This window comes from Ambystoma mexicanum, chromosome 3q, assembly GCF_040938575.1.
Source record: "Ambystoma mexicanum isolate Mex_15411 chromosome 3q, UKY_AmexF1_1, whole genome shotgun sequence".
NCBI lineage: Eukaryota > Metazoa > Chordata > Amphibia > Caudata > Ambystomatidae > Ambystoma > Ambystoma mexicanum.
Window position 1 is genome coordinate 650,654,227 of NC_090926.1, and position 71,446 is coordinate 650,725,672.

A 71,446-nucleotide genomic window follows, 5' to 3' on the forward strand; every position below is an offset into this window, starting at 1 on the left:
TTTTATTTCTGATTTGTCTTATTGTTATAGTTTATTGGGGAGGGGCAGGCAATGGCGTGGATGGGGAGGGGCAGAAACATTATTTGTGGGCTTTCCGGCCTCTGTTCTGTACCTCCCTACTTGTTGTGTTGCTTTTATCTACTGTGTTACCATATCACTCTTCTTCAATACATAGATTTCCATAACAAAAAAGAAACAACAAGGTTTCCGGCTGCTTTGTAAGGGAGGCCATTAGGTAAGTAGACCAGTAGCCATCGCTACAAAAGGTACATCTGTATTCTTTGGTTATTGCGGCAGGTACAGTACAGGCCCCAGCAAGGGGGTGTGGGGGGGCTTATTCACATGAACAAGGGGCGCACACATAGCACCACAACATCAAGCAAAGGCAAGCAGGCAGGACCATGTGACTCATTCACAAAGCATAATCCCTCAGAAGCAAGCGGAATGCAAAACAGTCTCAAGTTTCCCCTAACTAAGATCCCCGGGGTCCCTAGCCAGTACATTCACGGAGATGGGACTGTTAACGGAGGGGGAGTGTGTAACCCCCAGGCCAAAAGGGGCTCTTCAGGTAGGGGGTTGTAGATAGGCATATGACATAGGTAGTGGGGTTTTAACGGGGAGTATAGGATAGATACAAGAAGACAGAGACACCGTGAAGGGATTTAAACAATTCTTGATTATAGCTTCCCAAACATGGGGGACAGACACCTGGACCCTTTAGGCAGATGACAATGGGCTGGAGTCGCCTGCCAAGAATAACGGATTTACCTTGGTAGAGATTGCAGGAAAAGAGTTGAAATACAGGATGGTTGTAAAGTGACTTCAGTAAATCAGAAAAAGACAGAGAAAGTAAAGTGCATGCTCTCTAGGGAGTCGTGGTCTCGAGAAGCCCCATACCCCCAGGGATCATACTGGCCAGGCTGATTAGTCCAGCTTCATGCCGGCGGTGTATGGAGCCCGGGCAGTGTGTCAGGAGCAGCCAAAGTGAGCCCCGATCTAGGGGTGTGTGCACAGGGTGACTCCAGAACTGGGGCACGGCTTGAGGCCCGCTCGGCCTGCCAGGGGACCAGAAAGTGTGGACCAGTGAAGATGAAAGCTCCAGGTCACTTGAGGAGTGCGGCCCAAACGAAGAGGTGCTTCAGACAAGGGCTGCGTGAACGGGAAGACCTCCGGTAGCCTGTGCGGCCTGAGGGCGTACAGTTTGCATGGGGGCCAGAATGGCCAGACCGGTGCAGATCAAAGTCCCGGGATGCATAGCATGTGGGAGTCCAGGTGAAGATCTCGTACCTGCTGTGGGCTAAGACCTCCCTCCACGGGGCCAGAGAGGTAGGGTGGCGGGGTGGCGGGGAGACGTATCTGGAGCCCTGGTCACTGTGTTCCACGATGCTCGGACCCAACGGAGGACTGCGGTGGCTCGTAGTCGGCTCTGCCCACGTAGGCCGGTATTTGGGTGGAGCCAAGCGGAGGACTCACTCGCTCAAGCTCGCCCACGGGGCAGGCCCATGAACAAGAAATAAACCTCTAAGGAAAATAACAAATGCCCTGCCAAGGAGAAACCCTGGGCTGCTTTAGCCCCAACAATATTAACGACACTGCCACAGAGATAAATGGCATCCTGATGACGGCCATGCTTTGCTTCTGAGTGGCATGCTAGCTATCCCATGGCAGTCACCCGCGCAAGAGTGGGGATTTTACAGGCGCAGTGAAAGTGTATGACAGCAGACTTTGGAAGTGCTGTAGTTTGAATAGTTGTAGACAGACACCGACTACGCCACTAGGACTTCGATTAACACTTAGGGCAGACTACAGCTGCCACTGTTACTTAATAGAATGTGTTATAAGAGAAAAGGGGAGATAGTAACAGGAAGGAGGGGAGCCCAGGGGCTGGGGTGATTAGGGACCGGCCCGAGGTTCTTTTGGGTTGGAGGTTTGTCTGCAAGGGGTATCCTTTTCCCTCGTGAATGATGGTCAGCGTGCGGGAAAATGAAGGGGGTAGGCTGCGCTATGAAGAATGTTTTATAGTATTCTGTTGGGTTGTTTTTATAATGTACCTGCCCGCGAGGGTTAAACAACTCCATCACCATGTTCTCCCCTCCCCGGTGTACTATTATTATTATTATTGTTAATATTGTGGTATTTATTGAGCGTGGACATACCTTCGAGAAGCAACGGAGCGCTCTACAGAGCTATAGAGCAGTACAGATTAACCAAAAACTGGGTGTAACCACTCAGTAGACCAGACGCTCGCAAACTGCTCTTGTATGAAAGCTGTGGTACTTGTTTGAAATGTACCGCAGCTTTCATACAGGAGCAGTTTGCGAGCGTCTGGTCTACTAAGTGGTTACACCCAGTTTTTGCTTTATTTGGAATTTGGATCCCTGTGTCACAGGATCTTTATTATCAGACACAGCTCATCTATACACTTCAATGCTTTCCATTGGAATTGAATATCAATTGAACTTATTTACTCTCTGGTTGTGCCCACCTGGCTCTCTCATACAACAATTCAGAAACATAACAGAGCGCTCTACGGAGGTATACAATAGTACAGATGCATAACAGAGCGCTTTTCAGAGGTAACAACAGAATAGATATACAGTCGGGGTTGGATACAGAGGAGCACAGAGGAGGGGTACAGCTGTACCGGGTGGCGGGGAGGAGAGGGGTGCGCAGCGTCTTGCAAGTCAGGTGGTGCGAGGGACGACGTGATGAGTAAGGCACTTGATGTGCCTTATTTGTTGTCGGGAACTCAGGTTTGTGTGCCGTCCCCTGTCCTAATATTTTTTAGGTTACTCAGCACCCCTTCCTCTCCAGCTGGTCTGGGACAGTGGGGTAGTTCCAGTGTGGTCCGTTTCTGGGCTGTGGAAAATAAATGAATTCTTATTATAATTGTCCTTTTATAACACGCTTAATAATAGAGACTGGTTTCTAAGGGCGAGACCGGGATTCAAAGTTGTGTTGCTATGCGTTCTCTTGCTTCCAAGAAAAACACGTTGCCCCTGTGCCCTGAGCGCTTGCTCGGGCCAGGGCCAGAAAACGAAGGGGCTACACATACATCAGGTAACAGAACATCCACCAGCCCATCCTCTCACCAGCCATCCTCTTACATACCAGCACACCCTCATTTCACACTCCTGATATCATACATGCAGGCAGGGAAGAATTAAAAGATAGGAAACACATCACAACACTTCTCTTCTGAAGCATTGCTCTTCTATGCTTTATACAAAACAGAACTGGCATTCCGAGGATTATGATCCTGCTGGTAGAATCATCCACCTTGCAGCAGAGTGAGAGTCTAAAATAACCATTCATTATGCCCGAAAATGATGTGAGTGAATCTCGCCTCTAATGCCCTCAAAATAATCTTCAAAATAAAAGTGTGGTGTATTGGCAATAGAAAATCTCTCTGGAATAGATTTCTAACCATACTGGCTTGGGCTCTTCCATTTTCTGAACTGCATACAGGAATGAGATACCTGATACTCTTATAAGAGTGATTGTATATTGATTGGTCTATGCTTTGGGGATCTAAAACGTTATATAACCAGAATTCATGTTAACTGAACATCCTCTGGACCGCTCTCGTTTTCTACTCGAGTTTCTGAAGAAATACATACACCTGCAGCTAAATGTAAATCCGCCATTTGCCCGGGCTAGGTTCCTGAAAGACATTGCGGTTATTAAAACTGCGGATTTTAAATGATTAGCTAATTCCTCTATAGCCTCTGGTGGGGCGGCATGCAATGGAACGAGTACCGTTCCTCTTCTGCATCGCAATCAAGCAGGATTACGCCCTGGTCTGGGCACTAGGCCTGGCTTGGTGAGCACACTTCATGAGGCCTACCCATGGCCTTGATCCTATTAGATCTAGTGGCCAGGTTTTGACACCGCCATCCATCAGCTGCTTGTTACATGCCCTAATAGTCACAAGAATCAATTCCTCATTGGAATGGATCCGTTCATCACTTACTGATCACGTGCCTGCCTCCTTTCTTTTCAGAATAGAGTCCTCTTTGTTGTGACTTACTCAGGGATCTGTTTTGCATCCTCTAATTTGTAATAGCTACGTGCCACCCCGCCCCCACTGGCACACTTAGTGGTCTATATTTTTTGGTACACCCGATATACCCAGATCATACTCTCCCAGGATGGACATTTTAGGGTACGACATTTCGAGTGTAGTTCAGTTGTGACATTTCCACTTTTGTCTTCTCAGTTGAATACTGCATTGTGTTTGCATCTGGCCCAGGTTCCGTGGTGAGTGCATCTATATCCAGTAGACTTGACTCTTCCTGCCTATTTAATTGCTTGTCTTCAATCAGTGCAGAATGCAGCTGTGAGATTAAGACTTAAAGCCTCTAGAGCAGTGCAGTGTCTCCAAGCAGCCAAGTCAATGAAGTGTAAGGCCTTATGCTATGCCTTTAAAACTCTTCACTCAAGCCGTCCTCTCGTCCTGGTGTCCACATTCTGCCGATGTAACGCTAACCGTTCTTTCTGCTCCGCTTCTGCTAAGCAACTCTTTGCTCCTCCTTTTGAGTGGGGGTGCTCCTTTTCTGCCCTATGTCCCTGTCTCTGCAATTCCTTGCTTTACACTCTACATTCCCCTCCACATCTTTATCACTTTATGAAAAAGCTTAAAACCGGGTGATGTAAAGTTGATTCTATTGTATTTAGCCTCTCCTTATTTATTTAAAATGTTGGTGGTGCACACTCTTCCTTATATTGCTAAGATACTAGTAATGACAAAAGTGTACTTTACAAATGACCACATCGGAATAGAAGTAGAGTATTCCTAGTACACTAGGAGGAGCAGAATAGGGAATTGCATTTGACAAGCACAGGCATAGCTGGTGTACGCTTCAGCAGACAATGGATGTTACAGGGGGCCCATCATACGTTTTTTCTTCTATTCACATGTACGCAGCCAACTGTTTGGTTGGGGATGAGGGGCTACAACTGAACTCTATCTAAGCCATTAGCCTTCCTCCATCACTCGCTGCTCCTCTTCAGCTGGGATACGGATCACGCTTGCGCTCTTCACGGACCTGGCCTGGGCTCTTAAACATCTCTTATGAACACTCTTTCCGCCCTGGTCAATCATCCAAGGTATTGCACCAGGGACTGGGTTCTGCTGGTGTGGCATCCTTGCACGTGCTGGTAGCGTTGGGATATTCCGGACCGGAAACTAAAAAGAAATCTCCCCAAGTGTGGAATGCGCATGTGGAGGACGTTGGCCAGAGGGAGATTTGCTGCGCAGTGACGTGCTACCAATGCAAACTGTCCCGCAGTTGGAAAGCACGTGCACAGGTAGAGTCAGCGCTCAGTGGAATGCACATAATTAAAAGATCAACAAAAGCCCTCGGGACCATGCACTCTCTTCATGCACGTTCAAGTGTCTTGAAAAACACACCTGGAAACAAGCCACTTGTAGTGTTGTGTTGTGGTTCCTTGTGCACACAGTGCCAACCGGCTCGGCACCTCGGGCCCCTGGCAAGCTCAGTGATACAAGGGATTATCAGGGAAAGGCCAACTGTGCACCTGCGAGCTAAACATCAGTGCATTTGGTAGCCGGGAGAGAAGACTGTATCATCGTTGCAACGTCCCCACGACTGTCCTATAATGTACCAAAGGGGTTAAGGGCTAAACAGCTGAGCAGGAGGAGAGGAATGCTTGCTAATGAGGACATTTTTTTTTAAAGCTTCTACGTTTGTTCCCAGCCATTTTTACGTTTTAATTTTCAGACCTGGGGATCCAGCCATTCTGTGAAGGAAATTGAGAGATTATTTGGGCATAATGCGGCACCCTAAAGGAGGCTTAATTGTTGCGGTCAGAAATCATTTAGAGACAGGGAAGCTTAGCTAGGAAATCAGAAGTAATTATATTCCAGGGGAAGTATTGACTTGGAAAGGAGCGCCCAAACCGGATCCATCTTTAATAATACATGTTTACACGACTCTGGGTGACACCGAATTGGCACAAATGATAAAGATCTGTCGCGCCGCTTGGAATTTTGGCCAGAGTTCCACTCTTTAGAAGGCATTGTTTTATCCTAAGAGCTGAATGTGAACTAGCCAGGCTTGTGTAATTCTGATGTTTTTGAAGATGTGGGCAATGATAGTGATATTCCAAATGTGGTCATTACACAGACTGTGACAAACGAGTCAGGTCGTACTTGGGCAGAATTTTCAAGAGAACGGGGTCTAATTATGCTACATCGGAGATACCCCACGAGATATTTTGGGAGACTTTACTTGGTCGAACAGGAATGTACGCTCTGCTAGTTCTTTCTTCTTTTCAGTGATATTGAGAAGTGTTGAGCTCATAGTCCGTGCGGAACTAGGTGAGCAACCATTTATTTATGGCCCTTACTTGCTCTCGGGATAAGACACTGGAGTCTAGATTTTAACAAGAGGGGGAAGGGCGGGGAACTAATGCTGGGAAAAGAGTACTATTATGGTCTGAGCAATGAAGGATAATATCACCACATGCATGGGTCTATTCATGATCCGGAGCGAGATACGATGACTATGACAAATGCATTCTTGGATGTATATTAAGGCAATGAGTGGAACCAATTGCCCTTCATTACAGGAAATGCAAACCCAGGTTAAACGGGGATGGGGCCATAGGATCCGATCTGCGCACAGCTCAAAGGAAGAAAGAAATGCATAAATGAGAGCGGTTGGCTCTGCCCTCAGTCACTCGACTTGATTGTTGATCTTCTCCATGTCACATCCAGCTTGCTCTGATTTCCCCCGTATCAGTCTCGTCCCCAGAACTGCCCCATCTCTTGTCCCATGTCACTTCCCCAGAAGGGCCAATCTCATGCAAAACTGGCCCCTATTTTGCCCAATGACTCACCGCTTCCAGCACAACCACGTTGCCCCTATTTTGCCCCACATCACTCATTGTCCCATGATCTACCTGATTTCCCCATTTCACCTGAGTTTGCCAGATGTCACTCGGTGACTAGTGAATTGTCTCGTGTCACAGCCCACTGCCCTGATTGTCCCCATGTACTCTTATTTCCCCCCAGAACTACTCAATTGCCCCTGTGTGGCCCCTTTTCACTCTCATTGCCCCGCAATTACTCCATATGTCCCTATGCAACTTTCATTGCTCACGGAACGACCCCCTGATTAGCCCCATGTCACATTCCAGTGGCCACCTGTTTGCCCCTGTCAGTCTTGTTGCCCCCAGAACTGACCCATTTCCCCCCGCGTTGTCCTATGACACTACATCTATAAAGGCCAGTATCATGCCCCATGGTCCCCATATTTCTGTATCATTAATTTCTCCCACACCAATAACTGTATCCCCCGAGCTGCCCCCACATCAATGTCATTGCCCCATGAACTGCTCAATTGCCCAATGAACCTCAATGTGCCAGCTTTCACTCTCATTGCCAAGTGACTTGTCCCACTGCCCATGATTTGCTTGTGTAATTCTCATTGCCCCCAGAAGCGCCCCGGTTTTGCTCCTTGCTATCTCTCTATCTTCCAAACCCAGAACCTTCCAGCGCTCTGAGGGCAAGGAGTAAGGAAGCTTTGGTGCACTCTGGTGCACACTGTGTGTAAAGCACAGACAGCAAAGGGGGAGGGGCACTAATTCACCGATAAGGTGCTTTTGATTACTTTAAATAGAACACAACATCTACAAAAACAGCCCTCGGGTCCCACATATGAACATATCTAATCCCAATTACACACAGCTAAAGTAACCAGATGAAATCAGAACCACACATGACACCTTACTAAGCCCTGGGCTTATGTTTTATTATATTCAAACGTAATCTATTGAAGTGATGCAAGACTACAACTTCCAGAATGCAATCGATGGAGAAGTGTGAGCCCAGGGCTGGGGCTTGATGTCCTTGGTGCCATGCAGTAAGACCTATGATGATGGTAAGCGGAAAGAGCTGACTGTTGGGTTTGATCCATGCAATAGGCCAGGGTTAACAAAGAATGTGAACAGGAAGTTGCCCTCTGGCACTTGGTGCAGGCTGATCTCTGCTGTGCAGCGCCTCCTTTGCCCAGCACCCATAAAGCGAGGCTCTTTCTCTTTCGGTGTGCACTTTGACAAATCATTAGTATTGTGAAAAACCCATGGTGACAAAAGTAAGACAGACACAAATGATCACAGTTCAAGGGTGTTTATTGAACAATGAAAGTTGAATGCAGGTTGGACAAATGCCTAATCTAAACCTAAATCTAAGATGGGGATTTGTGTTGACCATCAAATGATAAATAAGGCAGTCCTAGTGATTTCAAGTCAAATATTAAAGGGCCTATACTAAGAAACCTATTACCAAACCTTACAACTAATACAGAAAAAGGGTGTGGGATAGTTCTCAAGAAAAGAAAGATGTGGTGGCTTGGATAACCCTTGCCCACGTTTTAGCCACAGGATAAGATGGGAGCTTGGAGCACAGTATAATCTCGGGCTTCTTTAACATGAGATGAAAGTTCCATTGGAAGTTCTCAGGACCGTTGATGGCCAAGTCTCATTTCCTCTGAAAGTCTCTTGCCTTTGGGGCCTGATGTGTTCCATAACAAAAACAAAGGTTCCTTTAACAAATAATAAGTGTGTTCCCAAAGTTCAATGTGGGTGATGGCTTCCGCTCTGGGTCCCCCTCTTCTGGGATGACCCTACTTGCATCGTATTTCACAATTCTTATAGGGTGACAACTTCACCCTCGGGTGCCCCCCTTCTTGGCTGACCCTTCTCAATTGTATTCCAAAGTTCAAAATAGAGTGATGGTTTTCACCCTTGGGTCCCCCTCTTCTGGACTGACCCTTTTATGCCATGTTCTTTCTCTTAAAGTTTGGATGATAGCTTCATCTCTTGGATCTCCATCTGCCGACCTCTCTTGACTGCCAGTACTCAGGTGATGCCTTCACCCTTGGATCTCCCTCCGCCGGGCTCGGCCCCCGCTTTACTGCTAGTACTTGGATGATAGCTTTGTCTCTGGCATCCCTCCTTCGGGTTCACTCTTGCCGCATCTTTAACTTCTGCTTTCAGTTTTCTTAATGTGAGGCTAACAGCTTTTCACCCTTGGATCGCCCTATGCCGAGCTCTGACCCTTCTCGATTGTTAGCCTCTCCTCACCAGATTTTCTGTGGCTCTTGAGCAGGGCGATAGTGGTTCACCCCCTCCCTTTACTTTTTACCCACTTCAATATGTACGGGATTCACTTCCCTTGTCTCCAACCAATTCATGGATCAAGTCTTTTTATTGTACAGGGATTTAGCTGGACGCTCACCTATGACCACTTTGAGTTCCTTTGGCGGCCTTCCTATGGCCTTCTGGTTTCTGTAGTTTCTCAATATGGGCTCGACCAGAGTTATTCGAATTAGCACCCACGTGATGCCACTTTCCCTCCATAGCTGGTCTCCCCTTCACAATTTTAACAGTTCAATTAAAGTTCATCAACTTGGGATTCAAAACTTGTCACCTTGCGATTCTCACTCAACACAGTCTGGAGCATATCGATCCTCCTCTAAACTCACCGGCTGTGATGAACCGCTTGGCTTTCTGCTTCTTTGAATTCAAGGCCGGCACCACGGGTGCAGGCATCTCCTCTGCTCCGCTCTTGTCAACGGTACCCGGGGCAAGCCTATGTTGATATCTGCAGAAGGACACATGTGCTATTGTTTGTGGTCTTAAATTCCTCTCCACAAAGGTTTTGCGGGCGGGGGACGAAAAGGGCAAGGTCACTTCTCTCCGTGCCTCCTTCTCGCTTCCTGCCGTCTTTCTCCTTCTCTTGAACTGCCATTTGGTAGCTGTCTCATTGTGATGTCTGCTACTCTCGCCTTCCTCGCTTTGCTCAAACTGTGCTCTTTGGGTCCACCTTTTATCCCTATGGGGAAAGGAAAGGGACGTCAGGTGTATGTGATTCAGATTAATTGCCTGATCTTGTCGGACGCTGGGGTTGGGATGTGTCAAGTAAACGGTCTAGGATTAGTATGTTGTCTGTTGTTTGTGTAGGAAAAGGGGAGAGGTAGACTTTACAGACTTCTTACCAGGGCAGAAGGGCAAGAGGTGTTATATGGAATAAAGGTCTTCGTATTCGGGCTTATGGGGATCTCGGAAGGGTAGGTTGCATTTGACCAAGAGTTTAGAAATTGATATTCCGAGAAAAGGGATTGTAGGGGTTTGTGAAATGAAAACAGAGAACTCTGGGGCCGAAAGTGGGTTGTCAGGCAGATGGAGTGTTTTTAAAAGAAGAATCCAAAGGATGTGGAGAAAAATGGTTCAGCTTCTCAGGTAGGAAATGGGGAGGCAAGGTTTCTGGGAAATGTGATTTTCCACTTTAATAGGGTTTGTGCGCATAGAGGATTTCCGGTATGGAGGGGAAGGGGTTGGTAAATTCTGATATGGGAGACTTTATGGGTGAAAGGGGGCCAGATGAATTGAAGCCCAAAAAAGTCTCTAGGACCTCACCCTCCTCGTCCTCTTCATCTGCAGCATACCGGGTCTCACCTGGGGCATTCCCCTGAGAACAACCCCGGGTTCCCTTACCCAGGTGATCCTCCCCCACTGGTTGACCCCCAGGAACTGGATCCAACAGCGATGGCCGTGTCCTGGCCACCTGAATAAGGGATTCTCAGGGTTGTACAGGGAGAATACCCTCAGATTTCTCACAGTATAGAGTGCTTAAGTGCAATTTCTTCAAATGAAATTAACCATGACGAATACAAAGGTTTGTTAAATGAAATCCCAAGACTGGATAACTGGTATTCGAGTGACACAAAGCCAGCTCTGCTAACTTGAATCAGTGAGACACCTGCTCTGTGTAGTGATTCTAGTCCAGATGCCAATCTGCAGCACCCCCTCTTTGCATTACTCTTCTATGGAGCCCGACTTTTCATAGACTATCTGCAGCACTCCCTCTTTGCATTACACTTCTATGGAGCCCCTCTCATTCCATAGCCCAACTGCAGCACCCCCTCTTTGCATTACGCTTCTATGGTCTATCCATAGCCCATCTGCAGCACCCCCTCTCTACATTACTCTTCTGTGGAGCCCCTCTTTCCACAGACCATTTCCAGCCCCCCTCTTTGCATTACTCGTCTATGGTGCCCCTCTCATTCCATAGCCCATCTGCAGCACCCCCTCTTTGCATTAGTCTTCTATGAAGCCCCTATTCTTCCATAGCCCATCTGCAGCCCCCCCTCTTTGCATTACTCTTCTATGGTCTATCCAGAGCCCATCTGCAGCCCCCCCCCTCTTTGCATTACTCTTCTATGGAGCCCCTCTCATTCCATAACCCATCTGCAGCCCCCCCCCTTTGCATTACTCTTCTATGGAGCCCCTCTCATTGCGTAGCCCATCTGCAGCACCCCCTCTTTGCATTACTCTTCTATGGAGCCCCCTCTCATTCCATAGCCCATCTGCAGCACCCCCTCTTTGCATTACTCTTCTATGGAGCCCCTCTCATTCCATAGCCCATCTGCAGCACCCCCTCTTTGCATCCATGGAGCCCCTCTCATTACGTAGCCCATCTGCAGCACCCCCTCTTTGCATCTATGGAGCCCCTCTCATTCCATAGCCCATCTGCAGCACCCCCTCTTTGCATTACTCTTCTATGGCCTATCCATAGCCCATCCACAGCACCCCCTCTTTGCATCTATGGAGCCCCTCTCATTGCGTAGCCCATCTGCAGCACCCCCTCTTTGCATCTATGGAGCCCCTCTCATTCCATAGCCCATCTGCAGCACCCCCTCTTTGCATTACTCTTCTATGGCCTATCCATAGCCCATCCGCAGCACCCCCTCTTTGCATCTATGGAGCCCCTCTCATTGCGTAGCCCATCTGCAGCACCCCCTCTTTGCATCTATGGAGCTCCTCCCATTCCATAGCCCATCTGCAGCACCCCCTCTTTGCATTACTCTTCTATGGAGCCCCTCTCATTCCATAGCCCATCCGCAGCCCCCCCTCTTTGCATTACTCTTCTATGGACCCCCTCTCATTCCATAGCCCATCCGCAGCCCCCCTCTTTGCATTACTCTTCTATGGAGCCCCTCTCATTCCATAGCCCATCCGCTGGAGCCCCTCTCATTCCATAGCCCATCTGCAGCACCCCCTCTTTGCATTACTCTTCTATGGAGCCCCTCTCATTCCATAGCCCATCTGCAGCACCCCCTCTTTGCATTACTCTTCTATGGAGCCCCTCTCATTCCATAGCCCATCTGCAGCCCCCCTCTTTTTATTACTCTTCTATGGAGCCCCTCTCATTCCATAGCCCATCTGCAACACCCCCTCTTTGCATTACTCTTCTATGGAGCTCCCCCCATTCCATAGCCCATCTGCAGCTCCCCCTCTTTGCATTACTCTTCTATGGAGCCCCTCTCATTCCATAGCCCATCTGCAGCCCCCCCCCTCTTTGCATTACTCTTCTATGGAGCCCCTCTCATTCCATAGCCCATCTGCAGCCCCCCCTCTTTGCATTACTGTTCTATGGAGCCCCTCTCATTCCATAGCCCATCTGCAGCACCCCCTCTTTGCATTACTCTTCTATGGAGCCCCTCTCATTCCATAGCCCATCTGCAGCCCCCCTCTTTGCAATACTCTTCTATGGAGCCCCTCTCATTCCATAGCCCATCTGCAGCCCCCCCCCCCCCCCCTCTGTCAGGGTGAGGTTTGGGAGAGAAAAAAGTGGCGCAGGCTGCAGGCAATGGAAGGAAAGCGGCCCTTACTTGGGAATTACAGTTGGTGACTAAGACAAAATGTGTAGCAAAGGGTGCTTTTTGCGGGAAATAAATAGCGCATTGTTAAAAACAATATTAACAGTCAAAACTATCCTGAGCTCAATTCACTAGGTAAGCAAAGTGACCAACCCCATTATAATAGCAGCGGGTGCTGTAGGATGGTGCCATGCCTGGGGGTGGGGTGCTCAACTCGTGAGCTAGTCACGGATCTAGAAGCATTGCCCTGTTGGCCAGCAAGAGGCTGGCAGCGCGGAACTGCGTGTGCTGCACTCACTGTCCCGCACAGCGAGCGCTGCCAACACATCCAGGCGCTCCGCCTTCAGCCCGATTCACCCGTCAGGGCTGGGACGGTGACGGGCGGGGGGTGGAGGCGTGGCCGCCGCTGCGGAGGGGGTGTTGCTCGGGAAGCAGTGGGCGTGGCCAGGCTCCAGCCGCTCTCCGTGTCAGCGCTGGAGGCTCAGAGTACGCAGTGCGCTTCAGTTGTACGTCGAGGCGCGGGGACGCGGACTGGAACCTTGAGATCTAGAGCGGAACCTTCAGTCCTACAGTGATGTGGACCCTCCCGCAAGCGAACGCGAGGTCCCATTGGTGATTTAGAGTGGAACGTTGGGACTTTAGAGTGGATATTTGGTTGTTGCTGGAACGCTGAACTTTTGACCGGAACGCTGAAGACGGGAGCTGGCGCTTCAGTGATGGGCAGCGCAGGGGGCTGCCCGGCTGCCTGTGCACGGGGCCCCTGGGGCGGCTGGCCCCGCGGAGCGTGACGGCCGTGCAAGCACTCCGCCTCCCGGTGGCAGAAGATGTGCGGCGCCGTGCTGCTGTGCGCGCTGACCCTGCGGCTCATGCTGGGCACCGCCGGCCAGCACTCCAGCGATATGTGCAACTGGAAGGGCAGGTGAGTCCGCCGGCCGAAGTGTGCGGCATGGGGGCGCTGGGCTACGTGCATCGACCCATCCCCTCAACTTTTAGTGAAGTTCAGGGCAACACATGCGGTATGTTTAAGCGCCCTACACTGTGCACATGTGTGGGGCTCAATTGATTAAGACTGACCCCGCGCGTAGAGAAGTGATTGCAATACACGTTATTCATCCTCCTGGAGGAACATAGGGGTGGGAGTTATTTGGGGCTGGGGCGGCAAGCTGCGCCTTGCTGTTTATAATGGGGTGGGGGCATGGCCCAGCTCTGATCTCTCTGTGTGCGGTGATGTGGCTACCCCTCGACATTTAGCCCAGGAGGGCGGTTAATAGAGAGGGTCCCCTCTCTCCTGCTAAGTGCCCACTCCCTTAAGCGGGATCCCTTTAGAGCAGGCACGTCTGTGTTTTCTGGCCCATGGGGGGGGAGGGGGGAGCGGTAGGTCATTGGCCGCACTGCCCTTCAGTGTCTGGTGTGCGCCCAACTCTCGCGACTTTTCCTTGTCTTTCTTGCGGCTTCTGTGTGCTTCTTGGCCGGCTAGTGCTGCGAGCAGGAAGAGTGGTGTCTTGGCGTTGCCCTTCGTAGAGTAACCTTGCTGACAGTGTTGGGGCGGACATGGCATCTAAATGAAAGGGGCCCCTGCCAAATGAGTGGGGGAAAATGGTGTGCGCAAAAGTTGGGGGCTGAAGGGGTAGACCCCCTTTCCCCCCTAAAATGACGCCCACGGTTGCGCAGCCGAGCTTGAGCTGCTGGGGGTGCTCACTCCGACGGTGTCGCTGCTCGTGCGACGCTCGCAGCCTCGAAGCGCTGTTCCTTTCCTTTGCGCACTCCCAAGGCTGGCTATGGTTGGGGCTTTTTTTTCCAAATGCAGAGAGATCCCAATACTAGCCCCACAAGCAGGCGGTAAAGGTGGCATTTCGCCACACGCATGCAATGTTGAACTGCCGCGTGCGGTGCACAGAAGTAAGCCCCCTTTTTTATTGTATTAAAACGGGGGAAGGGGCTGCGCCTGTAAAGCTGCCTCGAACAGTTGGTCCCCAGCCAACAGCCTCGGGTGTGTGCGAAGACTTTAACCACGCGATTTTTTATGGTATCGGGTTGAATGGATTTTAAGCTAGTTTACTTTATGGCGCGTGCATTCTTACGTCATTCTGTTGGCAAGAGGCACAGAGGTAAGGAGGGGGGGCATGCACCCGAGCCACGGGGATGTATTGATTATCCGACTGCTCTGTGTCCGTGCCCGGCGCAGGGGGTCGAGTGCTGGCATTCCAATGGGGTCTGTCAGCTGCACCCTCTCCCCCACTGCAACCCCTCCTCCTTCCAGAGGGCGATCCACGGTGGACCCGCGGCTTAGCCCCCCAACATAGCACCTTTATGCCATTATGGAGCCCGGTCTGTAAGACGGGGCGAGTCAGGGGGGGCGTATTCCAAAGTCTCGAGAGGACATCGGAGGGGGGTGGGGGAGCCGTGGACATGTGAGGGTTTCAAGAAAATGAACGTGAAAGGTCCCCGCTGTCTCTAGTCCAAAAATCTCAAAGCAGAGCTGGCGTGGCCGAGGTTTGCGTGTACAGTGAGCGGGAGGGGGCGGCGTGCCCCCCCCCCCCCCGTGTGCTGGGGCCACGGGTCAGGATGCTATTGTGTAACGCGATCCACCTGCAGGCCGAGTCTCCTCCTTCCTGTCAACAAGTCAGGGTTTTGGAGGGAATATCTAGAGTGTGGGCTCCAAGGGGATATTTCCTTAAACACATCTGATTACCCAAAAGTATTGAACCGACCTTTTGCCAGTGAAGTACCCCCCAGCCCCTCGGCTATTCGGGCATGCATGCAAACAGCTACTGGAGCCTGTCTGTCCTTTTAATCTTCTCATCCTTCCATGCAACATGCTTATTTATTTAGCGCACTAAACGATGGGGTGGGTTCATGTTGTATATTGTAGAACCTTCTTTTTGTATTTCCAGTTACTATATCTGGTCACCAAACATGATGGCACATTATCTTTCCCGATGGCGATACCACGTTGGGGTTTGGCTGCCCTCTGCGGTTTCCAGCATTCCCCCGGGCGCTGCAGTCCTGTTCGTCCGCATTGCTTGGAACTTATTGCAATGTGGGTTCCAGCCGTTTCACGTTAAATAGGACTTCCCTTTTAACCGCACACGCCTCTGAGTGGCAAACAATCCCGAGCAGGTTGGGCACTGGTTTGCTTGCTTTTCAGCGGTGTCGTTGACCTGCATCGAGAACAGCGCAGCTCCCGTGGCTTAGCGTGATTTGCGTAGAGGAACGCCCCCTTTATTAATATTCAGCAGCACATGAGTGCCCTTAACGCATGACTTTGTTACCACGTGAAGCCCACTTCTCTCAAAGTTGCTCGAGGATCACGGACGCGGCGAGTCCCGTGTGGGGACATCGCTCCTCGCGTCATCACGTTCCTGTGTAATCCTCGCAGCCGGCCTGCTCCCCGTCACGCGCCTGTCTGCGGGCGGATGTTTATATTCGGGCGATGCATTTGCGAAGGTCGGGATGTCTCCCTGTGACCCTCTGGCGGCAGTGCTGCGGGGTCGCTGCTCCAGTTCAGCCTTTTAGCGTGCGCGGCGCTCACCCCCTAACACAGTAACTCCCCACACCGTGCTCAGAGAGGTTGTTAGGGGGGAGGTGTGTGTAGGAGGGGATCATGTGCTAAAGCCCTCCATTGCCAGGCTACACCCTATGCATGCCTGAGCTGCAGACCACGGGTTCCAGCAATATTCTGCCTTTCTTTCAGCCGCTGAGGGCTGATGAAAGGAGTGCCAGCTATGTGGGCACTACGATCTCCTCTTGGGACAAGTCGACATGCAGTTGTGTAGTGTTGATTTGTCATCCCATCGCTGTGTGGGTGTTACTGGACTCCATGGTGTTTCGGGTCTGATTGCCCCCCTTTCCAATTTTTGTGAGCGGGGTTCCGGGGGTGGGTGGGGGGACGCTATCCCTGTCTGTGTTCATAACCTGCCTTTTGTGCTTCCCTGTTGGACCTGCAAGAGGCTCTCCCCCGCTATTTAATGAGTCCGTCCTGAGCTTGCACCTACTCGCAGGGTCGGACTGGGCCGTACAATTGTCTCGGGCGCCAAGGAAAAAGTGGCCCGCAGTTGCAAATGGCAATTCATTCCTTTTGTGACACGGTTTGAATAGTAACCAAGGTTTTTTTTTTTTTTTAGAACGTGTGATGCATATTGTGCATTAAAAAAAGTATGTATTCAGCAACACTGGTCAAAACTACTAGCCGCAGTGTGAATTAGCTCATCAAATTGGCCGTAGAAGTGTCCCACTTTGACCCACAGCACTGCCCCAAATCAGCATTTTGTGTCTTTGGTTTGGCCATGGGCCTATGTCCCTATAGGCCAGCCCGAGCCTGCCTACTCACACACTACTCAGAGCTGGACTGGCAGGGTGGCTGCCCAGGGCGCCGAGTGGGGAGTGACACTGCCAAGGAAGGCGTGAATCAGAGCCCAAATACCCAATTTCCATATGATAGTATCGGGCAGAAGCGTTCTCTGGCCTTCCATTGCCCCCAACCATAAGGGCCCCAGAGCCCTCCTTCCTGGGGACGTCGTTTCACCACAATGCCTGGGGTAGCGGAAGTGACATCACACAACCCTTGACCTCTGACATCACAGGATGTGATGTCATTTGATCACACCCCGGAGTGGCATCACGGGAAGCGATGTAACACGACCCTTCACCCCTAGATAAAACAGTAAATGGCATCACATAGCATTGTTCCTAAGTAGACAACGAAACATATGGCTACGATATTGCTGTGAATTGATCACCCTATGTATCGTTCATATCAGCGCGTATAGGCCCATATTACCAAATCACTGTGAGTGCAAGCAGACGACCAAGCTCAAACGATAATGATGTGTTCTTGTATAGTACTTGCGCTTAAGCGCTTTCGATAGAACAAATGTACATACAATATCACCCAACCAGTGTTGGTACTCCTTTATCGACCTCAGAAGGATGAAAGACTTGAGTTGGCCTTGCCTGGGATTTGAACCTGCAGATCACAGCAGCAAGTGCTCAATCCACCGAGCTATTTTACCAGCTATAGCTGCCTTACCGGCTATAGTAAAATGAGCAATTACATGTCTGAATGTTCTCAAAGTCAGAAAGCACATTACACCAGTAATCACACTTGGTAGTGGATACCATTAAACTGGTAACTGATATTTAACAGCAGGCCATTTCATCAGCAGGTCTGGTGCAAAGTTGGCCACATGTCAAGCTTGCGTGGATCTACTTTTCAGGCTTCAGAGGTTGGCAAAATACATAGCATTGTGAGGGTTCATAAATGTCTCTATTAAAGAATGTAAAATTGCGCAGGGAAAGAGGCGCACTCATGCAGCATCCCATACTCTGAGCACTCATTACCTCATACATACAAACAAACATCCTGATAGCATGCCAGGGAGATAGGAAAGATGGACACATTACAACAAAGCATTGATTGCGGCACAATTAAATCAAGGCCCCCTCTATGTGCTATTTCTACACTGTACACAAGGATTTTGTCAAGTGGCCGAGGACACCCAATTCGAATGTCTTGTGATGATCGAAACAGAGACAACTGTCGAAAGTACCTGCTATAACTGCAACTTCTGAAAAGCAAAATGAATAGTCCAAAATTAATGCTTATTCTACTCTAAATTCTTTTTTGACGTTTTTTGTCTGCATTGTGAATTTGAGGTGTTTATAACTCAGTGGCTCACACCCTGAAATGTGCTTGAAATAAACCTTTGAGTCCTGTAATCATTGTATAGAATTCCTGAAAGACAAATTATTTGTTATTCCAAGTTTAAGACTTGTGGAACTCCGTTTTTTAAGATGCCTGAACTAGAAATCCAGCCACTCCAGAAACAAAGAGCCACATGACGCTTATTTGTAAAAAGAAAAACATATATTTGTTGAGGGGGTAGCAAGGGAGACCCCACGGGTCGCAGCTCCCTCCCCCCCCCCAATGATGTCTCTGCCTCCTTCATGGAGAGGCCCACACATTACCTCAAGTTGGATGGGGCCTTGAAGGCAAAGGGGCCTTTAGCTCACATGGGGGGAGATACGTCAATGGGGGTGGGGGGTAAAGGCAACATAAGCCAAACTTGGAAATCAACGTGTAAAGGGAGGGGCAGGAGGGGGTTAGTGGCGAGAAGGGGGGGGGCTCAAACAAAGAGATGAGGTTAGTGGAGAAGGAAAGGCAAACAGCATTGAAAAAGAACGAAAAGGGAGGCTCACAGAACAGAGCAATAAAGGAAAAAGGGATGGAAATAAAGATCAACAACGAGAGGGAGAAGTTAGAAATGAAGGTAAGGAAATGTTAAACAAAGGGAAGAGAGTGGAATAAAGAGAAAGAAATGGCGGGGAAAGGGGCTGCAGAGAGTGGGAACGTAGGTCACCAGGAAACGGCAGTCGCTAGACGTGAGAGCGAGATGGAAGGAAGGCGGTATGGACAGCATGGGGGTTGGGGGGGGGGGGCAGTGGGATGGCCTGACGCACAACACGGCGATGTGGCGTGAGGGACGAGGAAACGGAAGGGAGTGAGACGGGGAGAGTGGTGGACCACAGAAGCTATGTTAAGGGGCGCCTGGGCGGAGTTTCGATGTGTGCTGCACACACGTGGGGCAGGCAGATGGGTGCATTTTAGTGGTTTGCCGCTGGCACGATATTGCCTAGAACCTGCACTGCTCCTGAGTCTCGCTAGGGCCCACACTGGCATTCTGGGTTCTCCACCTGAAGGCAAGCCCGAGCACACACAGTAACATGACCCGCGCACACAGTAATGCGATCTGCAAGCTATTAAGTCCAGCCGGACTCGGGGAGGGCGGGTCAGAGGTCAATAAACAAACTCGCTCGCTTTGCAGCTCATGCTTGTCCCCCGCCCCGATTTCGCGTGCAGTGGGTCAAGCGGTGGGTGGGGGGGGGGGCGACGTCTAGGCGACTCGGGGCCATGCTCTATGACACCAAGTTATGGCCTGCTGATTTGATGACAGAATGGTTCTCCCAGGTCTTGCGAAAACGGAGGTTTAGCCACGAGGCCTGCGACTAAAAGCGACGGGTGTTCATTAGGCCGCAACCCGTCTGTGTCCCCGACCTTCTTCATTCGGTGGTTAGATTGCCAGATAGCGCAGCAGGTTCATGTGCCTGCGGCTGAGATCAATTTGTACTCTGGGTGCTTCACCCTTTCAGACACTGATACAGGGAGGGCCCTTTATGTGGATTGGAAACTCGGTGCTCGTGGCATCATGGTCGGACTGGGCCTGTCTATTCCTCTGAAACTGTAATTGCACTGGAGGTAGGACATTACAGGCACAACGTTGCAAACGGCTTTTTATTACTTTGGTGACACTGCTTGAATAGTGCCCAAGGGGGAGTTTTTAGATAGAATATGATGCAAATTGTGCATTTTTAAAGAATATTTATTCCGCAAAACTAATAGCCGTATGGTGAAGTAACTAATCAAACTGGACCACATTGGCCAAAAAACAGGTCCACACCAGTACTTTGGCGTTTATGGTTCGGCCAGTGGGCCACCCCGAGGCTGCTTTGTGGCGGTTGTGGTAGTTGTCGCGTTGGCAGTGCGCGTGAGATGGATGTCCTGTGGCTGGTGACGGCGGCGGATCTGCCCAGCCTGGTGCTGCCCTTCGTGCTGTGGTCCTTTGCCACAACACAAGGACCACTGCGTGTGGGGGTTACTGCTGCAAACGTCCTTCTTCCCGCTCGTCGCCTGAAGGTTTTCATAGGCTCTGCGTCATGGGCTGCGCGTTCGTGTGTACGTCGCGTGGCTGGCGGTGCGCACGCGACCTTCCATCATTTGCCGAAAGCCGAGTCTGCTGGGTTCTGTGCGCCACGCGGCCACTGCGCATCTGGGCGAAGAAGCCACTTCGCGCTCTATGATTGGGTCGACCACTGGCAGCGACTTAACCTTTCACACGATGGGAGGTTTTGGGACTCTGGCCCGTTCGTGTGGCTGGATTTCATTGAACCGCGTAACCTTCCTTTGGGGACGTCAGCTTTAGCTTTCCCAACCCCCGTAATGAGGCACGGCACGCTTTTAGGGCACAATAGCTCAGTGTGTCAATGTGTCTGCTGCACAAGGTCGTGTATAGCCCGTGGGCCGTAGCTTGGAATCGGGCAAGGATTGCCATAACCATTCCTATCAAAGTGCTTTCCCTTTGCTTGGACAATAGTGACATCTGGCAGCAATTAAGGTGATATGATAGGTTATTTATAACGCGCTTAATACAAAGAGGTTTCTAAGCGCGGACCCGGGGATCGAACATGTGTTGCTGTGTGTCGTTTTATTTATTTATTTTGAATTTGTAGAGCGCACTACAGCCCTCCAGGCAACGAGGCGCTATAAGTAAACTTAAAGGAGGCTTGCTTGTGGGTTACAATAAGCGGCCCAAGGTGTGAAGCTTAAACATAGTTACTTATACAGTTGTGTTACGGAGTACAATGTTCTACATTACAGAGTATGTCGAGTTCAAGGTTATAGCATAAGTGTCGACATTATACATGAAGATTGACTCTTTAGACAAAGAGCCTTGTTTTTAGGGCCTTGCGGAAGGCGGCATAGGACTCGATAGATCTAATCTGGTCTGGGAGTTTGCTTCCAAGGCGAGCACCCCTGAGCTATCCTCCTGAGGTGGGAGCAGATGTAAGAGTTAGGTGGGTGCACCACCCCTTCGCAAGAAATGGCATCATGCTTCAACAACTCGAAAAGCTGCCAAACCAAGGCGAGGTCATTAAAATGGAGGAGTGGCCAGCAGCCCTTTTTTGGGTGGGGGGTGGAGGGGTGGGGAGGGAAGAGCAGAGCGAAGTGGACACTTGATTTAAACACTTCCGTCTGCTATTTCATGAACTAAATGCCAACTCTAGTTGTCTGTGTTTATAAAGTCTCTCTGTTGTCAATCAGCTCAGCACTCGACACAGACCAGCTGTGAAGACTCGGATTGGTCCAGGCAGAGCTTTATTATTTTATTATTTTTATTTTTATTTGTGTTTAATCCTAAAAGGATTTTTACAAAAGAGAAGAAATAACGTATCGTGTCTGTTTCTAAAATAATCAAATCGTCCAATTTGTGTTGACATGTAACATTTCTTTATTTTTTTTTTCTCGTGGTATTAAGAGACCATCCATCCATTCAAGTGTTTCGTAGCTGAAGTTGCTAGGGCGAGGTATGCGATGGAAGCATCACTTTGACAATGTGTTGCATGATGTTCACAGTGGCTAATAACCAGGCAGGTCTGTCGCATCCACTCAGTTTTTGCCAACGGTTCTCCTGATCCATAAGGGTGTAGTTAGAGATGGTGCCATTCAGATATAAGAAGTGATTCTCATGCGTCACCGGACAAACCAAAAGTAGATGGCGGATGGTTTCCTTCTCCGTAGCGGATTTGCAAAGGCGACAAGTATTCATGAGTGCTAAGCCTCTGATGGCCAGTATTTCAATCGTTTCGAGCAGATTCCAACAAATTTTCATAAGAAGTTGCGCGCTGCTCTATTCTGAAATAGATTAATATAGGTTAGAAGAATGTCTAATTTCTTAAAGATTTGGGGAAGGTGCGTCGTAAGTTTGTTTTTATTTGCCGTTTCTAATGTCTTTATCCAGTCCAGTTCTCTGGTCTTTTTTTAGGACTTTTACTTGGTTGTTCACAAGCTCATCGTCGCAGCTTTCCACCGAAAGCAAGAGAGACGCATTTTCTGTTTTCCATTTGGTCAGCATGGTGCAGGAACTAGCCAGCAGTTCTTGATTTATCAATCAGTATACGGATGGCTTGTCTTTCAGTATACATTTCCTGTATATCATTATACTGTTACAATCTACTGATGTTTTTAACGATGAAAGACTAAGTTCACGTCTAATCAGTGATACTGAAGTAGACTTCGGTAAGCCTAGGACCGATCTCCAGAATATTGCTTCCAATAGCTCAGGAGGAATATTGGGCATGGCGTCTGACCCGTTAGTTAGGGATGGTATGACCTTCTTTTTATAGAATTCTCTGACCGGGATAGTCGAGAAGCAACCATATTTAGTGCCAATTGCTTTCCCCTGGGCTGCAAGTTTCTTAGTTTTATCATAAAGAACCTCTTGCATAGCTTTTTCTTTCCCAGTGCTGTCCAGGGTGACACCTAAGTACTTAAAGTCACAGACTCTTTCAACTATTGCAGTACCCAGACGAAGAGTGATCTTTTCGTTCTTCTTAGTTGTTTTTTCGATTACCATCATTTTCGTTTTCTCTTCGTTGATATCCAAGTTGTTTTCTGCCATGTATTGCTGTAGGTTATTTAGTTGGCGTTGCAAGCCTATTGGAGTGTGATATAGGAGGATCAAGTCGTCTGCGTACAGCAGACGTCTGATCTGTTCACCACCAATGTTTGGTGGAAAGGATCATATTAGCTTTTCTGACTCTTGAAAATCGCCTAGGTAGGCCCAAAACAATGCCGGGGCCAAAAGGGCAGCCCTGTTTCACATTTCTGGCTGTGTTGATCTCTGCTGAGAGTGTCCCTTGCTGGTTCAGGCGAACTCGTATTGGAGAACAGGGCTTTGATTGGCTCCAGTATTTCGATTGGGGCAGAAACTCTCCTTCTGGAAGTGCCCAATCTGGAACGATCAACTCGGTCGATCGCCTGGGTAAGGTCGATGAAGGCGATGAATATTGTAGGGCTTCCCTCAAGGACCTTACTTTTCAAAGTAGTCAAGCTGAGTATATTTGCGTTCGTACCCATGTTCTTTTTAAACCCTGTTTGAAGATGATCTTGATAGGGGGCATTGGTGGCCCATGATGTGAAATGTTGGGGAAGCAGCGATCCAAAGACTTTGCCTATCGGATCCAAAAGGGAAATTGGGCGATAAGCCCTGTTTCCCTAGGAACTATCTTTGCTGAATTCCATTATGGCGGGATAGTTTTTAGATCCGCGCAATGTTTGAAGATCGTACTTAGAAGAGATGACCAGGCTTCAGGATGGGTTTTCAAATCTAGGTTTGTTATACCGTCCGGTCCAGGAGCACGTGAGACTTTCAATTTTCTTACTAAATCAAAGAGATCATCTTTGTTGTCCATCCGCATCCATGGGGAATCACGCCTGACTTTGTCCTCTTGAGAACATTTTTGAAGTTGGAAGAGGATCTTAAAGTAGGTCTCCCATGTCGATTCACCTATTCCATTATGCTGAGATGGTAACACTCCAGCCAATGTTGAATGGAGTAGGGACCAAAAGTCTCTGGCATGGTTGCCATTAATGGCTTCGAGTATGTTTTCAGTGTCTTGGTATAATATGGCCCGGTGGGCCCTCAACCATGCTCTGTAGGCTCTTTGTGCCTCAGAAATGGTACTTGAGGCGGTCCTAGGATCAAATTTTTTTGCCCGTCTTCTGATCTTCCTTAAGTCACACCTTATCTGCCACCAGCTTGTCGAAGACATGTTTTTGTTAGGAGAGGAACGGGGCTAGGTACTTGACACCACATACAGAGGAGTAGACCCACCGGCCATCCTATCATCCCAGCTCAGGCCCCCAACTGACACTCTCAGAACCTTCACTGACAGACCCAGATAACATCCTCCTGAGCTGCTCACTCGTACATCAACATTCTGATAGCAAGCACTCCAGGCCAGTGACAGCACAAGACTTGGAATACAACGCTCTGTCTTAAAAAGTTGTCAAGTGTGAGAAAGCGCTGCTCCCCTTTTGTGTTGGGTGTGCCACCCCCTTTCGTGCCCCTTTGAATCAACTACCCCTTTACACGGTTAAGTCTGTCCTGTGTGCGGTATAAAAGCTCAAATCAAAGTAACGTATAAATCCTGCCCAAATATATATGTCGGCAGTGCCACTGTAAAACATGTTCATTCTGCTCGTGCAAACATATTGTGGGCCTTGCCTCCACAATGTATGCCACATATGTTCCTGCTGCTTAGAGCATTAGATGCAGAGTGGAGCGAGTGGTACAGATGGAGAGTGGGAGTGAGTGATGGAGAGTGATGAATATACAGTCATTCATGGTGACCGATTGGTAGACTGACCTAGAGAACGCGAGCACGACAATGCAGGGTTTGTTCTATTTTTGGAAAAATATGACAAGCCACAAAATGCAAACAATCAGAGGAAAAAAAAAACGAGTATGCACAACAGTCTAGGAATGCATTCATCTTGCCACGATTAGGGCAGTGCATTTGTCTCTGTAGGCGAGGGCGGGGCTGGGGATGAGCCTCTCGGAAGGGTGTCATCAGAAAACCCCTAGACAGTTAAGGGACCGCAATGGGGTGAGCGCGATGGTCTGGAGACTGGACCGTGAGTGACTGACATGTTTGAGGTGGGACGGGGAGGGCAAGGTTGGACTGGCCTATAGGGAACTCTGGAGATTTCCTGGTGGGCCTCTTCACCCTGGGCCTCCTTTGTGTGGTATTTCCTCCTTTTCTCATAGGAAAAGGGTTGGGCTTGATGAAAACGTGTCATATGGGGCCACTTTGAACATTATTTCCAGGGTCTCTTTTGGCCCCCAGTAATTATTTCCAGGGCCTCTTTTAGTTCCCAGTCCACCCCTGGGGGAGGGGGGTAGTCTGGGGAGCATTCGGAAGTGGCCGCCATTTTTTGCGCGTGATGTTTCTCTGGTACAATGAACGCATGCAATAACAGGCTGGGCTCTCATCCATTCAGACTTCTTTGCGCAAGAAAGCCAAACGTCCCACGAGGACAGCCTGCTCCAGGAAGCAGTCGGCCCTGCGCCATCTGTAATGTGAGCAACAGTGGAGCCATGGCAGGCGAGAGCTGCTGGTTGTTGGCTAGTGCCGGAGAAGATCGGTCCCATTGCCAGGCCCCACCCGACCCAGAAAGGCTTACGTTGCCTTCAGCTCAGCATTTCCCCAAAAATGCCCCTTTTATATTTGGTACCATGTGAACAATTGGGGCGGGTGGCAAACGTTCACCCTACCCATGGCCTCAGAATGCGTGTGCCTTGAGGTCAAAGGGCCCAGCCAGGAAGCAGATATCCGCCCCATTTTATCATGGCGCCAGCGTTAGCCAAAGGCGTTACAGGAAATTGACTAATGCCCGATATAGTTCCAGTAACACCATCTTAACTTCCTGGCGCGTGCAGTAATGTTAAAACAATTCAAGACCTCGAGTCTGCTTACGCGCCTCTGGGCTCATTGGGGGCCGAGTACAGACCAGAATCCGCAAACAGTGGCCACTCATTTCCTGACCATTCGTGGTTTCACCCTATTGCCGCCTTCTATCATTCAGTCTCCATTCATAGCCAGTTTGTCTTTGCTGCCTTCATTTGGTCTGCCCTGTTATCGGGTTTTATTTGGGGCAGCGCCTGCCGTTTTCAGTTCTCTTGGTGCTTTGCCTCCTTCATGTCCTGTTTGCTCTCATCGTTCCTTCCTGTTTTATTTCTTGTATCTTTCCATAATCATGTATGCATCCAATTCCTGTATTTCTTCTATCCTTTCATAAACCCTTGAAGTATATCCCCACGTTTTGCCCTTTTCTCCTTCGTCCATCATTTATCTCCCTTTCTGTCTCCCTGTTTTTTTTCTTTCTATTCGCCCTTTTTCTGTTTACATCGTCCATTTACGTTTGTCCCCAATCTGTTCAATTTCGTCTTTTCTTTCTTCATCCTCTTCCTATGTTGCTCTTTCATTCTGAAGTCTTCTTTTTCCTCACTATTTCTTCTGTCTTGTCTTCCTTTGCTCCTATTTCTTTCTCCTTCCCCAATATTTTATGTTCACTTCTTGTCCTGTTTTTTTCCTTCCATCTCCTGAATATTACCCCTGTATTGTCGTGTTTTTCTTCTGTCCACCATCACCTCACTGTCTTTGTGGTGTTCTGCCACACCAAAGGCTACATTTGTCTTCATGTTGTTAACCCCCGTCTTCTCTCTTTTCACAGTGGCCTGACGCACGAGGCTCACAAGAAGGACGTGGAGCAGGTCTACCTCCGCTGCTCATCCGGGTCTGTCCGCTGGATGTATCCAACCGGCGCGCTCATCGTCAACCTGCGACCCAACACCCAGGCCTTGGCCTCCAAACACACGACTGTGTGCATCAAACTCAGCACAGACTCCCGTGGAGCAAATATTTATTTGGAAAAAACTGGAGAACTGAACTTGCTGGTCCGAGATGGGGAGAGTGGACCCAACAAAGTGCACTGCTTCAGCTCTGAAAAAGGGGCGCTATTTATTGAGGCTATGCCTCAACTGGACATAAGCCGGAAGATAACGAGCTTCCAGTACGAACTTCTGGACCAGAGGATGGCGGCGGACTTGCACACGCTGTCGGGTAAGGAATGCCTGGATTACTTCCTCGTACTCTTCTTTACTCCAAGTCATTTTCTTCCATCCCAGTCCTTGCCAGGACACGATGTGGGGGTGAAACGTCTTCCATGCAACTACTCCGGTGACTTCCAGAGTTTTTCCTAGCGTCTCTTTTGGATAGTACTGCTGAACACCGATTGGGGCGTTATCTGTTTGCTGCACATGCCTTCCCGTTGCTGGTTTCATTTTTGTTATGGTGTCCCGAAGTTTAGACACATTATATCTTGCACGGCAGATGGGGACTGGCTTGATGTTAAATTTGTGCTAGTGTTGTAATGTGGAGTTATTTTTCAGAGCTCTTATAGCGTGTCCTGTTCCACACATTTGTGCAACCACAGGCCAGAAGCGCAGGGGTGTTGCTAGGTCTTGAAAAGATCCGGGGCTACGCTAATGTCAGGACTCGGAGGCTAGCTATCCTTCTGGTTGTAGCCCCTGAGCTTCTATCCGGGGCTATAACCAAAAGACCCGGGGCTATAGCCCCCTCGGCCCCCACCAAACCCCCTAGCAACGCCTCTGCCAGAAGGTAGTCACACATGCTCACTGCAGATCTGTGGAAGTGTGTACTCGGTTGGTCGTGTTTTGTTGTGGCCACGTTCTTAACAGTGGCACAAAGACCTGGATTCTCTTCCTGGCTTCCCAACTTAATTAACTGTGAGAAGCTGAGCCAAAAAGGTCTGTGTTAGTTCACTTACCTGCCAGAAAAAGAAAGGTGTTTAGTAGCAGCTTAAACCTAGCACTAGGCGCAGTAGAAACCAGAAGCTGGTCATTCACTAGTGCTTTTTTGCACGTGCCCAATGCAGAGCTGTGTGTGTACAAAGCACAGGTACAACAAATAGCTGCCCTATCGAGTGGAGAGCCTTCCAAATGAAGCACTTTAATCACTTAAGCGACACTTTGGTGTTTGGCTGCAACCGTCCGTTTTGCATTGAGGCGGTCCTGATTGACTTGAGTAAAAATCCCTGCAGTGGAGATGTGTATTCCGGCTTGCGTGGTAGTACCATGTCCAGCAGGTAGATGGCGCTTTTGCTACTATGACTAGGATCCCGGCTTGATGATTCTGTAGGTGTGAGCGGCATTGAGCCCCTTACTCGGGTTACGGGAGAGAGCGCTTTAAGACTGTTGAGAATTGATTTAAGAGTTTGTATGACGCACGCTAGGTGCCGTATTGCCCAATGGACTCTCAATACCTATGTACTCAACCACAAAGCGGTTGGTGCATTAAACGGTGTATTTGCGCATTATAAAGGCCCCGTAAATGGAATCAGTAGCCCTATAAATGCATAAGCTTAGAGTGCACGTTGTTTATGTTTACAACCAGCCTAGCTAACTGTCCCGTTTTTTAAAATGTATTTTGTATATTTTCTTTTAACCCCAATGCGTTGCATGCTCTGACGTGTGTAGACCCACGTACGTCCAGTAGAAAGAGGGGGCACTGAGAGGCCCCGGAGGCAAAGTGCTGTTCAGCAACGATTGAAGAGACTGGGTGTCCTGGGGCCGGCTGGCAGCGTTGGGCTTTTTAAATCTCTCATGCACCGCTGCGTGTGTATTTTTTTTTTTATATATATTTGTGGAGGTGGGACACTGGTGGCAGTGGTAGACGACACCCACACAGGGCAAGGGAGATGGTGTGGGCTGATAAACGGGCGCCTTGGGCAGATTGGGTTTCTTTCCTGCTGCCGCGCGCTGTTTGGACAAACATGTGTATTCTGTTCCTCACAAAGTCCCACTTGTCGGGTGTGCTGGAGGCCGGTGTGCGTTTTGTACACACTGCGTAAGACGCTTCCTGAGGCTCTGCCCAGCTGCCTTGGTTTCTTAAGCCGACACGTGATTGCGCGGGCTCGCCTTTCTGTAATTTTGTGACGGAGCGGTGCCCACTGCAGGAAGGTGGCGATTAGGGCAAAACCTCGCAAACAGGGCAATTTATCTAGCTGGATAAGGGTTCGCTTTCAACATTCCAGAGCCGGGGAGTTCTACGGGGCATTTTTATAATCTATAATGGGCACCTTTTTATTGGGTAAGGATATCATCACGTGTAACCATTAATATTGACTATTCGTATAGGACCTGCCACAAACGGAATGTTCTCTCTGCCTTTCAGTAATTTACTGAAGTCAATGGTACGCCTTTGTGATCCCCCTTGAAAGGTGGTGTGTGTGTGTGTGTATGTGGTGGGGGGTGGAGGTAGGGGGGGGGGTAGTCTGCCTGAAGGCTTTGGTGACCACTGGTGCAGTCGCAGGATTCAGTGGCCTTGTCAATGGACCTGAAGGCTGTGACTGAGGAGGTGGCAGTCTGTTGCTGCATCCCCGGCTGCTGTGTGGTTGCTGTGCCATACGGATCACGGTGCTGTTCACCCCTTTCTGTTTTGCAGCACACATCTTGAAATGCCAGGAGAATGGATTCAGGATCAGGGGGTGGTTACATGGTTTCTTCCAGGGCCTTAAGTCGACAGATGCAACCCGTCTTGGGAGCAAGTGATCTTGGACCCCTTTCCCTTAAACTTCAAGAAGAACCTGAAGACCCTAGTCCACAGCTTGCCAATCTCTGATCGCACTGCCCCACTTCTCTGCCTGCGAACCTTCATCTTGAACCTCCATCTAGCCAATCTCTGATCGCTCCGCCCCACTTCTCTGCCTGCGAACCTTCATCTTGAACCTCCATCTAGCCAATCTCTGATCGCTCCGCCCCACTTCTCTGCCTGCGAACCTTCATCTTGAACCTCCATCTAGCCAATCTCTGATCGCTCCGCCCCACTTCTCTGCCTGCGAACCTTCATCTTGAACCTCCATCTAGCCAATCTCTGATCGCTCCGCCCCACTTCTCTGCCTGCGAACCTTCATCTTGCCAACCTCTGCCTGAGAGCCTCCATCTTGCCAATCTCTGATCACTCCGCTCAGCCCCACTTCTCTGCCTGAGAACCTCCCCACCTGTGCTGACCCACCAATCCCACCTGCTCCTCTTTACCCCTGCATTCCACTTGTCAGCCCTGGGTGCACCCACTATGTGCAGGACTCCATTGCTTATGAGCTGGGTTCATACTTTATACATGCATATTCATATCTGCGCTCTGGCGGATGAGTGTATCAAAGGTGGCTTTTGATAATACCTAATGGAGACGAGGGGTCGCCACTTGTGACACGTGCAGGAATTCCCCCGGCACTAACATGTTCCTATCTGAAAAGCAAGTGGAGGAAGTGTCTGGGATATTTAAAGGAAGGTAAATGGCTACTCCAGTCCAGGCACTTCCAATTTTTTCATTATTTATACGAGTCGTCTTCCTTGCAGTTTTTTTTAAACTTTTCATTCGGTCTGAGACGTGCATTCACTTAGGTCGTAGAGAGCTGAACTGGCCCACTCTTCTGAAGGGCTGGTTATGATGGAGTAGCGTCGTCTACATCTCAGGTCTGCGCTGCTGATATGCCCTGGGGTCATCTGTCCATCAACGTGTTGTGTGCTTAAGTTATGCTGTGTACTCGACTTAGAGAAAAGTACGAGAAGCTATCAGAAAGAGTCCACCCCCAGCCACAAGTAAGCCAATGGCTGGTTGACCTGTTTCAGCATCTTTTGGAGTACCAGAACCCTGGCCCCAGTCGTGGTAACCTCGTCAGGATAGCCAGAGGCGTAGCCAGGATTGTCTAACTAGTGGGTCCTGAAGCTAATGTAGTCGGGCCCACCGCAGTGGCAATAACCACTGTAAACGGCCGCCCAGCACTGCTGAGTGGGCATTTACAGGTTGTGGGTGGACCTTGCCCTGTCTACGCCTCTGAGTATAGCTGAAGCATACTGCAAGGAAGCCGGCCTCGCCTATGCACTTCCCACCCGCCTATTCCCTCTAGGGGCCAGGCCCACCAGAAAGGTTCCTGGGCGCGTGCACATTTGTACTGAATTAGGCTCCCAATTTCACATCAAATGTGTCGCTGGAGGATGACGCAAGGTTGGCGAGTTTCAATATTCTGTGGATTCTCAGAGCCCATGGATTCTCCTTGCATCCAGAGTTTGAGAGCGGGGGCCCTTTGTCGCATCTACGCTATTTCTGAGTGCAGGTGGAGATTGAACCATTTCATCCTGATATAAAAACACCGCCATTGGCTCAATACTTGACTCGGCTTTGGATAAAGGGATTACGCAAGTTGTTTTTCAGCTTGGTTGTGCATCCAAAGCCTTATCCCAAATATTCCTACCAATGGAGAAGAGCGCATCAACGTGAAGCCTTTGCGAAGCTGAACTTTTCTCAATGAGGCGTTCTTTCTGGTGGCAGAGAAAGAGCCACGATAGGTCCAGCCTTAACGGGGTCCCATGTGCTCTCTGAAGTCCCCCGCCCCATTGTCGTCTGCCCAATCTCTGTCCTTGTACTTGATAATCGGTTACCCTCTGTTTCTCAAGGGCAACAACCCCAGCCACCTCTTAATCCCAGTAGCCCAGATGGTACCTGGTTGCATTCCCATTCCCTTTGCAGCAAGAGTGGCGCTGCCCCAGCAGACCCCAAGGCTGACCTCCCCGTACCCCGTGTAATTGACCCAGGTGTGTGGGGGCAGAGTAAGAATATTTCTTTGCAAGTCTATTGTTTTTACCATGACCCCCACCGTTGCCTGTGAAATGAGCTGGTTTCCTGAATCTTGTGGTGCTGCCTCAGTGGGGGGTGTAAACAGGGGGGGGGGGGGGGTGAGGGGGTTGGTTTTGAGCAGAGCATATTCAGACCAGGAAGGCTTTGGGGCCAGATCATCAGTGTTAATAAAGCAGGTGTTGACTTGTAGCATCTTGATTTTAGAGTTGGTAGCCCACGGGCCATGCTATGATGGCCACTCCTGTCCAGGGCTCACGTATCCTTGCTTCCACATCCCGAATTTCTTTCGAAGCGTAGCCGTTTAAGTCCAGTTGACATTTGGCACGATTGCTCCAGAGGTAGGCTGCTTTTTTTTTTTTTCCCTCAAGACCCCCAGCGGCGTCACTTATCGGCAGAGATGACCTACGCCGACGATGGTGAGTTCGTGTTCGTCTTGAATCCCGTTCGCCCAGGAATCACTGAGCTCTAGAGAGCCATGGAGGACTCATGCATCAAGGATACGAGCTAGCCTTGAGAAAGGGCCCGTTTGCCAGAAACATGGTGATTTTGGTTGGGTATTCTTGGGTGCGCAGGACATGGAATTCTCTATGCAGCGACAAGTTCAACTCCTCCTCTGGACTTGTAAACCGATTTGCTGCAAATGCAGTATTTTATTGTCCTCAAATGTGTATTACCCGTACATGTTGCCTTATTTACTATGGAAGGCGTGGCTTGGAAGGAACTTCTTAGCGTTGCTGGTGTAGTGCCCCGGGTCCCCAATATTATTTCCAGGCACCCATGAGTTTTCAACTTGTGGTCTATACAGAATTGAGAGCAATGGAAATTGAAGAGCCAGTGCACACGTGTGACTGAATCCCTGCTACATGCCTGGCCCCCTATGGACTCGCTGGTGGCCCATTCTCTTCACAGGTAGTTCTGGGGATGGGGGCTCGAGTGCCGGGCCAGAGGGCCCGCCCTGGGTCCCATTCCGTGAGCAGTCTTTGGAGCGGGCCAATTCTTACCTGACGGTGCAGGGTGTGGCCACCAGCCTGGTCCTGATTTCGCTAGGAATCCCTCCCAATAGCCACTGTATCCATCACTCAATATTGGAAACCATAGAAACGTGCTGGTGGATTCAATTCGGATGCTGTCATCTCTAGCATCATCCTGAAGTCCTTGCTTGTTACATCACAATAATGTAATCGGGTGAATTGTCTCAATAGTGGACACTAATGTTCTTTTCTGGTGTGCATTTATGCAGTACAATAACGCGGATGAGTCCAGCGCCAAGTGTTGGACAGGCCCACGTGTTGCACAAGGCGCTTTTTAAATGTCAGCTACGCTTGCAGGAGTGCGGAGAACATTATATCCATATTAGTTGAGACCGTAGTGAAATTTTGCCATTTTGCACCCCCTGCCAACTATGTGTGACTTCTCTCGGGGCCTGGCATAGAATAACCCATCTGCCCCGTTTCCATGTGTCTGTGGCTGCTCCCTGACGTGGATCACAGTGATTTGCCCATGATATCATGTACAGGGCACGCAGTGGGTAGCCAAAGCTGTTCTACTGTGATGGATTTACAACATTCCTAGACTGTTCCCTCAAGAAAGACCCCATGTTCAAAGCAAAGCGCTCCATAAAGGCCCAGTCCTGTGGCTTCTGAGAGGTGCGCATGCGCTGTAATGCTCTGTTCAGTGTAAAACGTAATCTTAATGTCCCAGTGCCAATATTACCCAATTTAACGATTCTCATTCTATCGATATAGACCGGTGAATGTTTGAGTCGGGCCCTACTTGATGCCAACCCGTCACCTATAGGTGGGTGCTCAACTCAATAATCTGGCTAAACAGCCTGTGATTCCTGAATCATGCCAATATAGTACATCCTACTGGATGCATAGCGTGTAGACTGCATTTCCTCTGAGTGAATTGCAAGCCTCTCTAAGGAATGCATTACCCTTGGCTGTTAAGTGGCGTTGTAAGTGCTGCCTATAAGCTGACATTATTGGCATGGGGAGTGAAGTTATGCGAGAGCTGGGCTGTCTGCCTGCCCCTCCCCACCCAAAGCACCACTGCTCTCCCACCTCACTTGCGGGGATCTCTGATATAGCTCTGTGCTTTTAAGGGGATGCCAATGTTATTTCTAAGCAGTCTTCTGAAAGGTCTGGACTTAGTTGCAAGTGTAAAGTAGCTACTGGTGTAATCAAAATCTCTTAAACAAATGAGCCTTCATCCACTTGATTTATAAGCACTGTGTGTGTCCTTGCATCAGTTTCTTGCACTGAACTGCTGTTAAGAACAAGCATTGGTGAAGCCAAAAGTTAGGGCTCTTTTTATAAGTATTTGGCAGGCAAGTAGTAATACCATTTGCCAGCTGCTGCCCTCTAATGGCAAGGTGGCACCATTATGGCAGTGCCTGGGGAAATGCCCTTGAAAAAGAATAACACTTGGCAGTATCTGTTCCTATATGCGAAGATAAATGTACAGACAGAAGTAATTAATATTAGCTACTAAATGGACAGCTAGACCCTTGCGTTACCCCTCACCTCATCGCACTGCCCTTCACCTCACCGTCTTTTATTTTAACTTTACCCGTGTGAAGCTGGAGGCCTTGCGCATTATTTTCAGAGGTGGTACTAAATGGAGCGATGTCATGTTTTGTTCAAGGAGGGTAGAATATAACAGCTAGGGTAGGAAAGCAGCGAGGCAGTGATGTTGGGGTAGATTTGTGCAGGCTGCTTGCAGCAATCTGCTGCGGAGGCGCGAGGTATTGCAGAGTTGATCGCACCACGGTGCACTGTGATGGGAGGTGGACGGATTAGGAGCTGCACTTCTGTAGTGATACACACACTAGTGAAGACTGGGGGGGGTACAAAGTGGTCCCAATCAGCTATAAGGCTCCTAAATGAGTGGCTACACAATGCGACGTAGAAGTCATGCATGGATGAGTGTGTGTGTGGGTGGGTCCTCTGAAAATGGAGTCGTGTGTTATTCAGTAGCGGTAGATTGCAATTGGACAGCAGCTCTCAATGGTGGGCCGTGTTGAGCGGCGGCGATTGGTATCCACATTCGGTCACACTGGGCTCTGGTGTCTGCAGTTGAGGCAGCATGGCGGAAAGTTGAGTGCATGTAATGCCGCTGTGCTATGTGCGCTGGATGCTGTAGTTGTTTGTTTGCATTAAAGTGGCATGAAATTGCACGGTTTGCAATCATTTCTTGATGAGCAAGAGCCAGGTGTTGGCCATTACCCAGTAGACAGGAGCTAGCACTGGGGAACCATGAGCGAGTACACAGCGCATCACAAATCCAACAGCCACATGAGATGCACCCGTTATGTATGATCCGTTGTGTTTGACTGTGCTCTCGACGTGTCCTAATTCGTCTTTATCAGCATTCTCAAATACTCCGTTAATGTCACATGTGCATGTTTGTAAGGCACCAGTTTGTCCTAGGGAGCCAATATGGGTTCCTGGTAGCTCTTGGTTTTAAGGTAACCACGCTCTCATAGGCTAAAAGCAGGGCACAAATGGCTCCCATTGATTTTGAACACTGTATTGACTGAGAATACGGACCTGTACAGGTGCTAATATTGGGATATGCAGGACGATGTCATAGGCTGTGATAGAGGCATTAATGATCAGATGTTTGGTGAAGGTGTTTATGATGGGATGTTTTATAGGCTGCAGTGGACCGTTCGGTTTTAATCGCTCTCTAAGCCGGAACCAGGATTTGAACCTGTGCCCCTGAGCTATCCTCCTGATGCCATATCTAAGGGAGGTTGGGCTTGGTATTAATCGTTTTGAGCCATTCAAAGCTTCAAGAGTTGAATCAGCCTGTGGAAGTTAGTAAACGTTTTCGCTCGCCACTTGCATTTGTCCCAACACCATGAGTGTCATTTTAGGGAGGGGACAACAGTGTTGGTACCCACCCCAATTTGGCAGGGGCGCCTTTCCTTTAGATTTCACTCCCTCCCCCAATATTTTCAGTTACTCGACTGGCTACAATCGCAATTCATGTTTCAGGTGTTCAGTAATCTGTGCATGGAGTTGTAAATTCTTACCCCCTCCCGTGATCCGTAGTAAACACTATGCACTGGTGGAAAAGGTAGCGTGCTCTGGGAAAGTTCCGTTTCCAGTGTTCCCACCCAGAGTCCTCAAATCCACCCCCTAAATCTAGGATGGTGCACAGGAGTGCTCCTGCACAGTGCAGGAATATCTCAATGGGCCACTGCGCGCCCGGCATTGTTGGCCAGCTGGCATGATATGATCTACAATCAATCGCTTTGGGGCTACTAACAAGGATGTTGTGGTGACAAAATTGAAAGGGTGGTTGCTTCAGCCACCGTACCCTCCAATTGCGCAACCCTGCTTTTATGCCTTCCTTCGATGACAAACGCGGCACATTTTTACTGCACAGATGAGAGAACTGGTGACACGCTTACCTATGAGGTTAAGTCACTCGAGAAAAATTGGGGGCCGGTGGCACACATTGACCTCTGGGCAGTTGACGAATGGTGGCTGCCCTTAAGAACGGGAATGGACGGGTACACCACTGAGGATTAACAAGGGGTACCTGGAACATACTATTATCTCAGAATAGATGTGGCCCTGCTGAATCAACTGCCCCTACCCTTCAGAACTGACGGGGACCGCGGGGAAGCGTGCAGTACTACCACCGGTACAAAGTGAGGAAGGGCCGGCACACTGTTGTAAATACTCCTCTGAGAATTGGTCGAATGGGAGTACACTTTAACCTCCATCAGCACAGGGGAGCGGCGTGGATCAGCGATGGAAGTGTAGTATACATCATTGGTACGCCGTGCCACTCCTTCTTTTAGTTTTTACAGAGCATACCTTTAGTTTAAAGTCTCAAACGCGCCCTGGACGCTTTTTCTTGAGCCAAATCTAGAATCTTTTTAGGCTGGACATCCAAGCACTGCCAGTTTCCCAAGTCACAGCTAAGAAAAGACACAGACACACACGCCCAGACACACAGTCCCCCCCTCCCCCCACCACCAAATCTGTGGCTCTGCAGGTCCTTAAGGTGCTCGGGTCGCAAACACATTTCTTTGATCAGTGGCCGGGCCGTTCATATGGCTGATGGAGCGTTTCCAACTCAAAGAGCTCACACAATCCCAGCTAGCTTGCACATCTGTGCTAGTTGAAGTGAGCAACACGAAGCGCCCAATTGAAGATCTGTTTATATCTGTGATGTCTGCTATCGTGATATGCAAAACAATAAAGTTGATTAAGTCGCTAATCAAATGTTTTCAACATCACGAATAACCACGTGCCGGAAGTTTGGACAAACAATCTGCATGGCTGTGTGCACAACTTCTTTTATTACATGTCTTAAATCACTGAAAGTACCGTGAGATTAACTAGACTGTTCAGGTTGGAATCATCTTGCATTCTGGGACTTGTAGTTTACCATTCAGGATGTGAAAGTTAAAGCCACAATGCTTTTCTTTGGCTTAACATATTGCTATAAGGCTTTACATGCTGTCATGTGGCTTTGTTATGCAATTTTAGTTTTTCTATGTAAACTCTACATTATTACTGTAGACATTGAAATCCAACTAATTTGAGCCAATGTTTGTGATCCTGCCAGCTCCGCCCCACCCATCTGTCCGAGCCTTCCACCCCCTCCTTTATGGGTGCAGCCAGAGTACCACTTGTCCCTTTTTTCCACTTGCACCCCTGTGGTGGAGGGTTTGCCCCTGCGCCCGAGTTAGAGGTGACTGGCATATACACGCATTGGCTCTGTTGGCCAACACGTGTGGTCTGTTGTTAGCATGGCCGTGCTCCCTCGGCGGCATTGGGGTCGGAGGGCAAATCGCTCCACGAAGCGGTAACGCGACTATTCCCCGGCGAGGAACGGTGAAACGCGAGCCCAGGCTCCTTGGGCGGGAACACGGCGGCCCGGCCTCGGGTTACTCCGGGCTGGTGCCGGAGTCTGTCGGAGGCATTCCCAGCAGGGCCGGCAGCAGCTCCGCACAATGCAGCCTTTATAACGCAAGTAGCTTACATTGGGAGCACCGGGGGCTTTGCGAGGATCCAGAAAAGCGCGCAGCCACTCGGCCTGAATTGGCGTGTTGTTCTAGGCTTAAAGTTTTGAGTGCTCAAACTACTTGGCGTCTCCCCTTTCATCTTTCTAAAGAGAAGGTGCGAAGAAAAGCAGTGTTATATGCCGTGTTATCCCAGTCGGAGTCGAGCGCCCGAAAGGCCGCGGTGCACGGGAGCAGTGAGGCACACCCTGTGCGGATACAGCAAGCATCCTCGCCATTTACATAATGCTCATCAACCACTCCTGATCACTGGTGTTATCACACCCTGCAAATGACGAAAGGCGGAGTCGGTTGTGCAATAATATATCTTGATCGTTCATTTCGCAATTGTGAGCCAACACGCATTAGTGGGCACTGAAGCGTATGTATCGATTCTAGGCACTAGGCTGGTGAGGCTTGAAGATGTCCACTGCAGTGTGAACTTGTGCCTTTTACTTCACATGGGGCTTTAGTGCCAGACCCTCTCACTGCCTGCTGATGACGTGTCTGGAAACACCCAAAGGGTAAGGGTGGAGACGAGGCACCCGGTCCATTCAATCCTTGGCTGCAGACTGCGAACTTGGGCTGGGTGCTCATTTACTTTTAGTTTTAGTCTGTGAGGGGGTACACACCATGTGTATTCTTATGTTATTTACCCATCTGTTGACTGCCCATGGCCATGCTAAGCCCTATGGCCATTCCTACTCCCTACGTAACCCCCCCTCCTCAAAACGCATCCTCTTGGGATCTCTTTGAGCTATTTCTATCAGACATTAACTTCAACCTGTGTGCTGTGTAGGGCCTACCAGTGTTATTTCAAAGCAGTCTACTGAGAGTAAATAGCGTAATTGCCATGGTAATTGGGCTCCTGGTGCAACAAGTATGTACCGTGCCTTCAGCCACTTGATTTTTTCAATAGTGTCCTCTCGCCTGTTTCTTGCACACTAGTTATTGTCAAAACTAGCATTGATAAAGCCAACAGTTTTAGCTTGTGTACAGGCATTGGGGACGTGCAGGCACGGACCTCGTATGCCTGGATACCCTCTTGAGCTGCTGCCATTGAATGAAAAGGCAGTACTATTAGGGCAGTGCCTGGGCGGGGGATGCCTTCCCCACTGCTGTATTTGCCCCATGCGTGTTCCGATTTGGTATGGTGTGCTTTGATGCGCACATCTGAAGTGCACTTCGTTGAGGTCGGAATGATTATCATTTTAATTTTGAAGACTTTCAGGTCCATTTGAATTTGCTGGAAAGGGTAATTCGCTGAAAAAGATTAATGGGAATCGTCTCCATCTTTTGTCTTATTCGTTGTCCTCAGTGCGAGAACAGTACCGTGTGGGTCTTACCCTTTGTTTAGCATTTCCATTTCCATTACTTCAACCTTCTTTGAGCAGAACACTCGTGCTACCCTTCCCTCCCCAGACCCAACTCTACACCTTTCACTGAGCAGACCTAGTGCCTCTTGCTCCACCCTCACCCCCCAGCAGACCTCTTGCTCCACGCCCCCCCCCTTGCTCCACCCAGATCCGTTGCTCTAGCTTTCTCTTTCCTATGGTAAACAGTGATCACTGCTGCCCCTCTTCCCTGAGCAGACCGTCGCTTATGTCGACCCACTCCTCCTCCCTGTATTGTTGTGCCCTTTTAAGGAAACGCGTACCCGATAAGGGCTCATGTCATATGGCAGTGACCCTGTGACAACTTCAATAAAAGGGATGAGCGGTTTCCCTGCTCATCAGCTGGCACCACCAGACTCCAGCCTGATGTCTCCTCATTTACAGCCCTGGCCTGGCACTGCGTTTATAGGCAGAGGGCCTGACTTGTAAGGCCGCTACCATGACAGTGCCCCTGCGAGGCAACGCTCTCACTGCCCCCTTCCCAAACAGAAACTTCCCTCCCTTTCCTCCCCTCTGACCCTTTCCCGAGCAGACCCATTTCCCTCACCCTGTCCCATTCCTCCACCCTGCCCTTTCCCGAGCAGACCCATTTCCCCCACCCTGTCCCATTCCTCCACCCTGCCCTTTCCCGAGCAGACCCATTTCCCCCCACCCTGTCCCATTCCTCCACCCTGCCCATTTCCCGAGCAGACCCATTTCCCCCACCCTGTCCCAGGTGGACCCATTCCTCCACCCTGCCCTTTCCCGAGCAGACCCATTTCCCCCACCCTGTCCCATTCCTCCACCCTGCCCATTTCCCGAGCAGACCCATTTCCCCCACCCTGTCCCATTCCTTCACCCTGCCCATTTCCCGAGCAGACCCATTTCCCCCACCCTGTCCCATTCCTCCACCCTGCCCATTTCCCGAGCAGACCCATTTCCCCCACCCTGTCCCATTCCTCCACCCTACCCATTTCCCGAGCAGACCCATTTCCCCCACCCTGTCCCAGGTGGACCCATTCCTCCACCCTGCCCTTTCCCGAGCAGACCCATTTCCCCCACCCTGTCCCATTCCTCCACCCTGCCCATTTCCCGAGCAGACCCATTTCCCCCACCCTGTCCCAGGTGGACCCATTCCTCCACCCTGCCCTTTCCCGAGCAGACCCATTCCTCCACCCTGTCCCTTTCCTCCACCCTGCCCATTTCCCCCACCCTGTCCCAGGCGGACCCATTCCTCCACCCTGCCCTTTCCCGAGCAGACCCATTTCCCCCACCCTGTCCCATTCCTCCACCCTGCCCATTTCCCGAGCAGACCCATTTCCCCCACCCTGTCCCAGGCGCACCCATTCCTCCACCCTGCCCTTTCCCGAGCAGACCCATTTCCCCCACCCTGTCCCAGGCGGACCCATTCCTCCACCCTGCCCTTTCCCGAGCAGACCCATTTCCCCCCACCCTGTCCCATTCCTCCACCCTGCCCATTTCCAGAGCAGACCCATTTCCCCCACCCTGTCCCAGGTGGACCCATTCCTCCACCCTGCCCTTTCCCGAGCAGACCCATTTCCCCCACCCTGTCCCATTCCTCCACCCTGCCCATTTCCCGAGCAGACCCATTTCCCCCACCCTGTCCCAGGCGGACCCATTCCTCCACCCTGCCCTTTCCCGAGCAGACCCATTTCCCCCACCCTGTCCCATTCCTCCACCCTGCCCATTTCCCGAGCAGACCCATTTCCCCCACCCTGTCCCCGGCGCACCCATTCCTCCACCCTGCCCTTTCCCGAGCAGACCCATTTCCCCCACCCTGTCCCAGGCGGACCCATTCTTCCACCCTGCCCTTTCCCGAGCAGACCCATTTCCCCCACCCTGTCCCAGGCGGACCCATTCTCCACCCTGCCCTTTCCCGAGCAGACCCATTTCCCCCCACCCTGTCCCATTCCTCCACCCTGCCCATTTCCCGAGCAGACCCATTTCCCCCACCCTGTCCCAGGCGGACCCATTCCTCCACCCTGCCCTTTCCCGGGCAGACCCATTTCACCCACCCTGTCCCATTCCTCCACCCTGCCCATTTCCCGAGCAGACCCATTTCCCCCACCCTGTCCCAGGCGGACCCATTCCTCCACCCTGCCCTTTCCCGAGCAGACCCATTTCCCCCACCCTGTCCCATTCCTCCACCCTGCCCTTTCCCGAGCAGACCCATTTCCCCCCATCCTGTCCCATTCCTCCACCCTGCCCTTTCCCGAGCAGACCCATTTCCCCCACCCTGTCCCAGGCGGACCCATTCCTCCACCCTGCCCTTTCCCGAGCAGACCCATTTCCCCCACCCTGTGCCATTCCTCCACCCTGCCCATTTCCCGAGCAGACCCATTTCCCCCCACCCTGTCCCAGGCGGACCCATTCCTCCACCCTGCCCTTTCCCGAGCAGACCCATTTCCCCCACCCTGTCCCATTCCTTCACCCTGCCCTTTCCCGAGCAGACCCATTTCCCCCCATCCTGTCCCATTCCTCCACCCCACCCTTTCCCGAGCAGACCCATTTCCCCTCACCCTGTCCCATTCCTCCACCCTGCCCATTTCCCGAGCAGACCCATTTCCCCCACCCTGTCCCAGGCGGACCCATTCCTCCACCCTGCCCTTTCCCGAGCAGACCCATTTCCCCCACCCTGTGCCATTCCTCCACCCTGCCCATTTCCCGAGCAGACCCATTTCCCCCCCACCCTGTCCCAGGCGGACCCATTCCTCCACCCTGCCCTTTCCCGAGCAGACCCATTTCCCCCCACCCTGTCCCATTCCTCCGCCCTGCCCTTTCCCGAGCAGACCCGTGAATCTGCCCTGGTTTGAGGAGTGCATCTCCCCAGCCCTCTGCAGCTGCATTTCTTGGCCCCTGCTTCACGAGGGCTTGGAATGCCCTTGCTGCATAGCTGGAATGGTCCGCATAACCCTGCAGAGCAGTTACGGGCGAGCTGCCATTGCAGGCCTCCCTCCTCTCACTGCGGAGCAGGAGTGCGTGAGGCCGACCCGAGGGCCGGGGGTGGGTGCGGGGGGGGGAGTGGGGTCACTTGAGCGCGCGATGCCTGGCGTAGGCCTCCGCCCCGTTACGCGAATGGCACGCATAGCGCGGTTGTAAACGTTGCTGTATTTTGTATTTCTGTAGACCCGGCCAGCCCTCCCCCCCCCCCCCCATATTTGCCCAAGGCTATTATCCGCGGTTTACTTTAAGCATTTTCTTCGGTTTTGTGCCCTCCCCGTTTATTCCATTTTCGGGGCTGATGCTTTTTTACAAAATGCTTCGTTGTCACAACTCTTAAGAATTCCGTTCCCCCAGCACGACCTCTCCAATGGTACCTTCCCACCCACCTATCCCCTTTGTGGCTCCCACCATATTGCATCCGTTATTCATGTTAAGGTTCTAAGTTTTGGGGGCCCTTTACCGCCACGTGAAGGGTTCGTTTGTATGGCAGTGAATCTTGTGCTCCCTTGAGGTAGGTAGGGGTGTGTGTGTGTGTGGTCACGTGCTGGTGTTATACATGTTGGTGACCTTTTAATGCAGAACGCAGCAGTTCTTGCCTAATGAACGTGGCAAGTATAGGGTACCGCTGTGAAACGGAAGCTGGCATGGTGCGGTTTTCCCGCCATTGCATCTTGGGCGCATTTCACACCCATCCTGTGAACTCCCTGCGGCCCCAGGTGGGACGCTGCCTGCAGCAAGCCTGGCACTGATACCATGCGCTGGTACACGACTAGCCTCTATGACCTCAGCGAGGGCCCACGTGTGTAGAAGAATGTTATGGCGTTTGTCCGTGTTCTACTCGATCCTGGCTCTCCTCTAACCCATTATGGTCCCTAACTTTACCCTTGCTTGCTCGGTGCTTCTGCTCCTGTGTCGGTGCACAGTTTTGGCCCCACCCGCTCCTGTGGGAGACGGCTTGATGCATTATCTTCCTCTTGGGTGAACGCCCCCCCCCCTTGTTCGTGCAGTCTCCCCTTTGAACCCCACCATCTCAGATGATGCCCTGCGGTTCTTAGAGTATCATTTTCCCTCTATCTTGTGACCTCTCTGTGTGATTGCACTCTTGAACCTCCCTCCGTATTGGTAAACCGTCCACCTGTCCCTAGATGGTTTCTACCCTACCTTTCCCCTTCTGGAGGTCTGGCTTGCAGAGCGGACACTCGGAGCGGAGCTATCGGTCCCCGCTTCTACCCTAGAAGAGCCTGGTTAGCTTAAAACCAACAGTTACCACTAGCTACGATTGGCTCCCCAGCCCAACTGGTGCCTCACAAACCTGCATTTGTGACATTATCTTTGAGTGTTTGAGAAAGTACATAAAAGAATTGGGACCCATCTTGTGGGGGGGTCTCAGAAAATGCCACAAACCAAGTCCCCTGAAATATTGGCAGTTTGGTGATGGGTCGCTTTGGTGGCAGGAGTTTGTGTGATTTTGAACAGTGGGAGGGGTTGGCTCTTTGGAGTTTCGGGACAGCAGGATGCGTCAGTTGCTTCAAGAATCTACTCTTGTGTCATTGTTGCAGATTCTGAACCCTAGCCCGTGTTGAGTCATTGTGTTGGGCGGCAGCGGGACATTGTGTGCTGTACTCGTGCATCTGCTTGCTGAGGTCGACGAGCCGGTTCTGCAGAAGTGCATCAGGCACCCTCCACTGTCGCCCTAGGCAAGTCTCGAAGCGGGGGCACCACGTTGCGCTGTTGTGTTCTCTTGTTGGTTTCACACTGCCAATCTGGTTGAAAGTAGAGCAGTTGGAGGAAACTTTTGCTGAGGCTCTCGTTGCTCATAGCGCGCTTCGTGTCTACCCAAATCAAATGTGGGCTGTTGGTCATTGTGGACCAGGAGTGTAATTGAACGCTTCCAATGGCTGGGTGTGAGGCAGTTTGAGGTGGCGGTAGAAGGGGTGTTGCAGCGGGGAACTGCTAGTAAACGTAACGCTACCTCCTCCTTTCTGTGCTGCACCGTCTTCCGATCCCAATGTAGAAACCTTTCTTTCCCTGGGATTTTTTTTGTTGTATGTTCTATATTTAAAGCTCCCTGGTTTATGGTATTTAGTTATGCACCATGTCCGTATTTATCCATATTTTATATTTCGGGTTTTCCTTCTGCATTATCCATATTAATTAAAACTAGTATGTTTCCACATTTATGTACGTGGAAAAAAAAACAGCGCCTGGAATGGGAAGCTCCTAGAGCTGTGTTCATGCACAACAAGCCATGGCCTGCATATCTGCGGCCATTTAAACACATCTTGAAAAGGATTTAAATTCCTATTAAACCAAGAGTCCTGCATTTCCGTTTCCCCCCATTTTTTTTTGTGTGTGCATATAAACACTAAAAGTGAGTTCCATCTGAATTTCGGTGTATAAATCAATAAACGGGAAACCTGGATCCTTGCATATATTGTAATGGAAAGCTGAATTCTTGTTTAATCTTTCCTTTCTACCTCACCACCCCATCCTCCTGCCTTGCACCTTTCATTTAGCTGCTGCCACATGCTCATGCCTCTGGATGCAGCATCCTCTGCACTTTTCTTGCTATCCGCCAAGGATTGTGACACTCTTGGACCAAGCTGTCGCGCCGCTCTCCGCTGCTCCATTGCCTGTGGCACTGCTCTCCGGAGTTGCCGCGCCGCTCCCCTCCCCACTGCGCCTTTGCCTGTGGCGCCGCTCTGCTCCCCTCCCCACTGCGCCTTTGCCTGTGGCGCCGCTCCCCTCCCCACTGCGCCTTTGCCTGTGGCGCCGCTCCCCTCCCCACTGCGCCTTTGCCTGTGGCGCCGCTCCCCTCCCCACTGCGCCTTTGCCTGTGGCGCCGCTCCCCTCCCCACTGCGCCTTCCTCTGTGGCGCCGCTCCCCTCCCCACTGCGCCTTCCTCTGTGGCGCCGCTCCCCTCCCCACTGCGCCTTCCTCTGTGGCGCCGCTCCCCTCCCCACTGCGCCTTCCTCTGTGGCGCCGCTCCCCTCCTCACTGCGCCTTTGCCTGTGGCGCCGCTCCCCTCCTCACTGCGCCTTTGCCTGTGGCGCCGCTCCCCTCCCCACTGCGCCTTTGCCTGTGGCGCCGCTCCCCTCCCCACTGCGCCTTTGCCTGTGGCGCCGCTCCCCTCCCCACTGCGCCTTTGCCTGTGGCGCCGCTCCCCTCCCCACTGCGCCTTTGCCTGTGGCTCCCATTCCCACTGTGCTTTGCCTGTGGCACGGCTCCCTTGCATGTGGCGCTGATTCCTTGTCTGTTGCGCTTTCTTTTTTTGTTGCAGTGCTGCCCCTCTGTTTTTCCGTCCTTACCCTCCCTCCTTTTGGTGTATCGCTCTACTCTTTTTCCATTCAAAAGTGAATTGTGTGATTAGTGAGGGTGCCAATTTTCATGTTAAATCCAGCTGTGCTCTTATTGTCCTAGGGAATATTTAGTATACAAACTATATCTTACAGAATTGGATAGCATTTGGGCAAAAATGAGTTGTACATTACGAATGGGGCCGACACCCCCAAGAGCCAATTTCAGTCTTCCCCGCTCCCCTCTGAGCTCTTACTGCTCTCAAACCCAGTGTGTGTTGTCGGACTAAACAAGTGAACGTGTTGAGGCTATGTACTCGCCATGGCTTAATCTTGCGTTACTCTCTCTCCCTTTCCAGCTCCCTGCCGCCCCTGCGGAGACACGGAGGTCCTCTTGGCTGTCTGCACTAGTGATTTTGGTGAGTATCTGCCTGTATTCTGTTGTACCCAGAAATCGCCTTTTTATTTCAGACACAAACGCATAATGATGCTGGCAGTGTAGCCCGATATCATTATTGAAGTCTTGGCAAATGTGAGGTAACTTGATGGACTGCCCCAGAAAACCGTCGTATTTGCCAAGTTACATTAAAATAAGGGATTTTGGGGGGAACCATTTGAAGTTCCACTGCCGGTATTTCTTTACGAATCGGCGATTGCACGAAGGTCAGGTTAAGATCATTTCGTTTAAGTTTTAGGAAAGGCTGTCCTCCAACTCTAGCCTTGTAGTGGCCAATGTTCAGGGATGCAGCTTTCTGTACTGCAATGGAGGGGCTAAGATGCGACCTCTAATATTGACACACATTTCTATATCTCACATGTTCCCACTCCTAGGCTGAGAACTGTCACATTGCATTTCAACTGTATCTTGTTGAAACTGCGTGGGGATTCGGTTATTGGGGTGCTGGCAGGGGTTCCAGGAACCATGGCGTCAAATCGCCAAAACAAACATGGCGGGGCCAGGGGAGGGTGCAGGCGGGTGGTGGAATGTGGGTGGGCACTGGCAGTTTCCACCCATGTTTGCATCCACCTGAACGGTCCAGCGCCTTTCCTCAGGCGTGATTGTTGGCTAAAGAAGGCACTCCGCATTAATGGGGGGGGGTGTTAGACGGGGAAACAGTATCGTTTACAGTGGCCCACCAGCTTGTCAATGCTGGAATGACAATTAACCAGTTATGTTTTATCAGCTGGTACCACACGGGTTTCAGCAGAACCAACCATCCCTCCTGCTGTCCCCAATTGGAAGATTGCGTTGGAAATGCAAGAAGACAATTCCAGGGATGTATGGGTCTAGACTCCGACCTTTCCAGGCCCTTTAGTGCAACATTGTTGTCCAGGCTGGTGGGGCAGACTAGGCAAACCTGCACCAGTACCTCTTGTGCTGCAGTTGGCTGGCCTGCTCTCCACCTTGGATAGGGTAGAGGGAGAAGTTATTTGATGCTTTCCAGGCATGTGGGCTCAGGAGAAACTGTGCTTGCTTTAGAAGTTGCCCGTACAGACGTCTTGCTTGTGTGGCATGCAACATTCGTTGGCAATTTGGCGCTATTTCACGCTCCCACAATGGTCATTAACCTCACTCTTTGTTTGCTTCCTAGTTGTCAGAGGCTCCATCCGAGAAGTTACGAACGATGTTGAAGAACAAAAAAGCATCATTGACGTTGCTGTGAACAGACTGTACCGACAAAAGACCAAAATCTTTACGGTTCTTGGGACAAATGAGAGCTGGGAGGGCCAGATCAGGACACCATTGGAATGTGGGGTGAAGCCCGGACAGGGGGAGTTCCTCTTTACGGGCCGCGTGCACTTTGGGGAACCCAGACTGGGATGCGCCCCGCGGTACAATGACTTTCTTAGGATATACAAGGAGGCGAAGGAGAAGGGTCTGAACCCTTGCGAAATTGGCACTGACTGAAGGACTATCGGTTGTACATTGACCAACGTTAATGCTCTGAGCATGGAATGGACCATGTCGCCGCGTCAAGTGGTAGCGTCGAACAAAATGTTTGCTTCAAGGAACCAAGAGCTGGCCTGCCACATTGGTGCCATGGAAATGTCCTTTGTCTCGCCAGCCTGACCCTGAATGAAATGAACAGCGGTACGAGCCCTGGAGGCAACCCAAGAGACAGAGACTCAATTCCGTACGAGCCCTGAAGGCAACCCAAGAGACAGAGACTCAATTCCGTACGAGCCCTGAAGGCAACCCAAGAGACAGAGACTCAATTCCGAACTGATCCGAAGTCTTAAACGAAAGAACTTAAGTTATTGGATTCTTTTATTTTAAGGATCTCCAAGGTCTTAAAACGAAAAGAAACAAAGCCAGACTTTAAAAACATGTTTTTAAATACTAATGTCGAACTCTTTTGACACGATGTAGCATCTGATATGGTATATTCTGCAACCATTGCCGGCAGTGTGACGAACACAGTTAAAAATCCCCCTTTTTTTTTTAACAATGATGCTTTGTAAAAAGCTTGGTGTACGATTGGAAGTTGTTTCTTATGATAGAAATGTATGGAGCCAAACTTTTATTTTTATTTTCCCTCGCCCCCAAGAATCGTTCAGGCTGGGAAATTGTTTCTGTTCCAGAGAAATAAATGCCCCTGGAGTTTACGCGTGCGCCGATTTGCTTCTTCAACAGCTGCTGCGTGCGGTGTGATCGTTCAAGTCATGAGACTTGACACATACTTCCAGTCTGTGGTGCTGTTCTAGCAGTAACACTCAGAAAAATCAGTTGCTGTTCTTTTTGTGAGATTAGGGTTCTTGGGACAAATGGGAGCTGGAAGATTTTCTTTAGCGGTGAATCCAAACATGGCATACTAGATCTCCTTGAGGGCATTTTGTATTCTGAAAATGTGGGTTTTGGGGCAGATGTTGCCGTAGAGTCTGGACCCCAAATTTAGATGGAGGCTGATCCTGAGGATGTAGATGTGGTGACCTTGGGCGATGATGGTGGAGAGTTGCCAAGTAATGGCCTGTAACAGCATGAGGAGGAGGTAGAAAGGGTGCAGTCGCGTAGTCATTGGGAGGGGGTGGCAACAGTGGTGTCACATGGAGGAGATGGGTCTGGGCTGGAAGTGGTAGCAGCGTCCATTTAGGAGCTGCTTTGTCAGCAGGGTGATGGTTGGGGCAGCACAAGGGAGACCATGCAGTGGATGTGGGGTCAGAGGAGAGGCAGCAGAGGGAGAAAATGAGTAGGTGGCTATGGGGCTAAAGAAGGCAGATGCCATAGGACAAGCAGCAAGTGCAATACGAGGCAAATGGGCAGCAGGAGGTGGAACACAAGGAGGTGAAAGGAGTACGAGGAAGTAAACGTGGAGGAGGAGCATCATCCAGATAAGGAGGTAGCGACTGACCGTGCCGATCCTTATGGCTCTCTACCTGTGGAGGGGCAATGTATTTATAGGATTGTGAACTGCCCCATCAGTGTCTACTGTGTGTGGCAGTACTTACTTGCCAGGGGAAAGAGAAAAGCAGAGGAGTGCATAGATGTGTGCAAGCTCAACAAGAAGTGTGCGCGGCAGGGCAAGAAGAGTGCGTTTTATGCATCAAATACAGCTGCAATTAACCTGATCATTCCCTAGAAAAATTAAGAAAGACTGGAAATGGCTCAGAGAAAATGGGAATCTGTTTTGTATTAAAGATTCAACCAAGAATTTTAGTGTTTGCAGCGAGTGCATAGCAGGGAGACCCAGATACTATGTGGTTGTAGCTATTGCATAGTAGGGCGACCCAAAGAAGCATTCGTGGTTGAAGCTACTGTATATTAGGCTAACCCACAGAAATATTCAGTTGTGGCTCTTGTGTAGCAGACAGAACCGTAAACATGTTCTGATCTGCGGCTCTCATGGTGTAAATAGAACCCAGAAAATACTCCAGGGTGCATATCTGGGGATTCCAAAATAGCCAGAGCAGGACAGGGTAACGTTAGTAGCCCCAACACAAACCATCTAATACATGTTAGTCGACATCAGTCATTAGAGCCATCCGTTTCATGCACCACGCCAAACCACCCTGCTCCGCCTCTGTATCCCTTGCTGCGGACAAGTCTTCGTCATTAGAGCTGGTGTGTTGGCCATGGTTGGTGTATTGCAGTGAACCCTACGGATAAGGGATGCATCAGCCAAATACCCCAAAAAATGGAGAGTAAAAATACTCCCAACAAAAATAGGAAACTGGCTCATAGACGCCTGTCCCCTGCTTTCTCCCACACAGCTCCATGGGTGGGTTTGCACCATAGTACATGTAGTGCCACAGGAAGAAACTCTTCCGTTTTTACTTCCTGATCAGACAAGGTAAACCTATGCATGAATAACATGGGGCAAAGAAATATCTATTGCCAAACCTTTCTAAGATATTGCTACTTGTTCGTTTAGTGCTGCATTGGGAATGGGACTTATTTGCTCCATACAAAAAAATAATTGTACTCCTAACTTGAAAAAAGAGGGAGTAAAATACTCCCACCTCAGTTATGTGGAGCTCTGATTACATTGTAGTGTTTATTCATCTTAATGAATGGTAAAATTGTTCACATGAGATACTGCTAATCGTCTCCAGCTGTGAAGCAAAATGACTATGCATGGGATTTATGCATGTGTGGGATTTCTAAAGCGCAGGCCTTGCTGTGAAGCAGCAGAGCTCTGCACGTAGGGGAATATAGGCAAGGGTGTGGGTGTAGCAGAGGATCTGGGATGGAAAAGGGATGAGGCTCGTCGCAGTGAAGGCTCAGACTGTAGATCGTCAGGGGGCAGCGTAAGGATTCTACTGCGTCTCGCGCAAATGCCGGTGCATGGGCAGACTGCTACTACATCAGTCCCGCAGTGGCTCATCCCGGCTACCCGCGTGAGATGCACCCACTAGCTGAGCTGCTGGCGGTTCACTGTATGTTCCTGCAGGCCCATCCCCATCCAGACCACCATCAGTGGTCACAGAAGAGTATTCAGGTGGTGTAGGCGACCGGCACAAGGTGTTTCCAGAGGAGGTGTTCAGTGCAGCAGTACTTCCTGCCTCCACGCTCCACATAATGTGCCTTTCAGGTGCCTCATCTCCAGGCATCCTTGTACACTTGAACTCTCTCGTGTACTGTCGAGCCTGGGTTCTCAGAGTCCTCATCTGCCCCACGCGGCTAAAGATGAGCCACAATAATCTTAAAACATGGTTTAAAAAAAAAAAGGTTCTAGGAGTATTCAATGTGGAGCATTTTGAGGTTGAGGGTGCATCCCTCAACAGCCAAACCACATCCACCAACATTTGCGCCCTTATCATGGATGATGCAAGGGCCCAGCTGAGCTGCTTCCTGGCCTCCTCAAAAGGCCATCGTAGAGAGCAGCGATCAGGCAGCATCTGCACCCATCTTGGAGTAAAAGATGCCCTGTGTGACCTTGGCAGTGACCATTGCACTGACTGCTGATGCTACTGCATTGTACATTTAGCGGGATCCTACGTGTAAAGTGTCATTCCAGAGGGTGATCGATGTGGTTTTCAAGTTGTGCCGTGGCAATTTGTGGCACCTGCAATTGAGGAAGCGCTTTTCTTGCACTGACGGCACTGCTAAATTGGGAGCCTATCTTCTGGGCCTTGGCAGTAGACAATGGACATGTGCTAACTAAGGGACATGCTTGCCCTTTCTAATTTGTAGGGCAACAAGGACATTGGACCCACTGCCAGTAGCAGGGATGCCTCGCTCTAGGTGTAGAAGTTTAGCCTCTGCCACCACTTCCTCCCAGGTGGCAACTCCGCTCTGGCTGCTGCCCTCACATTTTTGCAATTGCTAGTGATCTCTTCCAGATCTGCGTTTACCTGCTGCCCCCCCCATAAATACCGTCAGGATTGGGGCCCTTCTTGGTTCGTAGTTGCAGTGATAACCGGGATGCGAAGCTCTGCACTGGTCCACATGTACGTGGTGAAGTGGACATTTAAGCCGCTGCACTGGTCAGTCCTTCAGAGAAAGGAACCTTGTTGCACAACTTTGGCACAGCCTTGCATGAAAAGGTAACGGTGACTATGAATTATTCAGCTGATAGAATTTTCCAATAAGCTGCTTAGCATCTATTTCAGAAGAAAACAGACCAAAGAACCACTAAGTTAATTTTGTGGAGCACACTCGTGTACTTTGATATTTTTGGCCATACTCAAATGCCTTCATCACACAGACCTGGCGTAAAGGGGAATCGCTGTTAAGCCTGTGTGTACTGTTGACTGCTGGGAAAGCGGGTCTGGGGCTTGGCATCTCACACAGCTGTACAGCAGCAAGGTTTTTCTGGCCTGACGGTACAAGCTGGGGACAATTAGGGTTCCATTTTCTGATCTTATTGGCAGGGGTAGAGGCCGGGCTTACGAGATCATCCCATAACTGTGCACAATGCTGCATCCTATGGGACTGCAAAGATGATGGACCAAAGGGGTCCCACAGCGCACAGTGTCACACAGTGTTCTGGCGGTGAGACTGTCCTGCATGAAGAAGTTGGAGCCTGGCTTTTCGTGCTGGGCTAAGCCCTATCCCAATATGCTTTGCCTTGCACTCCCATCCCTGTAAATTGGCCCTTGTGCTGCTCTTCTGTATCTGTGGTTTCCTGACTCTTGTTTTGCGGCTGCCCGTGTTGAGGTGGTGCATGCTAGTGTTCTTGCCCAGAATCCTAATTCTCCGACTCCTCCATTCCACGTTCTACTCCTCTGCACCATGTGCTGTTTCTCAGGGATCATCGAGACATGCACAATCTGGACCACCCACCCCCCTTCTGACCCATGGACAGTGGACCGGGACGTCCATGGCTTCAGCTCCTGAGCACCTCTGACTTTATCCCGCATGCCAAAGTGATATATAGTGGAATGCGCTGCTGTCTATGAGGCTGAATTGATTGACTGCCTTCAATATATGATCATCAGTTCTGGCTTCACCAGTGCTCATTTCAGCTGCTGGTGTGAAATGTTTTCTACCCACTTGCTGACCTGTCACATTTAAGTGCTGCGGCCATTTTGTGAGTCAAGAAGGTCTCATAAACTCCTTAATCACAAAGAGAAGGCACACTTACAATCCATTGAAGAATAAAATCTCTTTTTTTCCTCCTAGTTACAGAAAACAAAGGTCATGTGTGCCTATGCCACAGGTGCGGTAATTGCGTTTTTCCCCCTCTATTAGGCCACAATATTATGGCACACTCGTTTAGTCACTGCATGATAATCAGCCTGCTGACTAACTCTGACATGTTCTTCCACCCTAGTCACTCATTTACAATGCCACGGATGTGTGTGTGCCATGCAAGGTGGTCCCTGGGACTCGCCCTTCCCGAGCCATAAAAACATGGCATGCGTGTTACACTAGGCTACAGCCAATGACTGTAACCTTCCTTCAACCAACTCTTGGATTTTCTCTTCTCAGGTGTTCACTTCTAAGTAATCATTGAATGGTAATCTGTGGGATTGTTTTCTCTCCTTAGTCATTGAAAAAAAATGTCATGTGCATATGTTATGTGGTGTGACCACTGGGTCCCCCTTCCCCTATGTAGTAACCTCCTGTCTGCCTCCAAACAACTCTGAGATTTTGATACAAATACGCAAACTATCCTATTTCAATGTTCTGCCTCTCGCTCAACCACCCTTCCTCTGCCTGCTAAATTGATCACAGATTCGAACCGCTCTTGCTTGACATAACCTGCGAGGCTGAACTAGCCCAAACCTTGCGAAAATACATGGGCCTGGGCTGGCTTGCTACTGAGGCAGTGGCTTCTCCCCCAGGTCACCAGAACCTTACCTAATTATACCTCTTCTGCCAGTCTTTACTTCTGCATCACCTTGACACCATCACTCTTGGAGGCATTTTTCATGTAAGTATAGACATATTAGACGTACCAAACAAAATGCCGGGAAGATCGCAAAGGCCTCCATCTGAATAGACTGAGGAGCCATTTTGTGTGTGGGTAGCAATACAAATTGAATGTGTGAGGGAGAGACTTGGAGAAGACAGTCAGAGCGGGGAGTATTTGACACTATTATGGCGGTTCAGGGACCCAGAAACGTATGGTGGGTGCCACACTAGAGAAGTTATAGGTTGCCATTTTGGCCTATAATACACCTGTGGCCTAATTTTAAGTGGGGATTGGCACCTTGGTTGGGGCAACAGAAGTCCAGGTTCTCCTGCCAGAGTGACACGGGAGGGGCCCAGAGAGAGAAAGCTCTGCTGACAGTGTGAGAAGAGGGGCATGGAGTTGGAGAGGGCAAGCACTAGAGTGTTTGTAGCAAGGGAGCGAAGCATGAGCGCTATGGAGAGGACAGACTCTGCATTCGGCGTAGCAGAGAAGAGGTATATTAGGCTCTAGAGCCAGAGCGCCCGACAAAGGACAGATGTAACTGCAATGAAAATGGCCATAGTGAGAGAGGGTCAGGCCCAGTGTGGCTTGGGTTTGCAGCCAATAGAATGGCAGGGGTACCTCAAGCGAAACCAAGGGGGAAAAGGGCAACGTCGGCAGTGACTGAGCTTGGCAGCCCACATGGCAGGGTCCCAGAGGCACCCGGCCCTACAGTGGATGCCCATTTCTAGGAAAGCAAAGCAACCATGCACTGCCACAACTAGTTGAATAGGTAAGATGAGCACATGAGCTCTGAACGCAACGGCGGAAAATAAACTAGGCCGAGAGCCCCAGGCTAGCTTGGGCAGACGCCTCAGATGTATAGGTCTGTCCTCGACTGAAGAATGCACAGCAGCATGTATGCGCTGTTGCCGTCTCTGACGGTTTTGGGAGTTCTCTAATCGAGTAGTTCCAGGGTTTTACTTGTGAACCCCTTATGGATAAGGAGGGCTAATGCTACAATGAAGCAATTCCCAACCCTACCTACAGCACCACCAACAGAGAACCAGGGGATGTGATGTTTGGCCCTACAATAAATCTGGCCACATTATATGAAAGGAAGGTGGCGCCAATTTGGGACATGCTCGGTCCCTGTGCTGTAGAAGGCCTACGGAAATGTGAGATGTCGGAGGTGTTCAATGGGAATGGCTGCTTTGTCAAGCACCCCACATGCAAAAACAAGGTGGTTATGGTTTTTATTGACCACGGACCTAGCATCGAGAAGCAACAGAGCGCTTTACAGCGGCATACAACAGTGCAGATGTATAACTGGGCTTTCCAGAGGTAACGGAACAGATATACCCCGGGTGTAGAATACAGAAGGCCAGAGAGGAGGGGGTACAGCTCTACCGGGTGGCAGGGAGTAGAGGTGCGGGCGGCATCTAGCGAGTCCGGTGGCGCTATGTGATGGCCTAGGTGTTGAGGCCGTGAGATTACTTGAAGAGGTGGGTCTTGAGTTCTTTTCGGAATTGTAGTAGGGTGGCGGGGCAAGTATGATGCTGACGGGAGAAGGTTACATAGTCTTGGGGCGTAGGCATAGAAGGCTTGCTTTATGGTACTTACCTTTTGGAACAGTGGATTCCAAGTCTGCACATGTCCTGGCTCCTGGTGCTGTTCTATCTGCTAGAGATGCTGAGGTTCCCTGCAAGGTAGCTGGGTGACTTGAGGGCGACTGCCTTATAGATGATGCAGCAAGACTTGAAGGTGATTTGTGCGTGCAGTGGGAGCCGGTGAAGGCCGGGGTGATGTAGTCTTATCTGCGTAGACCCTTGATGTGGTGTGCGGCCATGCTTGGGACACTTCTCAGAGGCACAAGTGAGGTTGATGGGAGGTTTTAGAGGACAGCATTGCCTCCATCCAGGTGGCAGAGGACCAGTGGATCTAAAGCTGTCCGGAGGGAGGAAAGGCTTGACTTTTCGCAGGAAGAAGAGCCGATACCAAGCTGTCTGAGTTTTCTGAGCTATGTGTGTCTTGAAAAAGAGGTTTTTGTTGATGTGTAACCCGAGGGACTTGTGCAGGAGGTGAACTCTGGTGTCAAGCCCTCAGAGTTCATGGTTGATATCCAGGTCTGTATCTCTGGGTGTTCAGTGTTGGTGAGAAGTAAAAATGTGGTCTTGGAGGGGTTAAGCTTCAAGTATGCACTGGACATCCAAGATTGGATCAGCGAGAGGCAGGTTTTGAGCCTATGGATGTCCTTGATGGAGTTGATCTTGAGGTATAACTGTGTATCGGCAGCCTATTGGTGGATGTTGTGTGTGGCTAGGAGGGCTGCCAGCAGCTCCACGTATAGATTGAAGATTATTCTGGACAGGATGGAACCTTGCGAGACTCCACAAGTAACGGGTAGTATTGGCCATCTAGAGGAGTCAATCTGAAAAAACTGCTGGTGGTGGGTGAGGTAGGACTTGAACCAGTGTAAAACAAGGCTGCTGATCACCATGCGCCGATGTAGGACGTCCGTAAGCACCTAGTGGTCTACTGTCTCAAAAGCGGCCGAGAGGTCGAGTAGAACCAGGAGGCAGAGGTGGCTGTCATCAAGGATATTGAGGGCGTCATCGATCACCTGTATGGTTGCTGTGTCCATGCTGCATCTGGGTCTAAACCCGGATTGGTAGGTTTGGAGGAATTGTTGGTGTCGATATGTTGCTGCAGTTGTGCGGCTACCACTTTCACAATGATCTTACATAGGAAGGGAAGATGGGGCAATAGTTACCTAGGTTGTTGGCATCTACAATATGTATTGTTGAGAAACAATTCCATGTCTTCGTTTGGGTTTCTTTCCTACATGGGTTTAAGCATCCCACTGTTTTATGTTTCCTCCATTCTATTTCTTAGGTTTGTAAATCTTCTGTGTTAGCATGGTCTTCTAACATAGAAAATACATTTCCATAAATAAACCGTATTATGAGACTGCTGCTGTTATTAGGGTTCCTGGTCCATCGCTATGAGACCACAGCTTCTAAAGCTAATGGAACGTTGCTATTAGGCTGAGCAGTGTTAAGAAGCTGGCCCGATGAACTGCTGATACAACAGCAGGGTCTTGGAACTGGGGAATAGTGCAGGACTCTGTCTTACGAACAATGCATGACTGTGATCTGATGGAAAACTAGAGCCTATGGACGATGGAAAGAGGATGGCAGGTAGCCCCAAGATTACTGCGGAGTATGGCCTTCTCGAAGGCTCCCGTCATGGGGTTAAGTACAGCAGGCGCATCTGAGACCTATGACTGACCAATGGATTTAGCGTGGCATACTACTTGCGCAGCGCTTTCCCGGGGCTAACCAAGGCCAGATGATCTCAGTTTTCCTGAAAATGTACTTCTGATCACCACCTACTTTCTTGTAAAACACCCTGATTAGAGTGTGGGTCTAAGTTGCTACAAGAAGAGGCCATGCCGTAGGGTCTTAGTATTGCAATGTTATGAATTGTCTCTGAACCCTGCTATTCTTTGAAATATATTGTGTGGTTTCAGTTCTTCCACAATAACACGCGCACATAGTTTGATGGAGCACGGATGTGCAAAACCCGTTTTTCCTCACGGGCGCCCGTCCTGTTCTTCGACGAAAGGCTAACACTTGAAGCAACGTGTGTCTAGGAGCCGCTATGTGACAATTGCACAAGAGAGATTGTTCTTGCTCAACGTATACATATATAGTTCTGTCACACCATGAGGTATCAGGTAATAATATCGCCGGGAAAATGTCGTGGCGATATTATTTGGGTGACCATATATATGGCGACAGGGGCAAATAAATAAATAATAAAATAAAAACTAAATTAAAAAAAAATTGGGGGTTGCGGGTGTGTCCTCCGCATGTTTCATGCAATAATGTCGCCACAAAAAACGACCATTTTTCGGCGATATTTTTGTATGGCGATATTTTTGTGGCGACATTATTACATGGAACCCACCATGAGTTGGCAGCGTTCAGTGCCCAAAGCGTGGCTAATGCCCCAATAATTTGCAGAATAAATCCCTGTACGTAACTGGATGGCAACTTACTACACACCGATTGTGGAGTATTTCTCGCCATCTGATTTCAGTATATCTCATTTTGGCGCAGCACCCAAAATTGAATGAGCGATTTGTTTTTTATGCACAAATGTCGCTGGAATTAATAGCAATGAAATAGCAGAAGCTTTGGTTAGTATGTGTGGGTATGGCATTGTTTTGCACCATTATACAATACTGCACACCTTTATGTTACCCGTCTCGAGTTGTATTCCATACACCTTTACTGAAGATAAAAGCTGCTTAAGCCTCAAGGTGCCTGCATGGGGAAGGCCAGCTCTAAATGGAGCATCACTTCCTTGGGGGTCTAAAAGTAGCATTGCTGAAGCCCAGCTGGAATAAATGCACCATGTGATCCTGGACAGATTAAAAGGATCCCTGTTGTGGGCTTCCACTCTAGAGAAGCGGCCACTTCAGAGGACACTGCAGGAAAGGTCCATTTGCAGTCATAAAAGGGAGAGCTATTAATGGGTAAACCTGCAGGATCCGCCTTGGTCCCTGTTCAACGCATGGCTGGTGAAAGCGCAGAGTGGAGCCTTCTAAGAAAATAATTCAGTAAACACTCGGGAGACCTAAATGCAGAGGATCTGATCCTTGTGAGAAGCGTGCCATCATTATGAGGGATTTAATCCCCAGGAATGTGTCCTGGTGAGGCCAAAGAGGGGGCCGTGACAGACATGGCAGCTCAAACAGCTAAATCTGTGATGCCGAGAGTCTTGGAAATGGGGCAATTCTGTGCTCGAAATGTGTTTTGAAGGAGGCTGGCATTGTGGCGCCACTTGGCATGCAAAGATCAGATGTAGCGGTTTTGAGAGTGTGCCTTGAAAGGACTGTACAGATCAGCAGGCAAGGCTACTTTGATGTAAAGAACACCGGGACAATTCATCCTGCCGCTTCAAACAGATGCCTTCGGGACATGGTTTCTACAGGGTGAAGCACCCGTCACGAATGCATTCAGATCCTTGACGTCAGCCAAATAGAACTACTCTGTGGTTGCACCAAGAACTGGCATGGTATGCAAATGAGGTGTTTCGTCAATGACACCCTGATGGATTCACAATCGTACAACAAGCCACTGAAATGCATATTTATTTTGAATGGTAGTTGCAAGGCGACTAGCAGATATGAACGATTTAGAAAGGCAAGTTATTTTATTGAAGGATTTATAGTGGCCCAACTAACATCTAAGCATCTGGGGTCAAAGCAGAGACAGGTGAGGGGTACTTAAAAGAGAAGAGTCTTAAGTCTTTGGAATTGGAAAGACTGTCCCATTGCTTTTGCTTGTTTGAAGAGGGCTATCATGACTTGGTGCTTCTGTTATGAATGAAGGTTTCTTTTTGGACAAAAGCGGTTGACCTCTGCAGATGGAGGGAGGCCGGCCTATACACGGCTCAAGGTAAGGGCCTTGAAAGTTGTCCGAACTTTTCTAGGGAGCCAGTGCAGTCTACTCAAGATGGAGTAATTTGATCAATTCTGGGGGTGTTTGTCACTGTTATGTTACCGGGTGTTCTACTGCACTCTGTTGCCATTTGCATGGTTTCTTAAGGCGTTGCAGGAAAAATCAACACCAAAAGTCAAGCCAAGTGAGGAGGACATGTCCTCAGGTCATTAGTGGAGCACGATTTAATCAGAAATGGTTGAGTCCGACGGATGGTAATTACCCTGGATCAATTGGAAGGGTCTCAGGGCTGTGATAAGATGGTGATTCTGATTAATGTGTTTCTTCAGTTTGAGGGCTCTTAGATTTTCACATCTAGGAATCCTCACCGAACCGCCTGGAAAATGTTTTCATGACCTGACATGCGGACTAGGGAACCAAAGTGGATGGCCATATTGACAGAGGAGGCAATTTTTAATGTAATGTTGCCTTACAGAGATGTGAGTGATCTGCTACTGCCTGCTTCCATGGCGGCCCCTGAAGGAATGACTTTCTAAGCTCAAGTGACTGTTTCTGAAGCTCCAACAAGTTTGCAGTTCACGTTTGATATGTTCAATTGCAAGTGTTGGCTGTTTGATGAGAAAGTTTGTCATTGTGCGGACATTAAATTATTTTTCAAAGGACAGCTAGTGGAAGAAATCGACAAAATACACAGGCAAGAATCTACACGTATTCTAAAGTTTATTGTGACAAAGCATGTAGCACAGATAAAGTACATGAATTGGAAAAACCAAACAAAACTGCTTGGCTCTCAAAGACCTTCTCCCTGGTCCCATCAGGTGAGAGCGGAGATGCGCCCTGCACGACAGAATGATCATCTGCAGTGTAGGGGAGTGCACCATACTCCCATGGCAACTTCAGGGTTTGCACGATCTGTTGCATCCTGTATCCCATTGGTCAACAGTCACATTCTTGACACCCTGCTTTTAGTGCAAAGACAAAAAGGATGCATAGATCCAAGAAATAGGGTATTTGGTTTCCCATCAATGCTCTTCCCTGACTTTTGAGAACAACAAAATAAAGGCATAGTGTAAGGACCATGGGCCTTTTCATTGGTATAGCACACTTCCCAAATGTGCCTCTTTAAGCAGAGCAAGCTCTCCATGAGGTCCATTCCACACTCACAAAGGAGCTAGACAGCAGCAGGCTTTATGCGTTCTACTGCATACCAGCTCAGCAGAAGTCCAAGTGGAGAGAGAGAACTGCAAAGAGCCCATCACCTTAAATTAAGAGGTATGCTCGAACAGATCTGGAACTTGTGTAGTCGCCAATTCGAACATTCTATTGGGAATCCCACCATTTTAACCCTACCATTGATCAAAATAATGTGGGCAAAGGGAATATGTGTGTACATTGTGATGGGGCATAACATATTGAAAAAAAGAGAGAGGGTGCAAAATGGAAAGTGGACAAGGGGTGCTGAAGGGGTGAGGATGGAGGCAAATTCTGCACTCAGGAAAAATGATTATCAAAAAAAGAAAAACGAAGTGAAGGGCAAATAGCCAATTCTCATGAAACGGGAATTCGAATTGATCACATAACTTCGGAATTGTGAAAATTACAAAGTGATGGAATTATTTACAGTAACAAAAGTAATGTAGCTCAGTTCCTGTTAGTTGTCACTCAGATTGATGCTCTACCTTTGGGATTTGCTGACGATTAGGACGGAAAAGGACAACCTCGCGCCCATTGCAATTTAGTCGCCTACAGCAGAGGGTTTCCAACGTGGCGGCGTTGCTCTCACAAACAAAAATACAGAAGCTGCAGCGATGCAAAAGAAAACTGCTTTGCTAACAGAAATAGATGGTACTTTAAGCCGCAGAATTGGAACACCCTAAATTCCAAACCAAACAGAGAATTGCATAGGGAATCTGTCCTCGCAAATCGACATGGAGCAGAAAGCCAGTGTGTCTATGCACTAGGCCCAGGGCTTATTTTATCTTTGGGTCAGAGATTAAGACTGATTTTATTACACAGCCGTGTTCCTAAGATCTAGAAGTTCGAGGTGTTACATGAGTTTCTTGTAGGTCTAAATCCGGCGTTTGATTAAAAGCGGAGTGATTTTTTTATGTTTATGAAACTTCTCCTTTAAGATTCCCCTAGTGCAGTGGCATCAGAGTCGCGTGTTTGGGCGGCATAGATTTTCCTGTGCAGTGCTGTTCTGAGTTTGTGTAATGCAGTACAGAAGAAACACCGCCCTGCAGGGTTCACTGAGGGATTTCACTCGAGAATCAAGGCACAGACAAACACCTCAATGTAGGGCTGCATGGGACCTGTGTACAGTGGTATAAGCCAGCATTAAGGGGGGCGCCAGCAAAATGTGGCAATGGTCTCCAGTCTTTCCTGCCATCCAAAGTCAATGAAATAACATTTCCTCTGGCGGACATCTTGGTTTGGAGGGGTTTTCTTTATAGCAAATTGAGCATGTGCCTTTATCATGGCTGCAATTGACTGCTGAAAGAAAAACTATTGGCAACCCAGACCAAAACCCTTGGTGCTAAAAGCGATAAGCCACGTGCTCCAGAGTGAACAGAGGCTGGAACGGCCCTGAGGTCCCGTGAGGCCAACATTTGGCTCACGTTACCCACCCGGTCAGTACCAGAATATGTGGCGTATTTCTATAATGGGCCTCGTTTGGTATTAGAACCAGAATACAGACCCCACTAACCCAACCTTCAAATCTCTGCATACTCGACCCACCCAAAACCCCACACAACCATCTCTCGCCCAGCAAACCACACGCTCTTTAGCACACTGCATCAACAACATACAAACAACATATAAAATGCACCTACATCACACAAGGTCTCGTCCGATCCGATACTTAGCGCACGGTGTATACCAAACTGAAACCGCCAAGAGCACACCACTTCTCTCATTCCCCCTCCACCCGATTAACCCTACCCGCCTTCCTTCTTGTTTACAGATCCGCCAGAGCGCCTGGGGACCAATTCCGTTGGTGACGGTGTACTATATAAGTACCTTTAATGCAACATATATTAACCTACATCAGGGAAATGCAGACGCATTCTTAACTGCATGGCCCCAATCCTTTCATCCATCCCAACACGTTTACATTTTTGCCTGCATGCCCTAATCCGTTCATACATCCCTACACACGTGACTTTAGACTAGACCAGCTTTCAATGTTCAAGGGCCGCATCATAACTTTGACCTATCGGAGATTGTCTGAAGAGTGCATGCATAACCGCAACAGAGAAGTACACCTTTGTTCGCCACTGGCTATGCATGCGTACACTTGGCCTAGACAGGCATCCAACATGCTCATGTGGGCACAGTCCTTCCCTTATACACTCCCCAGTCCCCATGAAGTTTGGGGAAGACGTTCAAGCTATGGCACTCTTCTAGAGTATAATAAGGGAGGAGCCCCGATGTACCACAAGGGGTGCAACGCCTGAGCTTTTTGGTGATCTGGCACATGGAGTATCGTGGTGAGGGTCTTCCGAATCCTAGAAGCACAGGAAAAGGAAAAACCCCAAACATAAGATGTGCCTTGTTTGAAGAGAACATGCGGCATGCACATTTATGATCAATGACGAAAGTAACTGATCAGCCAAGAACTACACATGATAACCACGTTAATTGGATAAATGAAAAGCCGGTAATCGCCATCCTCCCATCACGTCCCAATGCCCTGAATTACAGACTCGCACATATCTCCCACTTGCAATAAGTCATCTCTCGTGGAAGGGGATATGAAAAGCAACACTGGAGATTTGGAGCACGGGGCTTGTGCAGTATATATCACCAAATCAAACACCTCCTCTGTTAAAGGTACAGTCCGCGACGCAGTAACACAAAGTAGGCAAAGTGGGTAACAGTCACTATGTGCATGCACATGGTTTCACAGTGAGGACAATAGGCAAAAATGGCTCACTGTCAATGTGTGCATGCAAACAGTTTGCTCGACTGTTCAGTGGAATGTTGTCGCCCATGCAGTCTAATATCATGTGTTGTTATCCTGTGTCTAAGCACATTGATAACAAGCATTGGCAATGCCAACAGTTTGGGCTTTTGTGTAGGCCTGGGAAAGGCACTTGTCTACTTATACACTAACCAAAACTGTTCCCTTTGCCAATGCTTGCTTTTAACTGGACTTCATTGAAGGACACACAAAGTGCTTACAAACTGAGTTACTGAAGGCAGAATTGATTATGGCATTTTTATTACACCAGTAGCACGTTTGCAGTCCCATTTAAGACTCTCAGAAGAGTGCTTTATGAAAACACTGGCAGGCACTGTGAGTGCGAAGTTTGATGGTATGGCTTGATTAAACCAAACTCATCGAGTTCCCATGAGTAGGTGTTTTGGGTGGGAAGAGGCAGGCACTGGGCGGAAATGGCCATGGGGATTAGCATGGCCATGGGCAGTCAATGGGTGGGTAAATACGAAACAACGCCTATAAGCTTTGTGTCCCTCGTCATATGACATTTCTCCCTATTAATACTCTAATGAAACAGTTTCGGCTTATAGGTGGCGGCAAAGCACCATCTAATAGCCCAAACTAGTAAATGGTATTATCGCTCAATTTTATGGTACTCAATGTAGGGACCTTGTAAAGTTGACGGGATAACACCCTGCTGGGGATTCGAACTGTGAAGTCCAGGGTCCTTCTATGTCAGGTGATGCATTTACTCCTGAGCTTCAGAAGGATGGAGCACCCTTACTTCTGACTAAGGCAGAAAGTCCCACACTTGTTGACAACTGGGATTTGTCGTTTAGAAATGTGCACATGTGTTTACTGATCTCATTGATGGCAATCCTTCCTTCCTTCTGTAAACAGAGTGACATGTAACATGCACCCACCATCCAGGAATGGAGTTAAATAATGTAAAAGGTTCTGGTAAGCTACATTGTGGTCTGAAGGTTCAACGTGAGGGAGGAGGACTGGGGATATGTGCGATTGCGTGGCTGTTTTAGGGAATAAAGATATATTTTATATGTTCACATGGATGTTGTGCACTAGCTTGTCTAATGCACACAGCCATTTTTTGTGTGTTTCATTCTTTCACGTTTGCCAGTTCAAGGAGGAGGGAGCGGAGGTGAGAAAACAGTACTGTGTATTGTATTTCAGTAGAGGGGTAGAAGTGTGTGAGGCCTTCCACCAGATCAGATCAAACAGCTTCTTTCTAAATCTGCCTGCTTCTACTCTCTGCCCTCTGCAACTCATCCAGAACAGAACTGCGAGACTTGTCCTTGGCCTCAAGCCCTGGGATCGTATCTCTCCAGCCCTGAAATCTCTTCATTGGCTCCCAGTGGCTGAAAGGGTTACATTCAAGACCCTCTGCATTGTCGACAAGGCTTTCTGGGGCCTGGGTCCAAAATACTGTCAACTCTACCTCTGCAAATACCTCCCCACTCAAGCTCTTCCAAGAAATGAGTATGGAGGGGGTAGATCTTTCCTCGGCTGGGGCCTCCCTCTGGAATAGCTTCCCTGCCTCTCTAAAACTTGTGGATAACCATCTCTGGTTCCGGAAGCACCTCAGAACCTTCCTCTTTGATTCTGCCTTTGATTTTCCTCTCCCCTGCTGATCTGTCTGCTTCGGCTCTGTGCACCTGGCTACCCTCTGATTTCGGGCCCAGGTCCCTGCCCACCCAGCCACACCGCCTCCTGGCAACCCTTGCACTTGGCCCACCCAGCCACACCGCCTCCTGGCAACCCTTGCACTTGGGTCTGTATCTGTAACCCTACAGTCCCCTTACCTGCTATTATCGGACACCCCTTGTCTGCGCTTTATACCCCGCACTTGCCACCATGTTGGCTGCTCTACCAAGTTGTTCTTTTGTATCCCTTGCTCAGCACTTTCCGCCTCTCCCTTGCACTTTTCCCCCTTCCTTCTCCCCTGCACTTGCATGTTTTCAATGTCACTGGGCCTAGTCAGATTGTTGTTTTGTCCTCCCTTGTTCCCCTCCCTTGCCTCGTCACGCTCTGAAACACGTGCATGAGCGCGATACAAATAAAATATCATAAATCGGGGAAAGGCAGAAACTCAGAGATGGTTGTCGGCTTGGCTCTGGAAATTTATGAACAGGAGTAAAGAATTTCAGAGAATCCACTTTTTTATTGAGGGATTTCTATAAGGCTACAATGGCTACACTGTCAGATTCAAAGCACCTTCTCACTAGACATGCTTGAAAGCTTACATATAATTAGGTGTACAGTTCAGCATACAGTGTATGGCAATTATCGTGGCAAATGATAGATTTCTTATATAGCTTATACATATTATGGGTGCAGAGAGATTGGGCAGGTGCACAACATAATGCTCCCTGGCATTTTACACCTTGGTTAGAGCTGGTTTAGAAACAACAATGGACCCTCCATCTTCTCCAAGACGGGTAAAAGTGATGCCTTGATTACATAAGGTAATCTTAATTACACTGAAGATGCTAGTCCTTCTCAGAGTACTCACATCGTGTCATTCCGAGTTATGTTAGCTATTTTGGCTCATTATTATTCAAGAAAAATGGCTCCTTTATATGGGAGGGAAGGGGTGGAGCCACAAGGGGAGGGGCATGGGACCCGATTAAAAAGCTTTGCAGCAACTGGGATAATTTCAGAGTTACTTATTAGTGAGAACTGTGGCGAGAGACTGCAGATGAAGGGGTAATGCCAAGATAGGACCAAACTGGACCGAACTCTCTCCTCTCCCCCCCAGACCTTCTATAAACAATCGCCTCCCTCAAACCTGCATCCTACTCTGACACTATCATCCATCCACAATGGCCTCCATCATTAAACAATTGATGGGCCCGGTGCTCAATGCAGTCCTTGGTATCATTAATGGCTCCCTCACCCAAGGGTCATTCCCAGACACCCTCAAGTTGGGTATCCTAAAACCTCTTTTGAAGAAACTGACCCTAGACCCAAACGACTTGGTCAACTGCAAGACCCTTATGAACTTGCAGTTTATTGGCAAAATCTTGGAAAAAGAAGCCGCTACATATCTGCTCCCCAGAATCGAACTGCACCTCTTCAATTACTATCAGTCAGGGTTCCACCCCAAGTGGATCATGGGGGCAGCCACCTCATATTCCTTGACCTCTCGCTGCACTCGACACCATCTACCACTGCTGCATCCTCTCCTTTCTCGCCCACAGGAATGAATTCTCTGGCACGGTCCTGAATATGTTTACCTCCTACCTCTCAGGCAGACACCAGGCATTCACATAAACATGCTGCGTTCTAACTGATTCCCAGTCTCCATGCTCTCACTGACACTTGTTAACCTTTATATGGAGCCTGTGGGCATACTCCTTAAAGATCCCAATATAGCCATCTAGCAATAAGCGGACAATACCCAGTTGTACATTAGAGTAAAAAGCCAAACATGGCATCTTGGTCTCTGTGATTACCTAACCATCATCCAGTCCTGGTGTCGACTACCTACCTCAAAGTTAACCCATCCAAGACCTAATTTGTCCTAAATGGTCCCCCGCTAAACAACATGTCCAACAATGACTCGATGAAATGCGTCTAGCGGGATTTGATCTGCAACTATTGGATTCAACAAAATCTTTAGCCGTTGCCATTGACATCAGCCTGTCCTTCCAGAAACACATAGCCAAGAAGGCCCAAATGTCCTGGCTCCAAATCTCCACCCTTCTCAAGATCAAACCCTTCACTGGGCTGCAGAAATTCCAGGGTGAAGTGCAGGCCCTTCTGGTCTTGCAAATCGATGGGGAAAAGCCACCCTGACGTTGCTCCCAGCCACTCACTTGACTCCCCTAAAAGCAGCCCACCACGCTGCAGCATGTCTTATTACCAATGTGTGGAAATTTGACTGAATAATCTCTGTCCTATGCGATATACATTGGCTTCTTCTCCAGGCCAGTATACTGTTAAAGACTGCATGTAACATCTACAAAGCAGTCACAAGTAGCACACCAGCGTACCTGGCGGCCAAACACCATATATCCGGTGGCACATGCACCGTGCAGAGCAAATTGACCAACTGGCTTGAATCACAACTCGTCCGCAAAGGAAGGACCTGTAAACAATCCTCCTCGTGTCACACACCCAGCCTGCGGAACTCAATCCTGCTATTGGCTTGGAATGCCCCCACAATCCGCCAATTTCAGAAATCTCCCAAAACATGGCTTTTTCAATAACACCTGACTAAGAACTAACTGCAGTGGAGGCAGAGACTGAACCTCTGCCCTTGTCCATTGGCAAGTATATCTGTAAAAAGTTTAGGGGTCAAGCTTTTGTCTAGTGGCTCTCGTGAAGCCAAGATTACGGCTGTTTGTAATGCTGGCTTTGGTTAATTTAGAGTTCTGAGAAAGATCATTTTGCAAGTGGGTGGCTGCTCTATACAATGGTCCATCAGCAAGGGTGTTGGTTAATGGTTGTACGTCGCTGGGTTTCTCGCTTTCATGGGGTACGCGTCAGGGATGTCCCCTTTCTCCTCTGTTGTATGCACTGGAATTCATTTTTTGAGGATAGAAAGAGATCACAGATCATCTAAGAGTGAGTTGAGGAAATCCCAGAGAAATAGATTCTTAAATCCAGGCGGGCCAGCAGATTTGGAGCTGCCAAATAACCAAGGGAAATAGCAAATCTTCAACTTTGCCACATGCAACATAGATGGGATGAAGCAGAGAATGGATTGCCCACAACTGGGTGACCACAGTGATGCAGCTGGTGAGCCCGTACTCCGGCAAACTGAGGGTTACTTCAACCCCTCACAAATCAGTGTTCAGGAGAATTAGCATTCATGGAAATTTGCCCTTGCGTCTCTCTGCTGAGCGTGAGGACTGCCAATCCTCCTTCAATGATCCAGAGCTGAATATTCCATAAAGATGATACAGTATCGGTTCTAGCTGCTATTTGACCAGACAGGATTGGCTGAAGCAGAAGCGAAAAATATTTCCTAATTCCTATGGAAGGCATAAGCGTGAAATGAAGCACAATACTGGGCCAAGATGTAAAGTACGGAGAAGACTCCATTCTGTGCAAGTTACCTGCTATCCTTAGGATGAGACTTAACCCTATTCGGCAGAAGCAGGGGGTTTGTCACATCCCGCCCATTTAATGGTCATCGTCATAAGGCATTGCGTGCTCAGCACTGGCAGTTGCCCTGGAGGATGCAGAGGCGAGCAGCACAAAAATGGACTACATGCCACATCAGGCATCGCACTGCAGAATGGTGAACATTTACATCATTGCATCTTCTGTGGTCAGCTCTTCTGGGTATCGGGATAAAGCGCACCAGTGGGTTAGACTCAAAGGTCCTTAACGAGTGTTCGTTCACTGTGTTATTGTTCTGGCTCTCTTGTCTGTCCTGTTGTGCTCTAACTACTGGCCTGGCCTCTGGATTTGCTACTGCCTTACACCTCTGCGCTGTTGTCTTGGACCTTGCTACTGCTTAGCCGTGCGGACCACTACCCGGGCGGCCTCTCTGTTGCCTTGGATCTTGCTACTGATGATTGCGCTGACAACTGGCCTGACCTCTGTACTCGCTACTGCCGGACGCCTCTACTCTGTTGCCTTGGACTATGGTATTGAATACCACTGCTGACTACCGGGGACTTGATTCTGGCCAACACTTATGCTTGTTGCTATAACCCTATCCGCGCATGCGTAGGCCATGCCTTGAAGGGCACCCAGGCGGTGGAGGCAAAGGTTCCAAGGGTCAACCTCATCTACTGATCCTCTTGTGATCCAGCCACAGAGTATCTAAACGATAAAACCCGTAGATGAGTAAGGCACACCTGCTCCTTTAATGCAGGTAGTTCCGAAGCAAACTAGTGAACGATTAGGAGGCCCTGCTATCTTCGATGACTATGCTAATCATGCTTACCTTGCTTTTAACAGCCACTTTGCAGTGTCGAGATCTATTTCTTTTATTTTGGTGGGGATAAGGTGTGGGGCTAACTATAGAACTAGCTGACCCAAGTATTCATAATGCTGACTTTGCAGGCAGTGCTCTGCAACCATTGGCTCTCCACAGAGCTCTCAAGTTTCCCATGCGTGAGTAGGGCATCCAGTCCTGGTTTTGCTTGGAATTCTGTGGCTTGTAGTTTTCATGAATTTCAAACGAGAAATAAAAAAACTACAAGTCCCAGAATCCAAAGGGGGAAAAAACTTGACGGGCAGCCTTCTCACTCATTGTGACTGGAAACTTGAGATGTCTGTCACCAGCTATATTGGACTACAGCCAGCATAGTCAATGGTGAGGGATCATGGCGGCAAGGTGGAAGCTGACTGGCTTCGGGACTGTTTGAGCTGTGTGTCGCGAGGGAGAAAGAACAGGGCTGGTGGGAAGTCACGGTGTTGCGCGGATGGCGGATGCATTTGGAAGTGGCAGGTAGTTGGCGGAGCTGGGGACGGGGTGTGGTTTGGTGGGGGGCGTTTGTTTGCGGTAGGGTAGCTGTTGGTGTGGATTGGTGGGGTATGGTTGTTTGAGGTTGGGTGGCTGGTGGTGTGGAATTGGGGGTGGTGGTTGTTCGTGGTTAGGTGGCTGGTGGTTGGTGTGGAAGTGTGAGTGTTGCTCGGGTTGGTTGCGGTGGGTGGGCGGCAGCGCGCGGTGCCTCGCCTGAAGCGCATGTGTAGGGGTACGGGCTGGGGTCTCGCGGGCCTGCGCGCCGGTCTCCGGGCTCGCTGGGTGGTGTGAGTTTGGGGTGTTGTGACTGTTAGTGTGGATTGGTGGGGTGTGGTTGTTTGCGGTAGGGTGGCTGGTGGTGTTGAATTGGGGGTAGTGGTTGTTTGTGGTTTGGTGGCTGGAGGTTCGTGTGGAAGTGTGGCTGACGCTCGGGTTGGTCGCGGTGGGTGGGCGGCAGCACGCGGTGCCTCGCCTGAAGCGCATGTGTAGGCGTACGGGCTGGGGTCTCGCGGGTCTGCGCGCCGGTCTCCGGGCTCGCTGGGTGGTGTGAGTTTGGGGTGTTGTGACTGTTGGTGTGGATTGGTGGGGTGTGGTTGTTTGCGGTAGGGTGGCTGGTGGTGTTGAATTGGGGGTAGTGGTTGTTTATGGTTTCGTGGCTGGTGGTTTGTGTGGAAGTGTGGGTGTCGCTCGGGTTGGTCGCGGTGGGTGGGCGGCGGCGCGCGGTGCCTCGCCTGAAGCGCATGTGTAGGCGTACGGGCCGGGGTCTCGCGGGTCTGCGCGCCGGTCTCCGGGGCTCGCTGGGTGGTGTTTTGAGTGGTGGCAGGTGTGTGTTTGCGGTGGGGTGGCTAGCGGTGTTGGATTGGGGGGTGTGGTAGCTGGTGGTTTGTGTGGAAGTGTGGCCTGTGTGTTGGTGCACATCATCCTTTAGGATGGGGAAGCGCCTGTGCGGGTCCGCCCACGCATTCGATAATTAAGAAGAAGAAGTGAGGGATCATGGGAGTTGTACTCAAAAATACGTGGAGAGGCGCAGTTTGTAGACCCTGCACTAAGAGGTGCTCAGAAAGGGGACAGAGGTGTGCCAACGATGAATGGATATGCTCTGGCGGATGTCCGAGTTTCGAGGTTTTGAATTGCATTCGAGAAATAGTTTTTACTTTCACTCGTCCTACAAGCTCAGGGTACGGAGGGACCCGAAGCCTTGTGTCTGGATGGAAAGCTGTGGCAGTGCAGATCCCGTTCCTCGCGCCACAGGTGGAGCACACCTGCTCGCGCTCGACTGGAATGCCTCCTCCTGGCCACGAGCCCGGGAATCCGAAACGAGCACGTTCCTAAAACCTCCCAGGCCACTCTCCGCAGCTGTGCCGCAACCTCCGCGAATTAGGAATTGACACGGCTCATGCCTCGCCGTAAATAGAATTAAATGCGGATAAACTGCAAACACCCCAAGGGAGAGGCCAAATGAGCAATACATTGCGACAAAGAGGAAACCGAAGGGAGGAGCGGGTTTCTGTTTTCGGCGGTTTACGAGTGGAGGTTTGGTAATCGGCGAGGCCTGGACATTCCAGGATATTGCAGAAAAACGTGCTTCGCTGGGTGCTCACGAGCCATCGCCATGTTTATCCACAGCACTTGCTCTGTAAGAGTTTTAGAGAAACCCAAAATCCGGTTTCCGTCCCTATTGGCCCGCGGCAATTGAAGTAATTTGACAGCCTTTTCCGGCTCTTTCCCATTGAGAACATCTGGTAATCTGGAGACGCACAATGATGGAAATGGCAGTGTGTGCCTAGAGAGAGAGGCCATTTTTGAAACATGCACCTGCAGGGCCTCCTCCCATGCAGCTCGGACTCTACCCCACACGCAGCCTCGGCCTCACTCCAGCCTGTTTTCCCCGTCCTTTAGCAACTGAAGTGACGAGTATAATATTAATCATTTGTACAGTGCACGCGCCACACTGAAGTTCTACTGGCATGCTACCTGGCAGTTTTTCTTAACACAATGGAGCCCCTTTTCTAAAGCTCAGAAGGAGGAAATGGCTGGCACAACTCGTGAACTGCGGGCTGCACATACATTTTTGCTGCAGCAGCGCAACCCGCTGAGCTGGCTCTTGTGGATGGTGTCCCACTGCCAAATTGGACTTGAGCGGTGACCGAGACGTGGCTTCTCCGTATGTTTGGTCTTTTATGCCGTGACGTCTTTGTTTTTTCCTCTCTGACCTGGCTTCGTAGGAGCGCATGGCTTGTGCGCCGCAGAAACGATTTGCTGCCTGTTTCCTAAACTAAAATGCGCCCGGGGTTGAGGGGGTTTGGGAGAGAGTGGTGGGTAGGGTGTGGGTGCGGGGTAGAGCGAATGGGGATAAGGTGGGTAGAGGGTGGGGTAGATTGAGGGGGGATACCTCACCACTTCTTCATCTGTCCAACCTCCCATCCTTCCCCTCCCCTACAGGGCCATTTTAAGCACTTTTGGGGACCTGGGCACGGACATCTTTGGGGCCCCCTCCACCAAACCAAAGGAATTAAGTGATCAAGAATATCGGGTCACAAGAATATCGGGTCACACCCTTCCCTCCTACTCCCCTCGTCGTGATCACAACCTATAGGTTGAAATGCTGCCTCGCAGCATGCAAAAGTA

The 71,446-nt window shown here is 49.7% G+C and overlaps 2 protein-coding genes across 2 annotated transcripts; both read left to right on the forward strand.

Annotated features, from left to right (window-relative positions):
* Positions 1–13,135: 13,135 nt before the first annotated feature.
* Positions 13,136–47,791, forward strand: METRNL (meteorin like, glial cell differentiation regulator). Its single transcript, XM_069654545.1, has 4 exons — positions 13,136–13,608; positions 26,542–26,930; positions 45,544–45,603; positions 46,777–47,791. Exons 1-4 carry the CDS (start codon positions 13,514–13,516, stop codon positions 47,091–47,093), a joined length of 861 nt encoding a protein of 286 aa, XP_069510646.1. The 5' UTR covers positions 13,136–13,513; the 3' UTR covers positions 47,094–47,791.
* LOC138582571 (uncharacterized) lies at positions 38,405–43,454 on the forward strand. Its single transcript, XM_069653978.1, has 3 exons — positions 38,405–38,431; positions 39,475–40,439; positions 43,448–43,454. Exons 1-3 carry the CDS (start codon positions 38,405–38,407, stop codon positions 43,452–43,454), a joined length of 999 nt encoding a protein of 332 aa, XP_069510079.1.
* Positions 47,792–71,446: the final 23,655 nt, after the last annotated feature.

Excerpts from the sequence above, each read along its gene's own strand:
- METRNL (XM_069654545.1), top strand. The coding sequence starts at position 13,514 with ATGTGCGGCGCCGTGCTGCTGTGCGCGCTGACCCTGCGGCTCATGCTG. Across the intron at positions 13,609-26,541 it reads ATGTGCAACTGGAAGGGCAG|TGGCCTGACGCACGAGGCTC; the intron begins GTGAGTCCGCCG and ends CTCTTTTCACAG. Across the intron at positions 26,931-45,543 it reads GGACTTGCACACGCTGTCGG|CTCCCTGCCGCCCCTGCGGA; the intron begins GTAAGGAATGCC and ends CTCCCTTTCCAG.
- LOC138582571 (XM_069653978.1), top strand. The coding sequence starts at position 38,405 with ATGGTAATTGGGCTCCTGGTGCAACAA. Across the intron at positions 38,432-39,474 it reads TTGGGCTCCTGGTGCAACAA|CAGACCCATTTCCCTCACCC; the intron begins GTATGTACCGTG and ends CCCTTTCCCGAG.